This window comes from Amborella trichopoda, chromosome 13 (genome assembly GCF_054954075.1).
Source record: "Amborella trichopoda isolate Santa Cruz 75 chromosome 13, AtrichopodaSantaCruz75HAP2 v2.0, whole genome shotgun sequence".
NCBI classification, from domain to species: Eukaryota; Viridiplantae; Streptophyta; class Magnoliopsida; order Amborellales; family Amborellaceae; genus Amborella; species Amborella trichopoda.
Genome location: NC_142348.1, coordinates 684,086 through 741,827, shown reverse-complemented (window position 1 = coordinate 741,827; position 57,742 = coordinate 684,086). Strand labels below are relative to the sequence as shown.

The following is a 57,742-nucleotide window of genomic DNA, read 5'->3' as shown; positions in this document are numbered from 1 at the left end:
ACTCGTAAAGGGTATATAGCATATGGTTCTCATTTCATATAACATTTAAATCAAAAGTGACTGTGACTTTTTTGTACTAAAAACATATGGTCTTATCACATACTATTCAATTGTATAATGAGATTATCTCCAAAAAAAGCATTTATCTTTTGTACATGAAAATCATAATATGCATAGGTTTAGAGGATGCTTACAAATATTAATTTGCAATAGTAATAATAAACTGCACGAGAGAGATATAGAGGGGGGGTTGCAAATGCTTGTCAATGCTTTCTAAAAAGATATACAATACAATAAAGTAGGAGAATGCACAATAAGAGAAAGAGAGTCTGGTGAATCGGCCAATAAAAAAATAAAAATTAGCATGAAAATTGAAAATTAATAAAAATTGGGATCATCTAGCTACCCAACAAAATCAACCAGTTCCCAATAAATGGTGGGAACCAGATCGTTCCCATCAATTCCTTATACAGATTCCGATCCAAATTCATGTTTTCAATACCTGGGGAAATATGCAAGTAAAAGTAGGAACGACAAAGTTGACTAAATGTAGATCCCAATTAATGAGAAATGTAGAAAAATACCCAATATGATAAGGTAGGACACCAATTATTGAGATTCCCCTAAGATAGGTACATTTATTTTTGAAAGTTTCACCATAGGCCTTGATTGAAAACAGCCGGCTTATATATACCCTTCTTTTTTGGATAGGTGGTCGGCAGATATGCTATTGATGTATACTTCAGAGTGCATATTACATCATGTACGGTATACTTTTGCTTCATCCATTATAAAAAGAAAAATGTCTTTAAAATTTTTAACTCACTCAAAAAATTCAGTAAAGAGGTAAAACAGTCTAATTTATCATCAAAGTGGTTCTTTCAGTCAAGTACCTCTTCAACTAATTTATTTAAAAAAAATTTTATATAAGAGTAAAGCCCTAAACAATCAAATTAAAGTGCACCGCAAAACTTCATTAGCAAAGGTTGTTTCGTTACTCAAAAATCCTCAAACCAATCATCTCGACCTCAATATGTATAGACACGAGTAAAAATTGATTTCTTGTCTTGGAAACAGTACTGCTTGTAATGCATTTTTTGGATGGTCAGTTTTCCAGATTTTCAAGTATTCATAGATCTGTTCGACCTACTCTATTTTTGAAGCTTTAAATTTTATAATTGGATATAAAAATAAACTGTCAAACGATCACAAAGATTTCTAGTACTGAAACAACATCTTTTGACACTGTTTGGAAAAAGGGTGCCTTACTTTGATTGTTTAGAACTTCAGCCTTATACAAACGACACCCTTTATTAATACCTTTTACGGTAGGGAAATTAACTTAATTGGCCCAAAATAACAAGCTGCTTGCTCCAAGTGTAAAATATGGAACAGGCGGGAGCTTCTTAATAATTTGGGCCCATTTATAAAATAGATTAGATAATCATTATACTATATTGCAGTGGAAGAAACATGCTTCCTCATTTAGATACCCGAAGGAATGGATTTCTCATGAAACTATGATTTGGTTCGAGCAGTTTTGGGGCAGCGAAGGCCACATTTCTGCCTTCTTTTGGGTCCAATCCACCTCGCCTCAAGTGGTGGGTAAGGCAAGCCCTGAATCTTGTGTGTTCAGGTTACCAAATTCAAAATAAAGACATTTTAACTATTTCTTAATAAAATGGTTGAAACGGTATTTAAATAAAACTAAAATTTCAAAGTAATTACTTTGTTGATGCGTTGATTGATATCACTTCGAACATTTTAATGATATTTTCAATAGGATGAGACTTGATAGTATAGTTACGAAGATCAGATTAGACTGGACCAGTTGGTCTGATCAATTGAACCGCCGATCAATGCCTTGGTTAGTTTGGTCCAAAATAAAAGTTGTTAAAAAACTAAACAAAATCAATATTTGATCGGTTTTGGCCAGTTAAACTAGTCGGTTTTGATTGTTTCGACTAGTCAAATAAAGTTGGGTTGTTTTTTCCTTTTAATATATTTCATATTTTAAACTACTATTTCTATATCCTTTTAAATCCAAGCTAATTCGTTCAAATATCAAGACCCGATTTCGACTGGAGCGGATCTCTCGCCGGTTGAGTGGCCAGTTTGACCCTCATACAAATATGTCTACTGGTTCAGGACGATTTCTTGAGTGTTCGTTGAAACAAAAAAAGAGAGGGGAAAAAGCAAGAGTTATCTTAAAAAAAGTATATTTGCCCAATTCAAAAACTATATTGTGGACCTACCTCAAACTTTCTTTCGGGTGTGTAGTTGGTTTGTCTTAATCGAAGCATTTATAGGAAGGGGTCCATAGGTTTCATGTACATATTGTTGACATTATTGGTGATGCGATATTACGATACGATAGGATGATTTGGTCCCAATAGTTGCTTTATGTTTAAAACGTTTAATTACTTTATGATGAGAGCAATGAAACTAAAGGAAATAAATGAAATAAAAAGAAGTATATATAATGAGACTATTTATTTTTGATACATGGAGGTCATAATCACTATTGACTACTGGATTTGAAATCGGATTGTTAAGGATGTGTCATTGTTTGGGTAAGAAGTCCAAAATAAAATATCTCGAATATTGTGATGCACTTTCATATATTGAATTTTACATCTAGTGGCTAAAAGTGATTGTAACCTCTTTGTTTAGGTGTCTATGACTTAGTTTCTATTATTGTCATATGTAATTTGTCTATAAAAGACAAGTCTGTATATTCATATCAATTAATGGATACTTCAGAGGAACTTGAGTCTCTTCATATGATGTTTCAAAGGAAAAAGGGTTGGCCGGACACTAATTGTGAAAATGAGCAGGATCTGTCTGAGTAAACTCCTCTGAAAAATCGTCAAAAAAAAAAGAAGGTATGAAACACCCTAAAAAACCGTCATATTTGACTCACTTTGAAAACCGCCTCTAAAACCTATCATTGAAAAACCACCTCTGAAACCCGTTGTCTCTAAAATCTACCTCTGAAAAATGGCCTCTGAAAATGGTCGATCTGCACCATAGGAAAAACCGCTCCTCTACCTATTTTTGCCTTTGGATCTTGATCTCAAGGTCCAGATCTGTTTGAAATCTTACTCAGTCACTCTGTTATGATATTGTCATTGACCCTCTGAAATTCAACCTGAAAGCACTCCTCAAAAAAGAAGAAAAGAAAAAAAGAGAGTATGTTTTCTGAGTTTATCTTCACGTTGTATGTTCTTATTTGTATGATTGAGTTTGTTGTTATGTTACTCGATCATATTTGTTCTGATATGCGAGCTGCTGAATCTGTTTTGAATCCACTTCAAGTTCTGTTGGCCCTTCCAAGTTCCATTTTGTTTTTCTTGGTTGTCTCGATTGTTTTTCTGTCTCCGGTGAAGATCTGAAGTTTTTGTTCATTGCTGAACTTTGTATCGCCGCTTTGTTCTTGCCTTTTGTTTCTGAGGCTTGTTGATCTGCCGCTTCTTTCTGTGCTTGTTGATCAAGCAATATGAGCATGGCAACAACTATTCTTTCTATTGGTTACGCTATGCAGCTGAAGATCCAACTGCTCGTTTCCGCGACTTGGCATTTAAACTCCAGCTGCTCTCTTTCATATCATATTAAGTTTGAGGAAGAGTGTGAAAGTAAATTATATATTATATATTTGGTTAATATAAAATTTGTATATTGTAATCAGTAAATATGGGAAGGCTAGGATTTTGTGTCATGTATTTTATGGTCAGTCTGAGTATAGTTTAGGTGTTTATGATTTAATTTCTATTATTGTCATCTATAATTTGTCTATAAAAGACAAGTATGTATATTAATATCAACTAATGGACACTGAATCTCTTCAGAGAAACCTAAGACTCTTCACATTACATACTTATGTGTGTGTCACTGGACCGGCTGGTCTAACCAGCCGGACCACTACTTGTGCCTTGACCGTTTTTGTTCAAAGTGAATATAGGGTTTGACCAAAAACCAGTCAAAATCCATGTATAACCAAAATATCCAAGGGCATTTTAGTTAATTTTTTACTCAAAATATTTTTTATTAATTCTATTTTGTTCATTATTTAAGAATGTATTTACGTTCCAAAGTTTAGATAGATATAATTTTAAATAAAAATAAAAAACAAAGTCAATTTGTAGCTGTTGGATAAGGCCTTGTTCAATTTAAACCGTCCATTTGACATGGACATGGGTTTCCCTTAATTTAAATTCGTAAATTATCTGAATTTTAGCTGAATTCTTTTAATTTTAGTTTTAAGTATACATAAGGAATATAGCTATTTTTAACTTTTTAACTCCAAGTCCCTTATTTTTCGGTTTCATTTCTTGATAAACTCAATGTTTCAAAAAATATTTTCTAATCCCCTGGCCATTTTAAATCTATTTTTTAACTTAAACAAATATGAGAAATACATGTTATTTTTAAACCCAATCATTTCTCTCTTTTCACTTACCCCAAACTTCTCTCTTTCTCTCTCTTCATGTATCTCTCACTCTTTCTTTCCTCCCGTATTTATTCAAACACCTCTCTCCTTCCGATAACCTCTCACCTCCGTAAAATCCAGCTCAATCCTTTCTCTCTCTTCCTACACCTCTCACTCTCTCTGGAAACGTGGAGAGAGAGAGCAGGAGGAGAGAGTGAGGGGAAAGATGAAGAGAGAGAGAAGGGATACGGGGAGAGAGAAATTTGAGATGATAACTTTTAGAAAATGCATGTCTTTTTAGATTTGTTTGGCCTAAAAAACAAGGTTTAAATTAGCTTGGGGGTTAAAAGAAATAGAATCTATAATTTTTATGCCTCAAGATATCTTTTAAAAGCTTGAGTCCAACGTGAAATGAAACCTAAAAAAAGATGATATGGATATTTTTTTTCCTTAAAATAATTTTTTTTTTAAAATTACCAAAAGTAAAAATAATAATTTGATCGGCTACTTTTCTGCATCAAGTATACCCATAAAAGAGAATTTATGGTAACATAGGTGGTGTTAATTGCATGATGCTAATATTTTTTTGCTTGTTCACCTTTATGAAGGTTAGATGACAACTTCTGTTCAAGATTTGGCTTTCCAACTAAACACAAATAAAAAACTCAATAAATAAAGTAAAAATATTCAATAATTTATGAGTTGTTTTTATGTCCTAATCAATAGCTGACGAGGCCGGCACGAACTAGGGGTTTACAAACTTGAAAGTGTTACTAATTGAGATTAAAGAAGGACAAATTGATTTTTTATTATTTGGGCCAAATTAGTTTGGCATAAAATCCTAAATAAATGAACATTTTTAAATAAGGGAAATGCTTTGGTGTAGGTGAAGTTGCATGCAACAGCAGCCCATGACTGTATGTGGGAAACAGGAAACGGATTGAGGATTGAAAATGTCGTGCAGATTCATTTCTACCTCAAATTTCTAATTTAGAGCTCTAAAAATTGTGGATAACTAACAGAGAACTTGAAATGGACGGTTAAAAAAAAAAGAGTGTTGAATGGACCCCTTTAGAACTCCAAATCTATATTTGTTTTGGATTGAAAATGTCGTGCAGATTCACTTCTACCTCAAATTTCTAATTTAGAGCTCTAAAAATTGTGGATAACTAACAGAGAACTTGAAATAGACGGTTCAAAAAAAAGAGTGTTGAATAGACCCCTTTAGAACTCCAAATCTATCTTTTGTTTTAGATCCATGATTGTTGAGGTTCAAGCTATGAATCCACAATCAATAATCCAAGACGGGTCTCAAAACGCCGCCGCGTGTAAATAATGTCGTGCCAAAATCATAAATCATTATGCATTGCACATGGGAATGGGCTCAAGGCTATGTGTTAAAAGGTCGCGGGGTGCCATAACTTGACGAATTGAGTTTCATGCTTTTCATGGGCAAAGACCCTCACATACTGAACTAATAAAAATTGCATGCTCTTATCTCCTAGCCAATAAGAAAAAAGGCCGGCCCGAACTTCAGGGTCTCAATACTTGAAAAATATTCACAGTTAAGATCATAATATTAAGATCAAAGAAAGATTAGTTAGTTTTTGTTATTTAAGTCACAATTATGTTTGAATAAAAATATTTAGCATCCAAAGGATTCTAAAAGGGTCACGTGTTGAGAAAAATTATGAGTCATATCTTGTAAAACTAAATGTCACTCCTTTCCTTATATGGTGATTTATGATTGACCTTGGCAATGTGAAAGGAAAGTATATATTGTATATTTGGTTAATATAGAATGTGTATATTAAAAACAATAAATATAAAAATTGTAGGATATTGTATATTGTATTTTATGGTAAGTCTGTGTATAGTTTAAATATCTATGATTTAGTTTCTATTATTATTATCTGTAGTTTGTCTATAAAAGACAAGTATGATATATTCATATCAATTAATAGATACTTAGTCTTTTCAGAAAAACCTGAGATTCTTTATAGGAAAATGAAGACTAGTAAAGGTGTAATGGACCCGACCAGACATGGGACCCAACGGGTAGACCCGACCTCGGGTCCAAATATGGGTCCAAAATTGGGACCTGAATACTATTCGGGTCGGGGTCGGGGCCCGGGTCTAGGTCCAACAAGACCCGCCCCCTACCTATAGTCATAGGTTATATGATGACAATCATGTATCTTTAGGCGCCCGCTAGGTGTTCATATTGTCACAATATTGGCAACATTTACAATATTATTGACTAAAAAAAATGAAGCTCATAATCATATGATATATGATGGTTAAAAAAAAGGCAAAGAAATAAAAATAAAATAAGCTCATATTCATATGGTGGCAATATATCTGACCAGACCTAGGACCCGATGGGTAGACCTAGGACCGGACGGATCCAAGTATAGGTCCAAATTTTGGACCTGAATACTATTCGGATCTCGGTCCATGTCCAGTCGGACCCGACTGCCACCCCTAAAGAGGACTGCCACCCCTAAAGAGTGGCATCCACTTCCAAAATAAATTATATTCATAGACAATAATTTTATTTATGTAAGCATACCAAGTTCAATATTAAGGGTTTTATAATTGTGATTGTTCACTCTATTGTGTAATGTCCTAATCAAAAAAATCCTGCCAAATTTATCAAATTGATAAGTTGCTTGGCTTTACAGGGCCAAGTAGACCCCATGTCCAAAAGATTTAATCTATGTGTAGGTCCACAATATTTGAATGGGCATTTTCATGTACCTTATTGCCATCTCTCCTAATAAAAAATAGAAACTTCCAATAGTTTATTTGTAACAAAAATTAGTGCCCCAACACATAATTTAAGTTCAATAAAGATGTGATTATACATATTGGTGTGATACAACACCACGAAACCGACTCGGACAAGCCATGATACATGGTTCGAAACAAAAGAAATGAGAATCGGTCGAGTTTCGCGGGTTTTTAATGTTCAAATTTTTTTTTTTTTTTGTTTTGACTTGCCTGTGTTTCTGACAGATTCAATCGGAGTCTATCGAGTTGGGCTCGCAACCTAGTGAAACCGGACCTACATGCTTACTTTTAAGGAAAATATCCTCATAACCGATAGTTTTTTGTTTTCATATCTCAATACAACCAAAGATTAAAAATATATCTCTTAACCCCTAACTTACTTTACCCACTTTTAACTATTTTTTTAACCCTAACAAATATAAAAAAGATATGCACATTCTAAACCCTTCATCTCTTTACGTAATATATTCCCCTAAAAAGTTCTCTCTTTCTAACATTCACCATCTTTGTCTCTCTAACGGGAGAGAGAGAGTGTGAGAGACACAGGGGGAAAGAGTGGGAAAATAGGTAGAGAGACATTTAGAGAAAAATCACGTGAAGAGCCAGAAATGATGATGTTTAGAAATGATGTCTTTCTTATATTTGTTTAAGGTAAAAAATTAAGTTTTAAGGGGATAAAGTTAGCTTAGGGAGTTAAAAGATATAAAACTTAAAAATTTTATGACTCAAGATATGTTTTGAAACTTTGAGTTTATGGAGATATCAAACTTAAAAATGAAGGGCATGGAGATATTTTTCTATTTTTAATACTAATTATACAATAGACCAATGAGGAATCCACCATACCTTATTAGAATAAATGGTTGAGATGACTTAAAAGTCACTTTAGCTCTAAGTTTCATCTCAACCGTCCATCTTGAGAAAGCATCATGGAGTCAAACCTGATGTGTGTTAATTGCTTCTCCTTTACTAAAAGTGAAGATAGTTATTCTAATGAGAAGCAAAGATGAAAGTGACTTTTTTGAGCTTATAAATGCAATGACAAGGATTCTTTGGTGAAGATTACAAGAGAGTTCAGTGGAGCATTAAGATCAAAGAAAGACTGTCTCCTGTGGCATAAAGATGACAGCAGTTGGGGCAGTAACACTTGGACTTCTCCATGTCTTGGTTTCCTTTGCCGCTGGATTCCGGCCACTGTCCGGAATCTGGAACACCAAGATCTTGCTGAGGGCCGACTTCCCTAACGAATTCATCTTCGGAGCTGGGACCTCAGCTTATCAGGTTGGTTTTTTCTTTTTTGTTGCAGTTTTGTTTAGATTCTTGCTCATTAACGTCTCATTTCCATAAGTTTTGACATCTGGTTTTCTTTCTTTTTTCTTTTTTAAATTTTTAGGTTGAAGGAGGGAGCAGGGAAGGTGGGAGAGGAACTAGTATATGGGACACTTTTACGCATGAGCATCCTGGTAGTTTTTATGAAGTGTTTTTTCTCTCTATTTTATGCAATGAAATGTTAATTATTTTTACATGAATTCTTAAGTTTCCTTAAAAAAATTCAGGCTTACTTTTCCATACAAAGATCCTGGGATCTTTTTAAAGAAAGGAGTCATTTGAAAAAAAATTGAATTATTTTTTTGTGCATGAAATTCTAAGCAAGTCAGGGGAGCTTATGGGAAGTAAGTAATTGTGATAAATCCAAACTATTAGATTTCAAATCGGATGGTTGTAAGTAATTATGATCTCCCAGTACCAAATGTAAATGGTATCTTTACGTACAATCCCTTTCAAAAATCAAAATTGCTCGTTGCAAGAGCAAAATTTACAGGGCGCATGTATAGTGCTCCTGCAGGAGCGCTATGTATGTGTACTCCTTCGTGTTGAGGAAGTTTGGGGATCCAGCTTAGACTCACTAGATGAGTATTTTAAATCCCTGTGGGGTTGGGGGCCGCATGGGGTGTGTAAAGGTTGGTGTTTTTTGGGTGGGTTCCGTTTGATTTGAGTGCCTCAACACTTAGATATGACTGTCCAGAAATTGATACTTTTTTTTTTGTTTTTTTTCATATAATCTTAAGACATTATTTTTTCCAGGCACATATAGAATGTGGATGAATATTTATTCGATTAGTTGCTACATCGAAGAAATTAAGTCCCCGAAATTTTGAGTATAAATAAATTATTGAGGTTTGAGCACATACCACACACCCTCAGGAGCATATAATCTTTTGGGTGTCCCAAAGGGCTTAGCCAAAGAAACTTTAAAGAGAATGAGAAAAATGGAGAGAGTCGTTTTTCCTCATTACCAACCACAGTTTCTATTATTATTATTTTTCTTTAGAATCTTCCTTTGTGCCCTAATTTTTTCACTCTCCTCTCTCTCACACACTTCTCTTCTTAAGCCTTTCATGCTTTTGTCCACATGTTTCATCTTCTATGCACTCCAACCAATAAAGGCATAACATACATGGGATGCTCCTTAGGACTGTAGTGAAATGCTATATATATATATATATATATATATATATATATATATATATATATATATATATATATATATATATAAATATTAAGCGATGATCCAATGCAACGGTTATATTATAGTATGACGGAACGATATTTTTAAGAAATCATATTTGTGGCATTTGTATGATCTCAAATTTTGTACACACACTCTCTTCATCTCAATAATCAATCTAGAAAAAAAAAAAAAAGTTCAATTTGAACCTTAGATATGGTCAAAATGAGTCCCCTCCCAAAACGGATCTAGATCATTAATTTTGTGAATTTCAAGATCTTAGTCTTTATAAATTCAAAATCATTTTTTTCCTTTTTTAACATTGCTTATCTAATGAAAATAAAGCCATCCAAAAAAATTGGAAATGAAAAAATCCTTCTAAGACCTAGATCTAAGCATCTCACCAAAATGAACGACCTATGTTAATTGGGCTTAAAAAATATTTTCTAGGTTGTTTTCAAATTTTTTTTTTTTTGTGATTGTTCATTAGAATAAAAAAAATATATATTTCAAAATTTGGATCAAACAAATAGCCATAAGATGGTTTTTTAAAGTTGTTGTATCATATTACGCAACGGTTGCATAAAATCATTGCGAGATATGTTTGTACAAGAGGGAGATAATAAAAGGGGTTGCGTAAAGTATTCTAAGAAGAAATATGTCTTAGTTTTAACTAAGTTTTGAGTCTCTCTCCAAGGGAAATATTTTAAGAAGAGAGATTTATTTTGAGTCTCTCTTGAAAAAGGAATGTTGTTATGTGTGGAGTCTAACTCCCTTAAATCTCTGCCGTCTAACTAGAATTGGATGGTGGATGCTGCAACCAGGGAACGATGTTCATTTGCCTTTAGTGTTTTAGAATTTGCATTTCATTAATAAATATAAAATCTAAACAGGAAATTTATCAAAGGAAAAACATGTAAAACCCCGTCAAAATTTATGGTCCCATATACACCCTTAGGTCCATAGGTAACCCATAGACCCGTTCTTTTTTAAAAAAAAGAACGTGGTTGGTATAAGACTTTGACCTAAACAATCAAAGTAAAGCGCACCTTCAAATAGTGTCAAACGATTTTGTTTTAGGAATAGAAATCTTTGTGATGACTTAAAAATTTATTTTTATCTCTAATAATAAAATTTAAAACTTCAAAAATAATGTACACCGAATAGATCTTATAAGTAAATTTACCATCTCATGCACATGGATATCATTTTCTCTAGAAAAAGGTCAAGTAGGGCTGCCAATGGATCAAACAAGGTTACTCTCTACCTAATCCGAAGCTTGCAAACTGGAAACACTATCTACATTGGATTGCCTACAAGCTGGATTAAGGACCGGCTAGGGTTTGCCTCGGGCCAAGGCCAAAACTTTATAGTCAGACCCGTGCACGAACCGTTTGACCCACGCCTGGCCAGATCCCAGCCCACTCGCCATAATTGTCAGCCGAAGCCCAACATGAAACTAAGACGGCCCTTAAGGCCCGTGGGCCATCTGGGCCCAATTGACAGCCCTAATCACATGCACCCTTGATCCCAGCCAACATTTTGTCAAAAATTTCAAGATTATCCCCATAGTATGTGGAAGATCATTGACTTTCAGTTGGGATTTTTCAATTTCTCACCTAAATTTTTTAGAGGATTTTTTTGCTTAAGACTATGATATTATATTATGTTTTTGCTTAAGGTTAATATTGTAAATGTGCCACCCAGATAAGATAGAGGATGGAAGCAACGGAGATGTCGCTCTAGACTCCTATCATCGATATAAGGTTGGATTTTATTTTTGTTTTTTATTTTATACATATAATGTATTTTAATGTTCCTTAAATAAAAAAATTTCCTTAAATTTGTGCAGGAGGATGTGAAATTGGTGAAAGAAATGGGGTTGGATTCGTACAGGTTTTCTATTTCTTGGCCTCGAATTCTACCAAGTGAGAGACTCACGAACTTTAATTTGTTCATTTTGTTTATGTTGTAAACAAAATAAGAAAAAATTACATAAACATCTCCTGTATTTTTTTAGAATTTGAAAATATACCCAATACTTATATAGTTCACATTTATATCCCAGTTTTTACGAATGTGTTTGGCATTTTCAATTTTGTCTTTTTTTTTTAAGGCATTATATTGAGCTCAAATGTTTTGTGTTTGTACTTATCATTATCATTAATTAACAAAATAACTTAAAAGTAATTAAATAGAAATAAAATAACTAAAATACATGTGCAATTTTTTAGGATATTTTGGTCATTTTAATCATTTTACCTATTTAAATTATTTTTTTCATGTCCATAATGGTGAGGAGTATGGATACGAAGAATTTGAGCCTAATCAAACTTATAAGAAAAACACAAGCAAAAGTACTATACATGCTCTAAACCATTGGGACATGAACGTAAAATATGAAATATCCAGGACACTTTTTTTAGATTCTACAAAATATATAGGGGATATTTACAATAAAGGAAAAAGTAGTTCATATAAAGTTGACACCTTGAAATGTAGAATTAAGGTACATCTCTAAAATCTTTCGAAAAAGTTTATTTTGATGTTGGAAAAACATCTAATTGATCATCTTGACATCAAAATGTAAAAATTCCACATGTTAATTGTAATTTATTATATAGTGCCTTTTATAATATTTGATCTCAATTTTAATAGATAAATAAAATATGCCATCTAAGTAGGTCATTCATAGATCAAAATATTTTTAAGAAACAGATAAATTCTTACATTTATTTACTTTTATATTTTTATTGGTATTTAGAGGGAAATTTGAGGGGAGGCATCAACATGGAGGGGATCACGTACTACAATAACCTCATCAATGAGTTGATAGATAATGGTATTGCTAGCAAGTCTCTAATCTTATTTATCTTCTTTTTTTTCTTTAGATTTGATGCAATTTTATCAAATATTTTCTTCATTAAATACTTTAAATTATACAATTTACAGGGATAAAGCCTTTTGTGACATTATTCCATTGGGATTTACCACAAGCACTTGAAGATGAGTACGGTGGATTCTTGAGCTCTAAAATTGTGTACGTATTCTTCTTGGAGCACATACACAGGAGCTTCTAAATTTTTTATGGCATCTGTTTGATCCATAGACAATTTTTTTCCGGACTTTTGCATGGTCAATTTTTTTAAATTTTTTTAAATATGCCCACTTGATTGTTAAATATGATTGTGATGTTTATATACTAAAAGTAAAACCTATTTAAAATAGTAGTCAAAATCAAGAATTGCATGATCTGAATCAAGAATCAGCTGGATCAAACCGATTCTTGATAGCCTCCCTCCCCACCCCCCCCTCCCCCGCCCGCGCCCCCGCCCCCGCCCCAGCCTCCTCCTCCTTCAAAAAAAGAAAAGGAAGGTTTTTTTCTTGTCTCTTTTTTTTTTTTTTTTTTTTTTTTTTTTTTAAAGTGTCCTCTAAGGTATTTTAGTAAATCACAACCCATAACCCCTATTTCAATTGTTTAATTTATAAAGTTTTAATATTTTTTGGATTATACATATCTGAATTGGCAATCTGACACGCGATTGGTGGTTGGATGATACACTAATCCATTTTTTTCAAAACATGCCTAAAAAACCCAAATCCTAAACCCTTTTCATATAAAAAATTGTATGCTCTCTCGAATTTTTATTTTCTTTCGCCTTTTAACGTCTCCTTTCTCTAGGATGGCTTCGATTTTTGCCAACTAATTTTGGTACTGTATAAACAAATGTTTGCAGTGTGGATTTTGAGAAGTATGCTGATATTTGTTTTCAAGAATTTGGGGATCGAGTGAAACACTGGGTCACCATTAATGAACCTTGGAGTTTTAGTGCAATGGGGTATGATAAAGGAGAAACAGCACCAGGCCATTGTTCACCTTCCAAAGGAAATTGCAGCAATGGAAATTCGTCAACTGAACCCTACCAAGTAGCACATAATATGCTTCTTGCTCATGTGGCTGCCTTCAATCTTTACATAGCCAAATACAAAGTGAGATTCCATATTCCCCTTGTATCTGGGATTGTTTATAAAGAGATTATTTCTTTTTTGTACAAGGAGGTCACAACTATTTCTACTCATTAGATGTTAAATTGGATGGTTTGGGGTGATTTACAAAGTCCGAGATTATTTTTTTTCTAACTTTATGTCTACTCAATCATACTCTTACAACTACTTATTTTGAAATTTAAGGGACAAAAGTAGTAGTGACCTCCTTGTACAAAAAATAAAATGTTTTTTTGCGGACAATCCCTTAAGATGTTCATCCATGGACATGGGTTTGGTCAGTCAGCTGATTCACCTATTTTGGTGAGTCTGTTGATTCATTAACGTCCATCTCTAGTGATATCTAAGATGGATGTGAAAAAAGGGTGCATCCACTACAAGCCAAAATGGATGGTGAAAAAAAAGAGATCAATTTATTTTTCCAACAAAAGAAAATCTAAACTCATGATTGTCATCAAGGTTGAGATTAGCAAACCTAAAATTTTGGATCCAAATTCTCTTCTTAAAATGGATTTTGCAACACAGGTAGGTGAATCGGTTGACTCACCAAATACGTATCCGTCATACGTAATTGAGTTGTTTGTTGTTAATTGCCTAAACTTATAGAGTGATAGTATTGTCGAATGCAGACCAAGGAAGTATCTTATTTGTAGGGCTCTCAAACAAGGTGCTGATCTGGATCTGGGTCTGAGTCCGATCCATAGATTAAATCCATGTGCATGTGCATGTGCGTATATTTACGTGTGAAGCTACCAATAGGTTGTCACTTAAAATGAATTTTGATTTGACTTGCATTTCTATCATCATAGTGATCAGATGGTTGAGAATGCACATTACTATTTAAATTTTAATATTTTTTTATAAATCGGATTAAGTTGAAATTTTAGCTACATCTATTTGAAACCATCATGCACACAAAAAATATAAAACAAATATTTTAAAAAATTAAAGTGACCAAAACACAATTAAAACATTATAGGGGTATTGTGGTCATTTTGAGTTTTGAAAATAGTTATTCTCTAAACATATTATCTGGACCGTCTATTTTCAAGATTTTCAATTATTCATAGATCTGCTTGATTGTCATTAGTTCTTAAACTTTAAATTTTATAAATAGAGACAACAATAGATTTTCATATCATCGCAAGAATTTACAAGAATTTACAGCACCGAAACTGTATTTTGACCATAGTTTTGAGGTTGACACCTTATACAAAGCCTCATCCATCTTCTTATAAGATCTGACTGAAGCATAAATAGAATGACAATTCATTTTAGGTGACAACTTTATTGGTAGCCTGACCTAGACCGACCTATATGCAACATAAATGACCGGTTTGCAATTTGCATCCATGCTTATTTCTTCTCTTTTTGTTTTATCATGCTAGTTTGAAACTTCATGTACAAGCCTTCCTCTTTCCCAAATTATATGCTAAATCATAACTTCTTTTTTTTTTTTTTTACAAGAAAAATCATAACTTATTATTCTTGTAATTAATATTGATGTTTCTAATTTAATTCACCTAGGAAGCTCAAAAGGGTATTATAGGGATTACTCTAAATTCCAACTGGTATTTGCCCTTCTCTGATTCAAATGACGACCAAACGGCTGCAAGAAGAGCCATTGATTTCAATATTGGATGGTACGTAATGCAATTACTGGGTTTTTCTATTTATATTTTATTTTTATGTTTAGTACAACTTAAGAAATCCCAATTAATTGATAGAATTAAAATAGTCTTCTGCATTTATATTTTGCACTCAAATCTCTTTTATAAGAGCTTGTATTGTATTTTAATGGTAATCGTTTCTTATATATTAAATTAAGCATAAATTTGTCCCATCCATACTTCTTATCATTTCACAAATATTGAAACTTAAAAAAAAAAAAAAACCGAAAGAGTGATACGCTAAAGGTCTAAAATATGTTGAGAATTTTTAATTATTTTATTTTAATTATTTATATATATATTATATTATTTATATGGGTATGGTAATGTGAGAAGTATGGGCATACAAAATTTGAATGTTATCGGATGTATAGAAAAAAAAAATGAAAATACCATAAAGATTATAAAAAATGGGGTTGAACATAAAATATAAAATACAAGTGGTGATTACAAATTTATAATATAGAAATACGATGCACTTCAAAAATCCAGTAGAAAAGAGTGTTCCAAGTTGGAAAACTATCCAATTGATCACCTCGAGATGTAATATAATGATGAAGAAAAACATTCAAATCCTAAAAGTAGTGCATATTGTAACAAGTGATCTGATCCGTCTATTTTTAAGATTTTTAAGTGTTCATAGATATATTCGATTTGTACCTTTTCAAATTTTAAATTATATAATTAGGGTTGAACATATATTTTCAAGTCGTTGAAAGGTTCCAGACACCAAAACTACATCTTTCGATAAAATTTAGAGGTGCAACATTCTTGTATATAAAAACCTCACCCATTTTTAAAATTAAATAGCATATGGATTCTTTCCATTAATTATAATTGTTTTTATATGTCTATGATTTGTAACCCAGTTTTATGTTGTAGGTTCATGGACCCCTTAACAAGAGGCGATTACCCATCATCAATGAGAAATATTGTTGGGGAAAGACTACCCAAATTTACAAAAAATCAATCTCATAATTTAAGAGGATCATATGATTTTATTGGGATTAATTACTATACCACATGTTATGCTGCAAATATTCCGGATCCATCAACAACAGTCAGCTATTGGGATGATTTTCATGTTGATCAAAGAGGTATTTCACCTAAAGTTTTATTATTTGTTTTTCTACTTTTGAATCAAGCCCTGTAACGCTTTTTAAATTGTCTGTACCTTTGCCTAGAACATTCTAAAAAAGGGTAGAAATTTATCTAAATGCACTTAACTTGTTAACTATTGAACTTATTAGTTATTACCCATTTTCAACCATTCCAACTCACAATCACGTATATTTTGATAGGAGTTTTTGAAACAAAATAAAAGCAAATGAGTAAAATTTTAAATATGTATCTTTGATAAATTTTCGTAAAAAACACAATAAGATAAATACTGGCAAAAACTTTATTTGATATTTATCATGTCATAGAATGCTTTCAAGTGTCTATATCTCTACCTAAAAAATTCTAAAAAAAAAAAAATCCCCATAATATAAAACATCACAATTTCTTGATTGAATTTAAAACACCCCACGATATTTTAATTGGTTTCTACGACTTGAAAGTAATTTCAGAGCAATGAACTATTTACCTCTCTCTCTCAAACACTCATATTTGTGCATTATACAGTCAGAAGCACGTTAAGAAATACCACAATATTTCTCAATAAGGAAATTTAATGTTACAAATTCAACCTTTAACTTATTTTGGTGATGTGCAGTGGAGAAGAATGGCATCCCTATCGGGCCAAAGGTATATCTCCATATTCTCTATATTAATGTTCTTATTTTCTTGGAAATTTGGTAATTAGTTTTAGAGCTATTTTTTATAATATAATCACTTCACTATGACTTACATATATTTAAGGGAATTTTACCGAAGTTCTCTGAGATGAACTATTTACATTTATCTTTATCTTTTGATTTAATTTTAAAGGGTCCATCAAAATAAACATGCCCATAAGTTGGAATAGTTGAAAAAGAATAAAATGTCAAATAGTTGATAGCTAAATTTTGATAATTTTCTCATATTTACTCGCATCTTCCCAAGTTATTTATTTATTTGTTTCACAGGGCGGCTCGTTTTGGTTGTACTCATACCCACCTGGTATCAAAGAGCTCTTGGTGTACGTGACGGAAAAGTACAACAACCCGGTTATGTATATCACTGAAAATGGTAAAAAAATAGATAAATAAATATATTTTTTGAAAGTGATCAAAAAATAAATAAATAATTAATTGTAAAAAAGTAGCCCAACAAATGAAAAAGAAGAAAAACATATGTGGGCCTGTGTGTGAGAGAGAGATGATAGTAGATTATAAAAGGGATGGGAAAAGTTTTTATATGGTTACAACCTTATGCAGTAAGCAACATCATCCATTTTAGCTGGATAGTAACGATTTGACATGTCTTTCAAAGCATCACTAAAGTGGATAGTATAGTAGATTAATCTTTAATTAATTAAATAAATCTTTGATAGTTGATAGAATTACATTGATTTTTTGACTAATTAGTTGATTTAATTAACTAGCAAAATGTATACAAATTATCTAACATGCTAAAACGTATCAAAGTATCTTGCCATTATCTCATGAGCATGCCCATAAGTGGTTTACAAAAAAGATTTTCGATTCGTCTAGTATCCATAATATATCAGTTATTTACTAATGATTTGATTCTACCCTATAGAACATATGTAACATTCAAAATTTTATAAATCCAACATGACATTCAATATAGATTTATGATACATGTATATGGTGTGTTCAATGGCACGAGCCTGTCCCATCAATGTATAGGAAATGATAGCTCGGGACACATGTAAATCTAAACAAGTGGCTTCTGCTCCAATAATACAAGAGATGTGAATCCATATGCCGAATGGATTTCTTGAGTGTACATATTTGTTTATGGCATGAAACAACTCGTAACATAGGTCTAGCTTTAGCTTATTGATATGCTTCGAAAACCTCCTTTGAATCCATTAGCTACAAGTCACAATGTCACCTTATATAAAATTAATCGTTAGCCTGTTGAGTCACTCAACCTCGATCCATATGAATTAGGTTTTTTAAAAAACATGGTTCGGATAAGGAATTGTTAGATCCAGGTAGAGAATCATCGATTCAGATTATGAATCAGTTGGGACTGATCAGGTTCATGCCAAGTATCGATACCAATCAGTCCCCCACTAAAACCCCATTTTTAACCTTTTTTTTTTTTATGTGTATTCTAGTATTCAAAGCCCCCAAAACTTCTTTCTTTTTTCAATTTTACGATATTTACCCACGTGGACACTAATCCAAATCGGCAATCTAGTTGGCCAGGTCTGAAATTGATGTGTGGGCGATCCAGCTCACTAATCCAATTTTAAAGCACTAATATGAACAAAAGAGCCCAAGGTTACCTAAATTGTTAGTGTGGACAACAGAGAGAAGATTCTTCTTCTTTTTTCCCAAAGAGAGACAAAGATTTTTTTATTTTTTATTTTCTGAGAGAAAATTTGTATAACTTTAATTAACAAAGCCAAAAGATTTCATGCTCCCATGGGAGCATACTATCTATTTATTCCTTCAGAAAATCTTATCTATGAGTAATTGTATGACCCTAAGTTTTGGAGATATAACCCTTTTTACTCACCAATCTCAACAAAAACAAAATTTCCAAACAACACCCTATGTGTGTTTGAAAAATGTCTCAATACTAATGTGTCAAGATTGAACAGAGACCATCCAATCTTTTGATAATGAGATCTAAGCAGTGATAAGTTGAAATTTAGCATTTCTCTTTTGAAAATGACGATCTAGTGAATTTTAGGTGGATTTCAAATTTTCAGATTGAAAATTTCTCCTAAGTTAGGTCGTCTACCTGAGGGAGTAGATGTATAACATGCTTTCCCAGGAGTGTAATATATGTGCTCAACCAAACCAAGTATCTCTTTCTTGGCATTGAGGTAATTAATGGATATAATTAAGAAACCGCACCAGAAACTACTAATGCCCAAAGGAATTCAGTGAAAGAAATCCACCAAATCTTTTTGCTTTCACCAATGTTAATTAATCATTAAAATGAATTTATTCATTACTTAATTGAGTTATTTACTTTTGGCAGGGATAAATGAATATAGCAATGAGAGCATGCCCTTGGAGCTATCTCTACATGACACAATGAGGGTAGAATATCATCACAGCCATTTATTGTATGTTCGGGATGCCATGAGGTGACTAATGTTAAATTTTGGGTGACTAAGTGAAAGTTTTTGCCATAGTGTACTCTTGTGGGAACATACTGTACACTTAATCTATCGGGTAAAAACTTAAGACGACTTTTTTAACTAAATTTTCATAATCCACTTTAGAGTTACTAGGTCAGTATGTTTATGTAAAAAAGAAAGAATGAGAGATTCTAAGTCCATACACTTAGATCTAAGTTTCTAAAACTTGAATGGTTTGTGTTCAATCTTATGACATTATTTTTGCATGCATATAAAAAAATTGGGATTGTCTACAAAGAGACCATTTAGCTTTTGTGCATGGAGCTCATAATTTTTTTTATCCCTTAAATATCAAAATAAGTGGTTGTCATAGTGTTATTGGATAGACACAAAGTTCCAAAAAAAATTCTCAGACTTTGTGATTCACCCCAAACCATTCAATTTGACATCTAATGAGTGAGTTTTAAAAAAAATTCTCAGACTTTGTGACTCATCCCAAGCCATTCAATTTGACATCTAATAAGTATGAATGGTTGTGACCTCCATGTATAAAAGTTAAATGATCTCTTTACAAACAATCCCTTAGAAAATCTCAGTTTCCTTTTTTGCTTTCTTTTTCTTATTTGAGGTCCTAAAAGTACTTTAGTGTAGGGTTTTAACCAAGGGTGTGAATGTCTGATATGGTCCTGGAGAATTTATTTATTTATTTATTTTTTAGAATTTGTGGTTTTATTGAGATAATAATGCTGCCATTAATTATTTTTCTTATTGTTAAATGTGTTCCCTCTAGGGAAGGAGTGAAGTTAAAGGGATACTACTTTTGGTCTCTTGTGGACAACTTTGAATGGTTTAATGGCTACAGATTACGCTTTGGGCTCCATTATGTTGATTACAAGGACAATTTGAAGAGGCACCCCAAGTTGTCTGCTCACTTGTTTTCCAGCTTCTTGAGAGGGAGAGTTTTCCCTCTAGGGTACCCCATATCGACTGCTTAGCACACAGGGCCACTAAGAAAAGGAATACAATTGTGCAATAAAAGGTGTATTTGGTTTTAGACAAAGTTTCTTCTCAGCAAGGGGTACATGGTTCAGTCATAGAAGCTACGGTTTTTAGTAATGATATTTGATAAAGGTAGAGTAAGTGAGGCTTTGGGACCTTATCAAGAGGAAGTGAAGCCATAAGCAATTCATGAATTTTTTTCGAGCGAATATTTACAATTTGACGAAATGAAGGCCGATATAACAAGAGTATTATATGCTATTTTAGTTTTAATTTTGATCATTGCCGTGATTTTTGTAAAATTTGTTAATTCACTTGTTTGTTGCTTTCCTAAGTGACTTGTGTTTCGCCTTAAAAAAAAATTAAAATGGAGTAAAATAGGCAATTAAAATTTAAGTAGTATGAACATGTTTCACCAGGGATATAAATATAAAGAAGGTTATGTAAAAATAACTTATACAAAGGATCTTTATGAGATCAAGCACCGGTTGCACTTCTAGATGTGTGGAAACGTTTGTATGTAAAACAGGTAGGAAGGTAGGATGCCCTCGAGAGCTCAAGGATTAGAGCATGGAAAAAAGATAACTTTGCACAAGAAAGATCAGCATGAAGGAAAAAATGAGCAAGACATGTTCATGGAGGTTATTTGGCATTTAGTGCTCGCTAAAATATTTAAATTTTAAATTTTAGAACAAATGAATAACCAGATATGACAGTAAGATATGTATGTGATTTTGTATCGAGGTGGAGATTATTGGGTTAGTGATACAAAATCAGCCAAATGGTATTTCTCTCGATGGCAAGGGCATTTTTAGTCAAATGAAAAAACTTTGTCCATCCTTGGAGTTTATCATCCCAATTGTTCCTCATAAAATGATGCTCTTAATTTTGCCACCTATGGGCTTTCAAAGGAAGGGTTAAATACGAGAGATGGCAAAACCCTAACATTTATTTTGATTGGTAAAATACTAGCATCCTTAGTTTGAGGCAATCCATCTTATCATGTGATAAATTTATTCGAGGCAATCCATCTAGTTATGTGATATATTTAAATTTAAATATCGTTAAGCCAATCCACTTGACTCTAGCTAAATTAAATCTTAAGATAAAAGAGACAGAAGATAAATCCAAATGTCAAATTAATTGTTTCCTAAACTACTCTACAAAATTTAGAGTCTTGGAAACTCAAAATTTGTAAATCAAAGGCAAAAAAGTAGACTTACCGTGTGGATATCTTTCATTCTAAAACTCCAAGCGAGTGTTTTAGAACCCACCAATTTGGACGAGAATTAGCAATCCATATCAATAATCGGTCGGGATCAATCCTTGCCCCTAAAACCTCCCCTTCATATTTTCTTTTTCCCTTTTCTTAAGTCCTGTCTAATAATTTATTAGGTTAACGCCCTCCGTTATTTTCATCTTCATCAAGTGTTATCCCATTTATTTGGGGTCGGCCACATGGATCATGTGCCCTATTAGAACCTTTTACTTGAACCAAATCGTATCTCCTAACTGGTGTTGTATTAGGTCTATACTGTACATGGTCTACCCACTTAATTCTATGTTTCTTCGTATTATCACCTATTAAAGCCACACCTAAGTTTTCTCATATGTATTCATTCTGAATTCTATTCTTACCTGCCTTGCTATTCATCCATCTCAAAATGATCATTTCAGCTATGTCCATCCAATGAATATGTTGTTTCTTGACCACCCAACATTATGTTCCAAAAAACATGGCTGGTCGGTCTTATAGCCATCTTATAGGACTTCTCCTTCACTCTCAATGGAATGTGGTTATCACATAAAACTCTAGATACAATCTCCACTTCATTCATCCAAGTCTAATTTTATGTACGACATCTTTTTCAATCTCTCCGTTATCTTGGATTATCGACCTTAGTTTATCTTCTTTCTTTTTTAAAAAAATATTTTTTAAATTATTGATGTCGATCAATCCAAATAAGAGATCCGGTAATCCACCACAAATATATGGAGTAGATGATCCACCCCAACGATCCGGATTTTAAAACACTCCTCAAAACGTTAGAAACGAGAGCCGACATATAAACCAGCTCCCTCGCTAAAAACTTTTCCAAACATAAGACCCTATCCTTCCCTGGTAAATAACCACATGCGCACAAACCAAATTGTAAACTTGTAAAGAATATAGAACAAACCAACAAAGAGGGGTGGGTGGATCAAAATAAAGGAAATCATACAATAAAACGTTAATTATTGGCATAACAGATGATAAAACACTTCTTAGCTATCATATGCAAAATTGGATAGAAATAATTTGAAAAGCAAAATTCTTAAACCTAATGATGGTCACTGTCACATCTTTGGGAACGCATATGGAGCAATCCCATAGAGGAAATGTCCCTTGAGGGTATATACTATGTTCTTGTCTGAGCATATTAATACTTACTACTTCAGGCAAAAGATCCACTTGGAACTATATTTTTTATTTTAAAATTTTGGTACCCAACTAAGGTTACTATATAGTTAGCTAGCATAAAAAAAATCAGCAATTTGATATTTTCAACACTTAGATCTCACCCTTCAAGAACCCGACAGTCTTAGTTCAATCTAGGGACATTGTTTGTCCAAGCGACAATTGGATTTTGTTTTTAGAAAAAAGTTTATATAGAGCCTGCTCTAAAAAATCAAATTAGAGCCTACCTTAAAAATAACAATAGAAGAGGTTGTTTTGATGTCCAAATATCCTCAAATTGATCATCTAGACATCAAGATGCATGGACATGAAAAAAAAATAGATTTGAAGTTTTGGAAAATAGTACATCTTATAACATATTTTTGGACCTTTAATTTTCAAGATTTTCAAGTTTTCATAGATCTGCTCGATCTACACTAGTTTTGAAGCTTTAAATTTTATAATTAAAGATAAAAATTTATTTTAAGGCTATCACAGAGATTTCCAATTTTGAAATCACCTTTTTCGAATATAGAGGAGAGATAGGGAGGAAAAGAATATAGAGGAGAGAGAGGGGGAGAAAGAAGAGAAAGCGAGCTTAAAATAATATTGGAAACTAGTGTAGATCGAGAAAGGTGATTGCAATGTTAAAAACTATTGGTTTGGGTATTGTAGTGTTTTCTAGAGGAGAGAGAGGGAGAGAAAAGAATATACCCAAACCAATAGTTTCATTAAAAAACTATTGGTTTGAGTATTGCAGTGTTATCTAATGAAATTAACTATCGCACTTCGAAGGAAAAAAAAAAAGAAAAAAAAAAAAAAAGGAGGAGAAAAAGAAAGGATGTTACACGTTCATACTCAAAATTTGGGATCTTTAAATTGGGATCCTAATGATATTCCTAATTTAATTTTTATCGAAGAGAGTAAACAGAGACCGCATTCCCTCAGGAACATTATCTCTAGGCAAACTTTTTTTAATTCAGTTTGCTCTAACGTCCTTTTCACAAAATTTTATTTTAACAAGTGAGGGCAGAGAGGCCATAAAGGAAAAAGTTTATACCAGGTTGCAACTGTAAAATTTAGAACTACATATGCACCTCAAAAATCTATCGGAAAAAGTTGTTTTAATGTTGAAAAACCCTACAATTGATCATTTCAACTTCGAGATGTATAACTATGAAAGAAAGAAAAGATTTTGAATCTAAAAAATAATGCATCTTGCAACACATTATCTAGACCATCTATTTCAAGATTTTCATATGTTTATAGATCTACTTGATTTTGACATATTTAAAATTTAAAATTTTATAATTAATGATGAAAATAGATTTTGACACGATCCTAAAAAATTTTTACACAAAACTTATACGTTATTATAAAATTTAGATATAGGCTTTAATTGGATCGTTTAAGGTTGCAACCTTACGAAAACGACACCCTTTCGTAAAAGCTTCGCAATACCCTTTTCTTACCTTTATAAAAGGCACTCCCTGTAGAGATAGAGAGAGAAAGGGAGAGCTTTTCCAACAAATATGCGGCTTGATGGGTTTCTTTGGGTCGTAACATACTTCGGATATTCACTGTTTTTGGCCCGAATTGATGCCGGAAAATCGCCAGAAAGGTCAGAATTTCCACCGGATTTTGCATTTGGGGTGTCAACTTCAGCTTATCAGGTGGAAGGAGCAGTGAAAGAAGGGGGAAGAGGACCTAGCATTTGGGACACTTATACCCATGATTTTCCTGGTATTTTACTCACCCCCCAAAAAAGAGAAATTTGTCCCAACATTTTGGGTCTGTTAGCAGAGAATTAATTTTTCGATTTTGGGTATTTTGCAGAGAAGGTCGATGATAGAAGCAATGGGGACATTGCTGCTGATTCTTATCACCTTTACAAGGTTTAGGCCACTCTCTCTCTAGAAAAAAAGTGATTGAAAGTTTCATATTACCTCCCCTGTTCTTCCTCTTGCAGAGCAAGTGCATAACAAAAAAGAAAAAGAAAAACCTCAAAATAGAAAAGAACGTAAAAACTTTCATCATATATAGTTAAGGGAAAGTTTCTATGCTTCTCCTACAACTCTTACAACATAGAAGTTCTATCCTCCCCTACTATCCAGCCGTTCAATTTTGATAAAGGGCATCCAATTTTGATCAAGGGAGTTACTCACTTTTTGATGTTAGATCCGGCATCTCAAAATATTTTATTTATAGTTGTCTCTAAACAAATTATATAAATATAAAATTTTGTATATGTCATATCTGAGGGGAGGGGAGGGGAGGGGAGGGGAGGGGGGGGGGGGGGGAGAACCTATACAAAAATAGTAAGAATAATTATTTGATAAAATATAATGACTAAAATACCTTTTAAAATTTTCAATCGTATTTTAGATATTTTATTTTATTGAACTTTTTTTATAATTTTCGCTAGTACGAGTTTAATAGAAGAATGGACGTCTAAAATTTGGTGTCAAAATAGTTTATAGAAAAAAATTTAAAAATAAAATAATATAAAAATGTGACATTGTGATTGGGGCAATCTTAGCCCTCCATTCAAAAAGGATGGTTGGATAGGGGGGACGATAAAACTTCTATGTTGTAGAGGAAGAATAGAAAGCTTGCTCGTTAGTTAATTGCGCACTAATTTCAATATAATGTTGTTTTCTCCCATTTCATTTCCATTTTATTTAGACTATTAATTGATAATAATATTAACTTATGATGAAATGGAATTTGGGGTTTGCAGGAGGATGTAAGGATGATCAGAGAAGTGGGTTTGAATGCCTACAGATTCTCCCTCTCCTGGTCCAGGATTCTACCAAGTAAGCCATACAACTCTTCTTCACTCGTAAGGAACATTATAGAAAGAGACTATTTACTTTTTAAGATAAAGTGGTTGCAATTATTTATGTTGGACGGATTTCAAATTAAGTGGTTGTGAGTGACTCATTGTCTAGATTTTAAATCTAAAAAAAAAAAATGTCAAAATTTATATCACATCCCAAGCCATTTAAATTTGACGTCTAATGCGTATTCTAACAAAGATAATTGCTCTCATAATGTACATTCCATTTGATAAATTTATTGGCAGTACTTTTCCCAAAACAATTTATATTCAAGGGTAAAATAGTAATTTGTGAATACTTTTATTATATTTTTGCCATTCTACACTATTCTTGTGGGCCTAGAAGTTGAGGTTGGGTCGACCCAGCTCGAAGCTAACCCTGACTGAACGTTTCAACTCTTAACTTATGGACCTAGCCAATCCAGTTTTGGTGTAGAAATATGGACTCAAAAGTCAAAGTAAGGTCGGGGTTAAGCTCAAGCATGATTGGAATTATTAGATTCTAGTATGCTAGAACTTAAGTGGGTTGGATATGTGTGGCACAGACCCAATACAACACTTATTAGTAAGAGCGAGTTAGTTCAAGTCGAAAGCTAAAAAAAGACAAGGGGTAGGTCTCAAATGACTGATTGGAAGTAATGAGAAAAGATATGAAGACTTATGGCTTCATTGAAGGTATGACCATTGATAAAGCAGAATGAGATATTATGATTCGTATAGCTGACCCCAATTAATTGAGAAAAGACTTTGATGATGATGATGATGTATGCAATATGTTTTATTAGTTTTTTAAATTTTATAGATTTTGACCTTGGCCTGACCCTAATCCCGTGGGTCAGGTCTAATATTGTTAGAACAATATGTCCAAGTTAGGTTGGCTCAACCCATTGATCTTGTCTGGTTGGGTCTAGATCAAACTCTACCTAATATGATTGCTAGACCTATGGGTGTATCACTATCATAGGTCAAGACTTTTGTGATTCCTATAAAAAAAAAGTATATATTATATATTTGATTAATATAAACGGTGTATTCACAATTCCAAGGGAGCCTGCCAAAAACTGAAGCAAGCATCTAATGCGCATGTCCAGTTCTTATTTCAACTACCAAAATAAAAAATTTAAACAAATAATAAAAAATGGGTAGGAACCTGGCAATTTGGGCAATCTAGATCACTCGATTCCTAATAGACTCGAAATCTGGGCAAGTATGTCAAAACTAGACTGCTTCCGAGTTTCTACTAAGAACTGGGTTGATCCCTACCAATTTCAATTTAAAGAGGCAATTATAGGTCTAGATTGACAGATTTTTTAATACTAATTTTTACCATATGACATTGTTATCTATTCACTTTAATCTCATATCAAAAGATGAAGGGTGTAGTTTCCATGAGGTTGCAACCTTACAATCCAACTAAGGTGCACCTTCAAATTTTATCATAATATATAATTTTGAAGTAAAATAGTCTTAAGATTATCTCAAAATCTATTTTTATATCTAATTATAAAATTTTAAATTTTAAAAATGGTTAAAATCAAGTAGATCTATAAACATATGGAAATTTTGAATATGGACGGTGTAGATAATATGTTGTAATATGCATTATTTCTGATATCCAAAATCTTTTTATTTTTCATAGTTATATATCTTGATATCGAGATGATCAATCACAAGGTTTTTCAAAAAATTTGTACAACCTTTTTTAATGGATTTTTGAGATGCGTCCGCATTTCTACATTTTAAGGTTGCAACCTTTATATATAAACAGCCTAAAATATGATATCCCAAAGTTGTGTAACTTAGAGAGACACATCATCCATGCCAAATAATGAAAGATGTTCTTGTGGTTTTATTCTTTTTTTTTAATCCTATAGCTTTTTTCAGTCTAAATGTAAGATGCAAGCTAGCATGTGAGAAATGCCATAGTTTAATCTCCTCATTTTTAGGGGGTGACAACGGGTCGGGTCGAGTCCGGCCATACCCGAACTCTACTAATGTTCAGGTCCAATGTTTGGACCCGGACCCAACCTATCAGGTCCAATTTTTGGACCCATACCCGAATCCGAGTCTGCTGGTCATTGGGTCTCGGATCGGGTCCGGGTCCATCCCCACCCTACTCATTTTTAGTTTTTTAAGGAGGGAAAAATAAATAAATGCGCGGTGGCCCTAATGACATAAATGGATGCCACACCATTCACTTGAAGTCCTTAACTATCGGCCATCACTGTCTTCCAGAAGTACTTTTACAAGGATCCTTTGTCTCTATTCAAAATAATTGAAGTGCAGTTTAAATAGGGTGAACCTCAATTAATTGGAGTAAGGTGTACCTTCAAATTTTGTCCCTCGAAGTTAAAATATATGCTACTCTCTTAGGGTATTAACTGTTCATTTACTCCCTGAGGTGAAACCTCACTTAAGATTAATTTTAAGATCCTGAATTTTGGGGATATAACCTCTTTATCACATGAATTAACCTCAATAAAAAAAATTCTAATTGCACTATGTAAGCACTTGAAAAAATCATTGTATTAGGATTGAATAGAAGCCATCCAATTTTTAGAAGGCGAGATCTAATTGTTAGAAAACTCAAATTTCAAATTTACTCTTTTAAGAACAATCTTCTGGTGATTTTTACGTGGTTCCAATAATTTTAAATTGAAAAAATCCTCCCAAGTGGGTCATCTGACCGAGGAACTAGAAGTAAACTATGTTCCAAAGAGAGCATAATACACTTGATTTTGTTGGAAATGGTTAGGGTAGCTTGAAAGTGTATTTTTACATCTTATTATGAAATTTAAAGTTACATACGATGCAAATCGAATAGATCTATAAACACTTTATAATTGTAAAAAATAGACGGTCCATAAAATATTTTACATGATACATTATTTTTAGGACATGAAATACATTTTTCATATCATACATCTCGAGGCCGAGATGATCTGTATGAGCATTTTCCAATGTTAGACCAACCTTTTTCGGTAGATTTCCGAAGTGCGCATTACTTCTATAGTATACGGTTTAACCATTTTATAAACTTATTTCAAATTATTATTATAATTATGATGAACTTTTCTTTTGAAATTCAACTACAATAATATATGTAATATGGTAATATCGATATGCTTGTTTATGGTTTTGTTTGTTAGTGTCGACGCACTAAGGATACAACTGTTGGATTTGGTGCTATCCAAAAACACCAACATAAGGAAATCTCATATTTTATGGGATTGATTGAGATATTCCCAAATTATGTGGGATTGATATATTCTCATATTATATTATGTGAGATTGCTATTAAGCAATTAGATAATATTTAGGAGTTGGTTATTGGGATAAATTCTATTTGGATTAGGATGAATTTGAAGGCCCATATTTAAATAGATAAAGATTAGTTTCCCATAAATCACGTGAGCCTTTTTTTGGTGTGTCTTTTTTCTCTATGTAATGGGTTATTTTTAGAGAGAGAATGAGTGCCCTATTTGGGTCACCATATGGGAATGATGATTCTTTTGGAGAGAGAGGGAGCTAGAGCCTCCTATACATAAGATGTCATTTCTTTTTAAAGAGAATAAAACTTCATTTGGACATAAACATTGTGATAATGACTCTTTTATACTTCAGAAAATTCTTGTAAAGAAGTGGTTCCCATAAAGATTTCCTGTATATAAGATGCAATTTCCTCATAGAGAGAAGAAAACTTCCTTTAGACAGAAATATTATGATAGTGCCTCTTTTAGACTCCCAAAAATTCTTGTAGGGAATCGGTTCCCATAGAGATTTTGAGTTGTTCCCTTTTCGTTAGAGAGAAATTAAGTTTTTAGAGAGAAATTAAGTTTTTAGAGAAAAAGTAAGTTTCTCGTTGGTCTCTTTGTCTGGTATTATTGGTAATAATTGTCAAAAGTAAATAGAATGAAGGGAGAGTGGTTTAAAAGGGTTTGCTCGACTTGGGTCTTTTGTCGAAGTTTGTTCCAAAATCTTTGATGTAACTTTCATTGGAATAGTAGATTATCTTTTATATAACTTTCATTGGAATAGTGGATTTATGTTTGCCATGCCCGTGGATGTAGCTCTCTTGAGTGAACCGCGTAAATCTTTGTATTCGAATACAAGGTTCGAGGTGGTATCAGAGCTGGTTTGGGGTTTTCGGTATGGCAATAAGGTTTTGAATACAAGGTTTGAGGTGGAAAAATGTCACTATTTTTTCAGCAAGAATGATGAAGAAATTTATTTGGCAAAAAATGAAGAATTTGTAAAGCTATCCAATGGATATTGGCATAGTGAGCAGGCGATTTTGATATCAAGGTGGAGATTGTTGGATTTGGTACTATCCAAAACCACCAACATAATACGTGGGATTGAGATATTCCCATATTATATGAGATTGCTATTAAGTAATTAGATAATCTTTAGGACTTGGTTATTATAATAAGTTCTATTTGAATTAGGATGAACTTGAAGACCCGTATTGAGAGAGATAAATATTAGTTTCCCATAAAAGAAGGAATAGAAAAGGTCATCACGTGAGCTTTTTTTTTATGAGTCTCTTTTTTCTATATAATGAGTTATTTTTAGAGAGAGAATGTGTGCCTTATTTATATGATGGGTTATTTTTAGAGAGAGAATGTGTGCTCTATTTGGGTTACCATATGGGAATGGTGGTTCATCTGGAGATAGAGAGAGCTAGAGCCTCTTGTGCATAAGATGCAAATTTCCTCTTAGAGAGAATAAAACTTCATTTGAACAGAAACATCGTGTTGGCATCTCTTTTCGACTATCGAAAATTGAGAGGCTTGTTTGTTTTTTGTAAAAAAGCGGTTCCCATAGAGATTTTGAGTTGTTCCCCTTTTAGTTAGAGAGAAAGTAAGTTTCTCATTGTTTTCACGTCTCTATCTGGTGTTGTTGGTAATGGTTATTAGAAGTGAAGAGAATGAAGGGAGAGTGGTTTAAAAGGGTTTTGCTCGACTTGGGTTTTTTGTCGATGTTCGTTCCAAAATCTTTGATGTAACTGTCACTATAATAGTGGATTTCTGTTTGTCGTGCCCGTAGATGTGGCCATCTTAGGTGAACCACATCAATCTTTGTGTTCTTGTTGTATGTATTTCAGGATTTATTTCTCATTCTTTATTGCCAAATATTAAGTCATTGGGTTTAGAGCTTCCACACACAACACCACCACCCTTGTATTTGATACTTTAGAAACTTAGATACTTTCTTAACATTTTCTTGAAATCTCATCATAGAAGTAACTATTGTCACCAAAAATCTTTCATCTCTATTTCTGCAAATATAATATGAATTTTTATATTTGAAAGTCAAATGAAAATCGATATTTTAACACTCGTATCTATATCAGAAATTGTCTATTGATGTAAGATAGACACTAATGCCTCATGTAGGTGAGGATATGAAACCATGTGATGCTAAATATTGAAATCACTTTTCATGAAAATACATAGGAGGGAATTTACGAGGAGTGAACAAGGAGGGCATCAAATACTACAACAATCTCATCAATGAATTAATACATCAAGGTAATACTCAAAAGCCCAACAATCATGCATATTTATCTTCTTTTCCCCAATAATCGATTATTATTTATGACACAAAGGCACATACAATTATCATCTTTTTAATAATTCATGGAAAATAACATGAAACAGGGATCAAGCCCTTTGTGACATTATTTCATTGGGATGCACCCCAAGCATTAGAGGATGAGTATGGAGGATTCTTGAGTTCTAAGATTGTGTATGCTTTCTTTAACCACCCTCTTCAATCTGAGTTCCTAATAAAGTGAAAAGTTTCCTTAATATTCACAAGACCCTGTTAAAGACACATAATAGCTTTTTTTATTAAAATTAATAATAAGATAAAAGGTCAGTATTATTTCAATTTTACCCCAAAAATACAGCCAAAAAAATCGAGGCTACGTGTGTTTAAGTGTATATATGCAAGGGGAGAATAGTTAATTGTATGAATTATTTAAATAAGAAGTAATCATTTGATAAACCAATATTAATGCATTGCTACTGCTCAGTAATTGCAAATTGACAAAAATAACAAAGAAGAATAGATCTAAGACGTTTTTTAAAAAATTTCAAAAAGGATTTTTTTTATAAAAATTGATATTATATGGCAGTAATTTGCTTCTTCCCAAAGAATTGAGTTTTTTTTAAGTTATTATGAAAATTATGACTTCTAGAAATTATGGTAATAAATTGGAGTGTTCCAAGGGGAATTTTAACTTTAACATGGCCATCTAAATCTAAAATTCGACAAATAGTATCATTGCACCAACTATCAATTTAAAATGAACAATAAAGTATGAGTTGTCCCTTAATAGAGCAGAATGACAGATCGAGATTTGTGTAGCCGACTTTAATTAGTTAGAAAAAAACTTTGACGATAATAATGATGATGACATCTAAGATATCAATTGTTTAACCCTTCATTGGTTTTCTATTAAATTTCATAAAGTCTAAAAAAGCACATGATTACGAGTTGAAATAGTTGAAAATAATGCTAAATAGTTGATATTTTAAGTGTATTTTGATAAATCACAATGAGCATCATTTCCATGATTTGCAGAGATGATTTTCTAGATTACTGCGATATTTGCTTTAGAGAATTTGGGGACAGAGTGAAATATTGGATCACTATAAATGAGCCAATGACTTTCTCTACGAAGGGCTATGATCATGGTAACAATGCACCTGGTCGTTGCTCTACTGATGTGAAAAGATGTGGAGAAGGCAATTCATCAACTGAGCCATACCAAGTGGCCCATAACCTCCTTCTTGCTCATGCCACTGCTGTCAAGCTCTATAGAAACCAATACAAAGTATCTCTGTCTCTCTCTCTCTCTCTTTCTCTCTCATATTAACTGTTTCTCCCATCTCTCTCGTACCAATTTTTTGTTCCAGTGATTAAAAGGTCAAAGCAGTGTTCGAAAAAATCGAACCGGCCTCAGAAACCAGGGCTGGATCCGAGCCACGGGTAAACTGCCATGTTCAACTAGCCTAATCAGGGTGGTCCTGATTGGTCCAAAACATGTTTAGAAAATACAAAAATAATTTATAAAATATAAAAAATATATTTAAAAGCATGATTAAACAAAGCACATCAAGTGAAGTTGAAAGTAATAAAGAAAATGCATTTTAAAAACTCAATTTGTGTGCAGGGATACTATAAAAAAATTTCAAAATCGATAGAAAAATGTAAAAAAAAAAAAATCATGGCCAAAACACTTTCCAATCTTTGCCAAAATGATAAAAAATTTCAAAAACACGTTACAAACCAATCCCTTTTTTTTGGATTTTATATATATATATATATATATATAGGGTCTGCCCATATTGAATATGGGCCGATCTGACGGTCAAGATTGTATTTCGGTAATATAATTTTAATATTTTTTTTACATAAATTGAAATAAAATGAAATTTGGAGCATCGACTCTTCTCATCAAGGCGCACCTAATAAAAATATTTAAAAAATAATTTTCATAAAATAAATTTACCAAAATACCCCCAAAATATTTTAGGGGTATTTTGGTCAATTTATTTTATAGTAATTATTTTTTTGATATTTTTATTAGATTCCACTATTTTTTAATAATAGACGATCCAAATTTCAAGTGATTTGGATTTATAAAAAATAAGTAAAATTCAATTACGAAATACAATCATTGGATCGGTCTAGATTCAATCTGGGTCGTTGGGCTTACATTGTTCCATCAACCTATGGGCAATATATATATATAGGGGAATGATTTCATACAGCGGTTGTATTATAGTATAATGCAACCACACCTCTAGAAACTCATGTTTTTGGAATTTGTATGACCCCAAATTTTGCACACACATTCTCTTCATCCTCATATTCAATCCTACAAAAAAAAAATTCAATTTGCACCCTAGATTTGGTCAAAATTAGTACACTCCAACAATGAATCTCGACCGTCCATTTAGTGAATTTTAAGATCTAGGCCTTAATAAATTCAATATCAGTTTGTTTTTTCAACATTGTTAATCTAATGATAATAACACTATAGAAAAATTTTGGGAATAAAAATATCTTTCTTAGGCATATATCTAACCATCTCAGTAAAGTAGATGGTTTATATTAATTGAGCTAGAAAAACACTTTCCACGGTGTTTTTTCAAAATTTTCTTTTTTGCGATTGTTTTTTAGAATAAGAAGAGTGCACATTTAAAAATTTGTATTAAACAAATGTCTCTAAGATGGTTTTTAAAGATGGTTGCATTATACTACTATGCAACCGTTGCGTGAAATCAATCCCCATATATATATATAGGGTTATGTTAGGGTGCTCACACTATATAGTAATTTATCATTGTACTTAATAAATGACACTTCTATATCCTTGTTTTCAACATGGAACATTTTTGTCATAAAGGTATTTTTGGTTATTAGAAGGGGTGTGACATTATCTGTATGGGGTGTGACATCACCCATATGGAGCACTAGTGGTATTTAATGTTCCATGTAGGTGATGTTACCCATGTAGATAAAATCACACCCCTCCTAATGATAAAAAAAATACCCCTCCTAAAAAAATCTCCATGTACAAAAAAATAGTATATAAATTGCCAAATTTTTTTAGTACAATGATAAATTACTTCATAGTGTGAGTACCCTAACATAACTCATACTCATATATATATATATATATATATATATATATATATATATATATATATATATATATATATATATATATACAAAACGCCTATAAGTGAAGTTCTACAATATTTCACCTATACCTCATTACTGTCAAAATTTCATCATGCGATCACAGGTGTTCAATAGTATTTGCATTTTTATAATTATTATCTTAATCATATCTATCTAAAATTTAGGACGTGTATACATATGACCAAGTCGTACCTAAATAAAATATTAAAAAAAAATAGTCCTAAAGTAAAATGATTAAATTACTCCTGAAACTTTATAGGGATATTTTACGTAATTTTTATTATTCAAATTATTTGTTTTATATTTTATTCATGTGCATCTCACTAAGGCACACACACCTACAAATTTTCATATCATTATGATTTGTAAAAAAAAAAAATTAAAATTCAAACACTATCAGACATCTGTGATAGTGTGATAAAATTTGAACGATGATAAAACCATAAGTGAAGTACTGTAGAACTCCACCTATAAGTGTTTTGTAGTGTTTATATATATATATATATATATATATATATATATATCACATCAAAATTAAATCCGCTAGTAGTTGGTTTCGATTTGACCAGCGGGTTCCGAATTGGATCGGCCGAGTTTGCGAACGACTAGGTCAAAGTACCTGTCTGATAACGAGACCCAGTTTGACTTGACAAGTATAAGTTAAATTGGAAACTTAATTAAAAAGACTATTAAAAAAAAAGAAGAGAGAATATACTAGGAGACCTAATACAAAGTTCATCCTTTTCCATTGGATAGTGAAATCCAACAATTTAGAGTATTTCATGAAGTACTGATGTGAAATCATGTTGTTATCTACTGATGTGAAATCAAGTATCTACTACTGAGTCATTGACACATCCAAACAACATGATTTCACATCAGTAGATAACAATGATTATGCCTCCTCGTACAAGAAATAACCGATGCTTTTGTTACTTTTTCACTAAAAAATTATATAAAACTTGAAAAATGGGTAATGGCAGGGTTTTGGACCTGGACTCGATTGGATCTCAGTCCAGTCTGACTCGGGCGGGTGATGGATTTTCAAACACTAATTTTTTTCTAGGAAGTGAATTTCTTGTTTAACTGTTGAGGCTGCATGGCTAGGAAGAACAAAATGGAATGATTGGTATTGCGCCTTCGTGTGACTGGTTCATGCCTCTCACCAACTCCACGGATGATGAAGAAGCTGCATTGAGAGAACTTGACTTTCGGCTTGGCTGGTACGAACCAGTGTGTGTAAGTTCTGGTTTCTGTTTTATTTTTATTTTTAAAAAAATATTATTAAAATGGTGAAATTTGTTGAGTTGGTCAAATCAATCAATTTATCAAAAACAAATACTTAGGTTTTAAAAAGCGTATCCCGATTGAGTTGGATCCAAATTCAAAGATATGACTTTTTATTTAAGTATCTTATTTTGGCCACAATTAATCTTGACCATTTGATGTGAAATTGGGTGGCAGCAGTTATTCCATTGACCAAGCTCAAACGAACTAGATAAACGACCATTGTCTTGGAAGAGCACCTTGAAAGTAAACGAAACTTTCTCTTGCTAAAAAAAGAAATAACCCAAAATCTCTATGGGAACCACTTCGCTACAAGAAATAAGCATTCACTTTGCTACAAGAAACAAACATCTCAATCTTCAACTTCTACTTTGTTGCATGAAACAAGCATCTCAATCTTCAAGAGTCTACAACATGCGTCAATCGCAATGTTTCTCTCTATATGAAACTATCTTCTCTCTAAGAGGAAACCGTGCATCTCATGCATAGGAAGCTTTGTCTCCCTCTCTTTCTAGAGGAAACCAACATTCCCATATAGGTTTCTTGTACTTTCATCCTATATATATAATGTTAGGAATTCATACTATCATCCCATATATATAATGTTAGGAATTCATACTAAATATGAAATTTCATACTGATGTTACACATATCTCAAAAGGCCAAAAAATATATCGAAGAGTCCTAATCCTTTTTGGATTTATATTTATTTTAGGAAACTTATCACTATCAATTTCACATAACAAGAAAATATCCCAATCCCACATAATATGGGATTTCTTTATGTGGGTAATTTTGGATAACATCAAATCCAACAATCTCCACCATGATATCAAAATCACATGCTCTGGTATTGATTGTTGTTACATAAATTTCTTCTTCATTCTTGTTAAAAAACAGTGTTTTTCATCAAATTTATCTACCTCAAATTTTGCATTCGAAACCTTTATTGCCATACCGACAGCCTCAAACCGTGCTCTAATACCACTTGTTAAACTTCAGTAACAAAATATCACCTTCAGCTATGACCTCACAGATAAAATGGTATCTGACATCAATATGTTTCGTCCTAAACAATCAAATTAGGCGCACATCAAAAAATTCACCAAAAAATGTTGTTTCGATGTTGAAAAACCCATAATTTGATCATCTCGACCTCAAGATGAATGGACATAATAAAAAATAGATTTCAAGTCTTGAAAATAGTGTATTTTGTAATATATTATCTAGACTGTCAATTTTCAAGATTTTTAAGTATTCATAGATTTATGCGGTCTGCGCTGTTTTTTAATAAGAAAGTATATGATGAGACTATTTACTTTTGATACAAGATGCTCACAATAAATCTTGATCATTAGATGTGAAATTGGATGGCTGCATTTATTTCATTGACCAAGGTCAAAGATCAAAAGAATTGTTCTCTAACTTTGTAACACACCGAAGCTATCAAATTTCACATCAAAAAGTTGTAAATAATTGTTATATCCATATTCCAAAGGTAAATGGTCTCATTGTATACAATCTTTTTTTTAATCTTTAAATTTTACAATTAGATATAAAAATGAATTTTTTGGCCACCATAAAGGTTTTTGATACTAAATAATATATTTTTACACATTTAAGGGTGCACCTTATTTTGATTGTTTAGGGCCTCAGCCTTATACGAACCGCACCCTTTAACTAGTATTTCCCTCTTTTTGTGGAGAGAGAGAGAGAGAGAGAGAGAGAGAGAGAGATTTTGTCTGCAATAGGAAGGGAAGTGAATTGAATTGATGAGTTCTTTTTTTGGTGGTTGCATAGGATTTTGGATCCTTTGACAAGAGGGGACTATCCACCCATCATGAGAGAATATATAGGAGAGAGATTACCCAGATTCACCAAAGAGGAATCAGAGATTTTGAGAGGGTCCTATGATTTTCTTGGGATCAACTATTACACAGCACAATATGCAGCTCATATTCCTTATGTTGGGCCCTCAGTTCCAAAAAGCCAATCTCAAGATTCTCGTGTCTCCCTCTCTGGTAAAAAATTTATTACCCTGTCTATGGGCATTTTTTATAGAAGCCTTTTCTTTTTCTTTTTTTTTTTTTCTTTTTTTTTTTTTTTTTTTTACATGGTAACGGGTAAAAATGAAATGTTTTACATGATGGCTCGGCCACTCTGACCACTGTGACCAAGGGCCATCACTTAAAATGAAAAGTTTTTGGTGTGTCTGCCAACCCATGTGTCCACCCGACATTTGTAGGTTTTAAGGCCTGATGGATATTCTAAATCACCGCAAAAATTCCATCTCCCCCACAAAATTCAGGATTCTGAGATCCAAAAACAGTGGACCAAGAAGTGAAATGAATGGTCCAAAACAAAAGTACAAAAGTACAAGATTGACGATTTTTTATGAGTTAAGATTCATTTTTAAAATAGATGATTGTGGTGGTTGAGAGTAAGCTATAAAATTTTGGATCCTCAAATGGATTTCCAAAGGTGGAGGCACCAAAATAGGCATGGCCCGGGACAACCTAAATCCTACCTTTCTTAAAATGTCCAAATTTCTTTGTTATGAAAAACATGTTACTTGCATTTCTCACTTAGAGTTTCATCATCATCATTATCATAGCTTTTTCCAACTAATTGGTGTTGGTTTCTCACTTAAAGTTGTATTTTAATATCTCGTGCAACTTTCCCTAATTTATTTTAATTGGCTCTATTATAATTTCTTATCTTCTAAGGAGAAGCATTTCCCTACTGACCATTCTAGTCAATTCCATCAAATAACACATGAAATTTTGAAAACAAATCAGGTTAAACATCTGTGGTTAGAACTTCTTAAAAGAAAAAGGCCAAAGCACTGAAGCCATGGAGAATTCTTCTTGTATGTTTCAGATCAATGTTTAAAACATATCCCTTCCCACTTGGGACTCTTACGAGTCGACTGGATCGGGAGTCTTAAGCAATTTTATGTTGAAAAAACACCAGAATCATCTGACTCTATTTTTTTGTAATTTCTAAGAACCTTTAGTAAAATTTCCGTGGTTTGACTCGGAGACATGCTAGACAGACACAGACTTGGGCACAGAACCCTTGGGACTCAAAGACCAAGTGCAGATTTTTATTAAACACTGTTGCTAACGGTTTGATGCTTTTGCAGTGGTGAGGAATGGAATTCCTATTGGTCCAAAGGTATAGTATCCAACTATTTGGCTTATCTATTTGTTTTATCTTTTTCTTATATTATTTTTTTTTGTAGCTTTTTAAAGTCGAAAAAATAGTTGGGATAAGGCTAAGAATATGATAATGATCTGATGTTTTCTTTGAAGGCGGCTTCTTCTTGGTTGTATGTGTACCCTGAAGGTATTAAAGAGCTCTTGTTGCATGTTAAGAAGAAGTATAATGACCCCATTATTTACATCACAGAGAATGGTATGATACACAATGATGGATTGGTAATCCGGTTCAATTCTTTATTATTTTTATAGCTTTTTGTTGTCAAAGCCTTTATGCAAATCTGATAATGGTATTAGGTTTTGAGAACGTTTTATATTTGAAAATTGGAATTTCTAATGTCAATATTTCATTAGAATCATGTACTAACAAAAAACATATACTGTGAGCATGATAAAATGAAATCTACAATATCGATGAGAATTATATTCACTGATTTTAGGATACAAATTACTTCTCCAACCCTTGATAAGTCACGTATGAACGTATGAGTCTCAAATCCAAGCTTGCTAACAAGATTAGTATAGCGAGAGATATTGCATTTCAAAAGGAGAGAAAGTGAGATTTATTTTTTTAAAACATTAGAGAAAAAAATATATTATTTATCGAGATTGTATATAATGAGACAATTTACTTTTGATATAAGGAAGTCACAATTATTGATAATCATTCAATGTGAAATCTAATAGCTTGGGTGTACCCCAAAATTTGAAAAAAAAAATTTGAACTTTGAGCTTGATCAATAGAATATATGCTGCCACCGAATTTTACATCCAATGGTCGTGCCGCAAAGTGTGACCACTTTGTACCAAAGATAAATAACCTCATTCTATACTTCTTATTTATTAGATATTTTTGGATATGTATAAACATACTTTTGATTAAAGTAAAGTTATGGGCGTGTAGGAGTGGATGAGCATGACATGAAGATGGACCCATTTCTCCAATGTCTAAATGATACAATGAGAGTGGACTACCATCGCCAGCACATTTCTTTTCTCCTCGAGGCATTGAGGTAACATCTCTCTCTCTCTCTCTCTCGCTCTTCCCACAATAACGATGATAGCCTTACATCCAACTCTCATGGTACCAATAGTACCGTGATGGTTCAACACTTGTACCATCATGGTATTATTAATACCGTGATGGTCTCTATAACGGTTTATAGAATAAAGAGTTGAACCATCACAATACTATTAGTACTATGATGGTGCTAGCCGTTTTCTTCAACTAATTTTACATGACCTATGTACTTCAATAAAAGAAAGGATGTCGTTTCTATAAGGCTCAAGTCCTAAGGAAAAAAAAAAGAAAAGAATAAAGCCTCACTTTGAAACCTCATCCTAAAGATACTTTAGACATGGGAAACCTCTATGATAGCTCTCAAAGCAATTTCCACTACCGATTGTCTAATTTGTAGCTCAAAAAATTGTACAGATCTTGCGGATATGTGAGCACTTATTTTTACGGTGAAATAAGCAATCTAGATAACGTGTTACAATCAACGGTACTTTTAGGGCTCGAAATCCTACTTTTTTTTTCCACAACCATAATGGTCGAGACCGAGATGAATGATTTGAAGGTTTTTCAATGATAAAACCGTAATTTTCAATGGGTTTTGAGGTGAGGCTTTACTTATTTTAATAGGGTTGCAGCCTCTCAAAACAATTTCCTAAAAGAAATATAACTTAAATGATGAAAATTCATTTATATAACAAATAAAATTGGACAAAGAAGAAGAACAAAAGACAATTTTGCAATAGCCAAAAGATATTCTACTCCCTTGGGTAAAACGCCAGCTAGGATTAGTTTTAGAACCGTAGTTTTGGGTATATAACCTCTTTAATACATAGATTAACCTCAATAAAAAGAATTTCCTAATACTTGAAAAAAATAATGTTTCAAGATTGAATAAAAATTGTCTAATTTTTAGAGAGTGAGATCTGAGTACTAGAAAACTCAAATTCTAATTTTCTTTTTTCAAAATAATCATCTAGTGAATCTAAAGGGGTTTACCAAAATTTCAATTTTAAAAATCCTCCCAAGTAGGTCATCTAACCGAGGGTGAAGAAGTAAACTATGCTCCTAAAAGAGCATAGCATACGTGCTCCTTGGGAAATCCATCATTGTCATTTGATGGCCATGCTTGTTTATGTGTACAGGGAAGGAGTAAAGTTGAAGGGTTATTTTATGTGGTCCCTCATGGACAATTTTGAATGGGAAAATGGGTACACTGTTCGCTTTGGTATTTACTATGTTGATTTCATGGACAATGCTAAGAGATACCCCAAAAGCTCTGCCCATTGGATTGCAGGTTTCCTTGGAGGAGGAATACTTAATCCCACCCCCATACTTCAATATAGTAGGCGTGAATTGAAGGATCTTAGTGATCATACTATTTTTTTGTGATCTATATAGAGGATATATTGTTGTTATTTTTGTTGTTGTCATTGTGGTTTTTGTAGTTTGACCTATTTATGTTTGGGTGCGGTTTGTATAGAGTCTTGGCTCTAAACAATCAAATTAGAGCCTATCTTCAAATAATGTTGAGAAATGTAGTTTCATTACTGGAAATCTTTGCGATAGCCTTAAAATATATTTTTATATTTATTTATAAAGTTCAAAGCTTCAAAAATAATGTAGAATGACAGATCTATGAAAACTTGAAAATTGATGGTCCAAATATGCGTTACAAAATACACTATTTCCAAAACTTGAAATCCATTTTTTATCTCATGTCCATGCATCTTGATGTCAAGATGATCAATTTGAAGATATTTGAGTATCAAAACAACCTCTTCTAGTGAATTTTTTTTAGTAGGCTCAAATTTGATTGTTTAGAGCCTTGGCTCTATAAAAACTTTTCCCTTCATGTTTTACCCCTTCGAATAAAAGATAAGCAAAAAAGCTCATATTAAGGTGTCTATCTTGCTTACAACAACTACGGTTACAGTGATCTACAATCTCCATTTTAATTAGATCATGTAGATTTAGTGGTCATAAATCTAAATTGTTCAATTAAAATGGACAATGTATAACACTACTATCTTACTTTTACAAATAAGAGCGATGGATTTTATAAACCGCAGCTAACCATCTACTTAGAAACTTGGACATATACCCATTATGCCAATGCATAAGGTACTCCAATATAATGTGTAAGATTAATTTTTTAATGAGATGGATATGACAAAAGTTTTATATTGGCTACCAATCTAACATAATCTTTCTTGAAAGATAGGCACGGGGCCAACCATGGCGGGGTCTTTTTTCTTTTTTTATTAGCCGATTCCAAATAGGTGAGATGAGGCTCAGATGATGATGATGATGATTATTTTTTAATACTATTTTATTTGTAGGATCAAAACTAATGAGCAATAATTGGTAGCTAGTTTAGCATTTCTATAAACTGCATGATCAGGTAAACGATGATGAGGTCTAGCAAGGCTGGGGCCACATGGATTTGTGAAGATTTAGAACTAGATGGTTCAGGAAAAGTGTTGCAAGAATGACTAGGTTTAAAATCTTTTGTTTTTTTGTGGTTGAAAAAAATGAAAAGTATATCATTTTTATGATGTGGATGGCTTGAAGGGTGCATAACCAAAGTTAGGTATCACCAATAAATATTGAAATTGCCATTTCGTTATAAATTCCAAATTTACCAAAATTAAGCATTTATAACATGTACGAGTACCCTTGTATGGTTCTTGACTGGTAGATGTGTTCACCATGAGTACCCTTGTATGGTTCTTGACTCATAGATGTGTTCACCATGAGTACCCTTGTATGGTTCTTGACTCGTAGATGTGTTCACCATAAGTACCCTTGTATGGTTCTTGACTCGTAGATGTGTTGACCAATAGATGGAAAAGTGCTTTAACTCCATTGTCATTATCCTTGACTTCTTCAATATGAAAATTGTTCTTTGTTTTTTGATGAATTATTTTGAAGTGAGTAAAGAGTTTGTGAGCCCAAGAGCGGATACTGTAGCATAAGCTCCAGGGCCAATATTGTAAAATAGGATTGAGAGTGGCGGGCATATTCTGCCCTACATTTTTTTAGTGTACCCCTATCTTTATATTTTTATATAGAGCACATCGATGAAGCACGTGTGTGCAAAATTTGGGATCTATCATGGTCATATTTTATAGCCGAGGAAATTTTTCATTTCAAATTTGAAAATTTTCAAATAATTAAATAAGTTTGTTCAACGATATTAAGTATTCAGAAAGAGAGTGTGGCAGGAGATATTTAAAGAGATAAGGGGAAAGACGAAAAGAAAGATTGAGCATGTTGATGAATGAGTATACAATCACTTAAGAAAATTAGTGGGAAAAGGAGTATCATAAAAAAGAATTCGAAACTTACATTGCTTGCTCACCAAGCATGTTTTGTCCTTTTTTTCAATCTAGAACCACTTGAAATTCAACATAAATAAAGAAATACTTGTTCAGCATGCTTAGTCTCTCTTTTTTTTCCCTCCCCATATCTCTTTAAACAAAGATTGTATACAATGAGACCATTTATTTTTGATATAATGAGGCTACAATTACTCATAACCATCTGATAGCTTGAGTGTGTTATAGAGTTCGAGAAATTTGTTTTGAACTTTGAGCTTGATCAATAGAACAAATGCAGTCATCCAATTTTACATCTAATGGTCAAGATTAATTGTGACCATCTTGTACAAAAAATAAATCGTCTCGTTATATACTTTTCCTCTAGTCCCTCCTTAAAAGAACAAACAAATTATGAATTCCTAGACTATTTACTTTTTGGCATTTTATTATCAGTCTCTATCTCTAAGCACAACCGATAAATCCATATATATATTTGCTCTAACTAATTACTGCATTCTCTCTTAAAAGTGTATGGAGAGCAGGACTCTCATAGTTGTATTTCCTAAATTTTCCAAAAGCTTATTTTAAATTGCCATTAATTAATTTTGCAGCAGGTATATTTGCTATACAAACTAAAAATATTGTCATAAGTCAGGTGTTATAAATAAGATTTCTCTAAAGAATAGCGAAACCATCCAATTGCATCATCATTGCATGACTTGATTGAAAATTTCTCAATTAAAAGAAAAGAACAAAGCGACTTAAAGTTCAAAACAAATTCTCGAACTTTGTGACATACTTAAAGAAATCTAATTTGACATTTAATGACTAAGAGTAATTATAATCTATTTGTACCAAAAATAAATGACCTCATAGTATACAATCCTGATATTTTAATCACCATGACACGTAGGGTAATCACAGTGACATCAATAGCCATTCATTTGAGGGGCCTTGGATAGAGTTGGAGAGGTGTCAGTGGCCCTAGATAGGTAGAGAGATGTCAGCTTTGAAGGTAGGTCCCACTCTATGAAAACTTGAAAATCTTGAAAATTGACAATCTAAAAATGCAGTATAGGATGCATTATTTCTAAAACATGAATTTTTTTTTTTCATGTCCATACATCTTGATGTCGAGATTATCAATTTGATGATATTCGGGCATCAAAACAACTTCTTCTAGTGAAAGTTTTGAAGCAAGCTCTAATTTGATTGTTTAGAGCCTAGGCTTTCCCATTTTATAATCATCCTAGGTCGGTCAAGAAAACGGACGATGGAGATTTGAAAAACCGTTTCAAACATGCATCATCCGGATCTAGAACTATGGTTATTATCGAGATTGGACGGCAGATGGCCCCATGGTGTAGCAAGGATCATACGTCCCTCTATAAATGCAATACCAAAGAGAGAGAGAGAGAGAGAGAGAGAGAGAGCGGGGTTCACTTCGAACTCCAAACAGAGAGAGAGAGGGGGGGGTTAACAGTTGGAACTGCGAATAGAGGGAGGACCCTCTAATAAAAAAATGTGGGTTGATAGGTTTCTTTGTATGGCAGTAGTCATTGGATACTCAATGTTTTTGGCCGGAATTTGTGCCGGAAAATCACCGGAGAGATCAGAATTCCCACCGGATTTTTTATTTGGGGTGGGATCTTCAGCTTATCAGGTGGAGGGAGCTTTTCTAGATGGCGGAAAAGGACCGAGCATATGGGATACTTTCACCCATGAATTCCCTGGTATTTTCGCAAGTGTTGTTATTCAACGAGAAAGAGTTACAGGTTTTTCCATTTGAGAATGAATTTGTGTTTAATCTTTTACAGAGAAGATAGCTGATAGGAGCGATGGGGATGTATCAGTGGATTTCTATAAACGTTATAAGGTCTCTTTCTCCCTCCCACACTCTCAACCCTGCAGTTCTAGAGAATTTCAGCCATCGTCGCCTCCTTTTATCTGACCTTTTAGGTTCATGTAATTTAAATGTGTCTGAGGATTGGTAGTCATTTAATTTTAATCCGATATATGACAGTGTTGGCAGCTTATACTCAGTTGCCCAATCAATCCCAAATAATAATTTTTCCTCTGTTTTATTTATATTTTTCTCGTTTGATATAAGAAGAATCAAATCAGGGAACTTGATCTTTTTCAGGAGGATATAAGGAGGGTTAAAGAGATGGGTTTGGATGTGTACAGGTTCTCTCTCTCCTGGCCTAGGATTCTACCAAGTAAGCCATAACAATTCATGGTTCTTTAGGGGCATAATAATCATCTATGGTAATTATCTATGCTTTTTTCTTGTCATAATTTTGTATTCTTCTAACTAAAAGCTTCATTGAGTAAATGAAAGAATACACAAAAACAAACAAAAAGATAAAAAGTAAAGCTACGTGCATAAGACTAGTACATGTTGATAAGAGTAGTAGATGTGCAAAGGTGTGATCCTGATCTTATTTTTGTTCGGGTCCGAGTCTGTGTCCAAACGTCATGGTCGATCGTGCCTGACACACTCCAGCTTTGTGCCTACCATCTATTGACCGGTAAGTTAAGTTGTATTCATACTCATCAAGTATTACAAAAATAACTTTTTTTGGTAGTATTATTTTTCACTTTTAAATTCCTATAAAAAATAAATAAGGGCTAGTGTCCTACCCATTGGATCTCACACGCGCAGCACTCGCACCCCTTTGTAGGCATGTATAGGAATGAGTCACGCGTAAGGAACACGTGTTTTGCATGCTTTGTATAAATGTCAAAGAATTAGTGTGTTTTTATATTTATATCACTCTTTTTTATACTACATTCTTCAATGAGAGACTAAAATCTACTATTTTTTTTATTTATTTATTTAAAACTTAAAAAAAGAACACATGTCATTTTGAAATAACATAGTATTTTATTATGCTAAAATACTAACGGTAAAGTGGGTCACTTTCTCACTATGGGAAATGAACTTGGAAAGAGAGATCACATTATTATTTTGGAGGCACGTTTCAATATTAATGGAAAGTGGGCGATAGGCGAGCTACTCCTCGAAAGACTCCTTCAAAGATGTTCTACTTTTTCTTTTCCAATTTTGTTTGCTTTTGGAAACTAGTACAAGCATCTGCAAAGTTTTTTAAGATTTCAGTCCTCTCTCTCTCTCTCTCTCTCTCTCTCTCTCTCAAAGAAACACTCCTTTGTCACGCTGAGGTTCACATAATTGTGTGTAAATAACATTGCTATTGTTTTTTTCTTTTATTATCTTTTAACATATAGGAGGGAATTTGAGAGGAGGAGTAAACATGGAGGCCATCAAGCACTACAACAACCTCATAAATGAGTTGATCCTTCATGGTAATAATAAATATGATGCCAATTTTATATGCAGAGTAGTATCATGCAACGGCTATATAACAATATAATGAAACAATCTTCAAAAAATATGGTAAAATTTATCTGTTGAATTTCAATATTTAAATATACACATTTTTCATTTTAATGAATAATTACAAAAAAATAAAATTTGAAAACAAACCCAATAGAAATTTTAAGCTCAATTAGTATATGTCATCCATTTTAATGAGATGCTTAGATTTAAGATTTTGTTTTTCTTTTTAAATTTTTAGATAGCTTCAGTATCATTATTTAGATTAACAATGTTAAAAAAGAAAAAAAAAGATGAATTTGAATGTAAAGGACTAGACCCTGAAATTCACCAAATGAATGCTCTAGATTCATTGTCAGAGGGGACTCCCTTTTACCATATCTAGAATGCAAATTGAATTTTTTTTATTTTAGATTGATTATTGTGATGAATAGAGTGTGTGTGCAAAATTTAAGGTCATACAAATTTCACAAAGATGGTTTTTTAGAAGTGTGGTTTCATTATACTATATTGTTACGGTGACATGAAATTATTCCCCATCTTATATATCTTATTTTCTATTGTGCGCGCATTATACAATTGTGATTGCATACAATGAGACGATTACCTTTAGTAGACAAAAGACACACCCTAAGTTGAAGTAAAATAAGATGAGCTTTGAGCGTAAAAGCTAGTATATCTTTGACTGCAAGATATAAGATTTACCATTTAATAGCTTAGAGTGATTGTGATCTTTTTGTATCAAGGGTAATACTTTTATTGTATACTCTCTCATGTATATTTACGGTATTTCATTATAATGAGCTGAACAGGAATCAAGCCTTTCGTGACATTGTTCCATTGGGACGTACCCCAAGCCCTCGAGGATGACTATGGAGGATTCTTGAGTTCTAAGATTGTGTACGTCTCTTAACCAATATATTTAACGAAAAAATCTTATATAAATGCGAGGCTCTAAACAATCAAAATAGAGTGCACCTCAAGAATTTTACCAGAAGAGGTTATTTTGATGCTCAAATATCTTCAAATTGATCATCTTGACATCACGATGCACGAACATGAGAAAAATATGGATTTGCATCTTGTAATGCATTTTTAGACCATCAATTTTTAAGATTTTCAAGTTTTTATAGATCTGCTCGATCTACACTATTTTCTAAACTTGAAATTTTAAATTTAGAGATGAAAATATATTTTAAGGCTATCACAAAGATTTTCAATATTGAAAGCACATTTCTCGACACTATTTGAAGGTGTGCTGTACTTTGACTGTTTACAGCGTCAGTGTTGTGTGTGGACGCTCTAAACCCGATGGGTTAATATTTGGTAAATAAAGTACGAGAAATAAAACATAAAATACACACCACAAGAACACACACTACAGGAACACAAAGATTTACGTGGTTCACCCAAGACCGCTACTTCCATGGGTATGGCAAATAAAAATCCACCCACTATATCAATAAAAGTTGCATCAAAGATTTTGGAATAAACCTCGACAAAATATCCAAGTCGAACAAACCCTTTTTAAACCTGCTCTCCCAAATGGCACCATGCCGATCTCTCATCTCTATTTCATAACTAGACTAGGAAGAGAACAATTTTGAGAGCAAACATGACTTTATCTCACTAAAGGGAAAACCACCCAAAATCTCCATGGGAACCGCTTTTCTACAAGAAATCAACATCTACCCAAAATCTCCATGGGAATTGCTTCTCTACAAGAAACCAACCTCGCATTCTTCAAGAGTTTTCAAAAGGCACCATCAATGTTTTTCTTCATAAGAAGCTCTCTTATCTAAGAGGAAATTGCATCTTATGTACAAGAGGCGTTATCTCCCTCTCTCTCTAGAGGAACCACCATTCCAATATGGTGGCCCAAGTAGGGCATGTAAATTCTCCGCACTTTCATCTCATATATATAAGATTAGGAATCCATAGTAAATAGGAAACTTTTTATTGATTCTACATATATCCCAAAACCATGAGATAAATCCAAGAGTCCTGATCTTTTTGGATTTTTATTTCTTTTAAGAAACTTACCATTATCAATCTCAATCCCACATAATATGAGAATATCTCAATCCTACATAATATGGATCAATTTTAAATATGGGTGATTTTGGATAGCACCAAATCCTACTCTCAGGTCTATACAAAATGCATCCCATAATTAAAATGAATCAAAAATTTCTTTTCAAAATTTGAGGTAAATATAAAGTAGGTGTGTCAATCCTCCCAAGACTAATTTTGTCAAAATTTCACTTTACGAAAAATTTGTCCAAAAAAATTTTAATTTTAGATATGGATCTTGCATCCAAATTTGTGTAGGTTTATTATCTAGACCATCATGTTCACGGATCATAGAGGGAAAAAGCCTTAAAAGGAAGCCCAAGTTCCATTCTTTCACTCTATTTGGTCAGCTTGAAATTTTACAATAGAAAAGAGAAGACCTTAACACTCATGTGTGCACGTACTCTGGTGGAATTAAACTGCATACTTACTCCCTCAGGGTAAAGTGCCACTTAAGATAATTGTAGGGGTTCACTTCAAAATCACCACATGAGTACCAAAAAAAAAAGTTTCTATAATTCAATTTAGGATGACGTCAGTTCAAAATTTCAAGTTAATTTTTTTAGTCATGTATAGAGTGTGTATGTTCTTTTAACCGATTTCAAATAGTTGGATAAAGCTCAGATGATGATTGTAAAATGTGTATGTTCTTTCTATCTCTTTTTTTTTTTTTTTTTTAAAAAAAAATTTGCATTGGTTGAGGGTATGGATTGATTCTAGGTCAAAGGCATTACATCCCTGAGGTCTGCAGTACAAAAAATACTCCTAGATAGGGTTTTACCAGAGGGAGTGTGAATTGTGAATGACATGACCTAGAATGATATATAATCTCTGGGCTAAATCAACATATGCATTGGTTGTATAGGGATGACTTTCGAGACTACTGTGATATTTGCTTTAGAGAGTTTGGAGACAGAGTGAAACATTGGATCACAATAAATGAGGGATGGACTATTAGTGTATTGGGGTACGATGATGGTATATATGCACCAGGGCGTTGTTCAATAGGGGTGGGAAATTGCAGTGAGGGGAATTCAGCAATAGAGCCATACCAAGTTGCCCATAACCTCATCCTTTCTCATGCCAATGCTGTCCAACTCTACAGAAACAATTACAAAGTAAGCCCCTCTCTTTGAACTTTGTAAAACCAAGGCGAAAATTATAGATACCCCCAAAACCAATTTTTTAGATATTTTTATCGTTCAATACTTTTTTTCTCATACCTTAAACTCCAATACTATTTTTCTTATATTTATCATCCATTTAAAACGTCAACAAGTTTAAAAAAAAAATGCCATTACCCTCTCTCTACATAAACAAAAATCTACCCATGTCGGCTTTTTGAACTCTCTCATTCTCTCTTTTTACTCTCCTTTTACTCTCTCTGCACGTCATCTCTCTCTTTTTTTCATTCTCTTTTTACTCTCTCTACACGTAATCTCTCTCTTTTTCTACTTGCCATCTCTCTCCTCGCTCTACCCATTCCCTCGCATATTCTCTCTCTACCTCCTCTCCGTCTCTCCCTCCTCTCATTCTCTCCCTCTCGCTCTCTCTGCTCCCAAAAACTTTTTAGTCTAGCACACTAGGTGCTGGTTTTTTTAGTCCGGCACACTAGGAGCCGGACCGCCTTAGAGGGACAAAGGCTTCTTTGGATCAATACACGGTCCAACACCTAGTGTGCCAGACCGTCTTAGAGGGAGAGAGGCTTCCCCAGATCAAAACGCACATTGGGTTGCGGTCCACAACATTTTTGTGTCATACTACAAAAAAATTTCAGTCCGGCACCTAATTTGTTAGACCACCTTAGAGGTACAGATGGCAGGTGGAGAGACAGAGAGAGATGGCAGGTAGAAAGAAAGCGAGAGGGTGGGTCTTGAGAGAAACAGAGAGTGAGGAGAGAGATAGCGGGTAGAGAAAGAGAGAGATGCATGCAGAGAACGAGAGAAGGATAGAAATAGAGAATTCAAAATGCTGACGTATGTCTAATTTTTGTTTGTGTAGAGAGATGGTAAAGACATTTTCATCTTAAACTTGTTGACTGGAGAGTAAATACAAAAAAAACAGTGCTGGGGTTTAGGATGTGAGAAAAATTACATTGACAGGTAGGATGTTTAGAAAGTTATTTGGAGGGTATCTATAATTTCCTTAGATAAAAATACAAAGTATCTCTGTTCATTGAAAACCAATACAAAATGGACCCAGTTTCTATGCAGCCAAGACTGCATATGTAGAAATTTGGGCCTATTAATAAACCTATTTTTGAGATGGATTTTTTGACATGATTTTGAAGGACATGTAATTTCAAAAAAAAGGTAAGTAAATTTTAAAAGCTATAAATAATAATTCTAATAAAAAAACATTCAGACCATTAGTTGCCATTGTTTTTAGATAGAACACCAACTTACATCCATCTCTAAAATAGATGCTTTACACTTTTTGAACCGCATATGCAGTCATGCAGTCCAGCCCACATGAAACAATTTTACATACAAATAAGAAAACAATTTTACATACAAATAAGAGTCTCTCTCTCTCTCTCTCTCTCTCTCTCTCTCTCTCTCTCTCTCTCTCTCTCTCTCTCTCTCTCTCTCTCTCTCTCTCTCTCTCTCTGGGATTGATTTTGTTGGTGGCAATAACTGTTGGGGTTTGAGGAGTAGAAAGCACAAGATGGGGTGCTGGGGATGAGTATTTATGGCGATTGGATGGTGCCCCTTACTAACTCCACCGATGATCAACATGCTGTCATTAGAGGACTACACTTCATGTTTGGCTGGTATGTATGGAGACAACTCTTTTCATTAGAGAGAGAGAGAGAGATTATTATTTCTTATGAATTGTGTGTGCGCATGTGTGTGTAAGAGAGAGAAACTCTTATTCTTGATGAATTATCTGTGTGCGAGAGAGATTCGAAATTGTGTATGAGAGAGAGAGAGAGAGAGAGTTATCTTCATTCTTCGATGAATTGTGTGTGAGAGATTGTATGTCTTAGTTTTTATGAATTTTGTGTGCGAGAGAGAGGGGGCAGGAGTTTCTTAATGTTGATGCAGTAAATGAAGAGAGAGTAATTGCAGCAGTTTGGTGATGGATTGATAGGTTTTTGGAGCCAGCGAGTCGGGGAGATTATCCAGCAGTAATGAGAGAATACGTGGGAAATCGATTGCCCAATTTCAGCAAAGAGGAAAAGGAGATTGTAAACGGGTCCTATGACTTCATTGGCATCAATTACTATACAGCTTCTTATGCCTTTGATCATCAATCTCTCCACCCTACACCACCAATTGACTACTTTATGGACACACATGTTGGTTTCACGGGTAAAGTCTTTTTTTCTTTCTTTTTTTTCTTTTTTTCTTTTTTTTTTTTTTTTTTTTTTTGTTGCGGAGAAGGCCCTTTCCCTTTACAGGAATTGAGCCTAGGATGTAACGATGCATATCTTCTGTGCTAACCAATTAAGCTTGAGCTCTTTTTCTATTATCGGTAAAGTTTTGGAAAACAGAGAGGAAAGAAATACGTGGCTCGTGTTTTTCTCAATTTTACACTTAAGTTTTACATTTGCCAAATGATATTTACTATACTGTCTATTTACTCCCTCAGGTAAAACCCCAACTAAGATCAATTTTAGGACCCCAAATTTTGGAAATATAACTTCTTTAATAGAATATTTTAATCTTAATAAAAAATATTTTCCTAATTACACCCTCCAGGCACAAGAAAAACATAATGTTTAAGATTGAATAGAAATAATCCAATTTATAGATGGTGAGATATAAGTATTAGAAAACTCAAATTTAAATTTCGTCTTTTAAAAATGATAATCTAGTGATTCTAAGGTTGTTACCAAAATTTTATACTTAAAAAATCCTCCCAAGTAGGTCCTCCGACTAAGGGAGTAGAAGTAAACTATGCTCCCAAGGGAACTTAGTATACGTGCTCTTTACTTTTGGATGGTTGTTTTTATTATTCCAATTTGCCTCAAATTCAATTTTGCCTTAAATTCAATTTTGAGATATTTTCTATGACCTCTAGGGAAGTACGGTACCCCAAAATCAAACTGCACATGTGGAGTGGTTTGACATTAGCAACATTAGACAATGTAGCCCAATATCAACTTGCCTCGTACTCAAAAAATCATGACCTAGGAGCAAATTTGATGTTAGCAACATCAAACAGCCGCATGGTTGGACCATGCCTAAGATACGGGACAGTTTAATTTCTGGGGTATTTTTGGGATCTCAAAAAAAAAAAAAAAAAAAAAAAAATAAAAGAGAAAAGAAAAGAAGAGGTTTGATATTGCTAATATCAAAAGGGGAAATAGAAATTAAAAAACCAAAAACAAAAAGTAGAACCTAGGTGTAAATTTGGGAAACGTAGGGATTATGTGGTAATTTTGCATTTGTTTTTTGGTCCGTATGGAATTTTTAATTAAGCTTTTAGAGAAATTTAAGTATAAACCCAAAATAAGCTTGGATTTAAATAATGGTCCATATTTGGACATTTTATCGTGAGGTCTAAATCTTTTAGCTCTTTTTTTTTTTTTTTTTTACCCACAGTTCAAAAATTCAGTTTTCAAACGAATAAAAATTTAGCACTTGAGCGATTCAAAAGTCCAACTTCCTGACCGATCCGAATATAAAAGAAAAGCCAAATGTTGAAGGGTTGGAAAGTTGAACTTTCCAAAGTGCAACAATCAAACCATCTTGTTGTGTTTTTCTCGTTGATGGCTTCATGGTTGCCATTTGCTAATATTTTTCTTCCTAATAATTTGAGGCTTTGTAGCTGAGAAGAATGGGGTTCCTATTGGTCCAAAGGTATGAAATCCATTATTTACATAGTCTTATTTTCTGTCATGTAAATTGAGTCTTGGAGCTGAGATTAATATTGGCAATGAAGGCGAATTCTACATGGATATATGTGTACCCTCAAGGCCTCAAAGAGGCGTTGGTGCATATGAAGAATACTTATAACAACCCCATCATCTACATCACTGAGAATGGTAAGCCAAGGCAAAAACGCATATTTCTATTCTTATTCTTTTATTGGGATTTTATACTATAACACAATTTATCTTTGTTATAAGAAGGTCACAATCCCATTTTGAAGAAATATTTAATCTGTCTATAGGTATTTCATTTGACCTATCTAAGGGGTTAGGGGTGTTTATTTCACTCCAAATTTGGCATTAATATTATATTGGGCTTGATGAAAATGCTTGTGAAAGAGAGATGGAGAGAGAGTAGGTTGAATAATGAAATTTTTAAGTAATGGTTATTCATGTAGGTAACCACAAAGTTTGGGGTAAAATAAATCCTCTTAAGGCCTTAATCTAATACTATTCTCTTTCCTAGAATGGGGGATTTATACTCGCCACATTTCCTCACACCCCAGAAGTACCATATACTATGTATGCATTTGGAATAGTATGCACCACTGATGTACCATACACTATGTATTTTGAATAGTAGAAAAAAGGTAAAATATCAATAACTGCAAAATAAGCTGTGCTTTGATAATAAAAAATTTGATTCTCTTTATTCCAAGATGAAATTAAGTAAAAGTGGAAATTTAGGTTTAATATGGGAAGTTGGGTTGTGTAGGAGTAAATGAACAAAACATGGAATTGCCTCTCGACGAATGCCTGAATGACACGTGGAGAGTGAACTACCAACGGGAGCACTTATCGTCTGTCCTAGAGGCTATCAGGTATGAAATATATATATATATATATATATATATATATATATATATATATATAGAGGTACCAAATAATTTTTATTCCCAATCTAGTAATCGGATTTTCTGACCTCCATTAGCACAATAATGAATATAGCATGAAGAATTTATCAAAGTTTTCAAGGATAGTAATCGGATTTTATGACCTCCATTAATGAATATAATATGAAGAATTTATCAAATCTTAACCGTGCCAAAAACAATGTTTGAAAGTTGAACTCGAGCTAGGTCTTGCCAAGTTCCCAAGCGCGAGTCACCAGCTCTGAATCCCCATAATCTCGAGTCAAACCATGTATCTCTAAATAAAAAAGTTGTTGATCATTTAATTGCCAACTCAAAACAAGTACTAATATTTTATATTTAAAGGTTTTACATCTAAACTCGCTATGTCTGTAATATAACTCGGACGAGTCCCCTATTAGTCGGTCTAAAATACTGTTGCGTTGCGTGTCCTATGGATGGGACACTATTTATCTACTTAACGGAAACAAGGCCCCTAAGAGTTTAAGAGCACATTTTCCACTTGGGTCAAGTGAAAAAGAGAAGACCACATCCAACATTGCTCCTGCGGAAGCATATTGTACATTAACTCTTTTGGGCAAAAGAATTATATGGGAGTACTTTTTCTATCTGAAATTTTGGAATTCACCATCAACAACAGATGGTTAATTTCAAGATAAAATTTCGATTTTGGGTTCTTCAACACTTAGAACTTACCTTTCAAATATTGGACCGTCCTTATTCAATTATGGGATATTAAATTTATCGACCAACCATGTGCACTTTAAACTTCTTCTTTTTTGAACTTGGTCACTGGGTTCAAGAGGTCATATGCCAAACCTTTGGGGCCCTAAAAATACTCCAAGCTTTACTTTTACCCGAGGGAGCAAATAGATAGTATGCCCTCACTGGAATAGCAATCTCTTGCAAAGAAAAAAAGAGGTGAGAGCACAAAAATTAGCACTCTAAGTGCACGTCAGAACAGGTGTGACATATTCCTCTTTTGGGTTTGTATATAATGAGCAATTATTTTATCAACATAAACTGTTTAATATCTTACCCATATCTTTCGAATTAATTTCAAAATACTTATCAAAATGAATTAGAATAGTTGAGAAAAGTTAAATTGTTAAATTGTTGAAAAGTTGGCTGTACTTTGATAAATTCTCTTTTATTTACTTCATTATACTAAAACGTACATCATCTTAGCCATTAGATCTCGGTTTAATAGGGTTGTGTGTTTTATTCAACATTCTTTAGACACGCTTGTTGAATAAACTTTTTTTTTCCATAAATATCAATTATTTATTCGATTGTGGAAAAAGTTTAAGTGCGTCCATGCCCGTATGCAATCTGCTTCCATAATCCAATTTTAGAAATTGATTTGGATTAAAATTCCTGCGGGTTAATCTCAAATCTCAACCACCGCTATCATCAGTATACAGAAGAAGGATTTATATGTTAAAAAATACCTCATTAAAAGAAATAAACTGAATGGTCCAAAAATACTTAAAAACGAAGTTTAAAAGTCCTCATTTTTTTAAATTTAAAATTGATTTTTTTCATATTCATAACTATTGTGGTCAAGATTGTCAATCAATTAAATTTGAGATGAGATCCATCTTAAAGATGGATCTTTGATGGAGCCTGCACCAAAACAGAGTAGGTCAACTGTCAAATGAAAACCCTGCTCTCCAGTTATTATTATTGGTATCAATAGTGCAATTATTATCAGCAGCATCATCACCATCACCATCACCATTAAAGAAAGTTAGGGCGTAGCCCCAAACAGATGTAGTGGCTATGGATTGAGGATCCAAAAATTATTTCAGAGCCTTGCAAATCCAACTATGGTCGTAAATAATTTTGGAACTCTAAAAACAACCCAAATAAGACAATCATTCCATAGAAAATGGACAACCCATAAAAAATGGTACAACTGTATAGAAAAATTTTAAGGTTCAAAATCTTTATTTTTACTATTCATGATTGCCGAAGTCAAGATGATAATCCACTAAGATTTAAGATTTGGGTCATCAATTCATACCTTAATAGGCTTAGCCTAGCTCGCACATACAAAATTATTTTCCCATTGTTATTGTTATTGTTATTATTATTGTTATTGGTGTTATGATACCATGACAATCTACTTGCAAATGTAGGGATGGAGTGAGGGTGAAGGGTTATTTTATGTGGTCTCACCTTGACAGTTTTGAATGGCAAGACGGGTACACATCTCGGTTTGGATTTTACTATGTCGATTTCAAGAACAACCTCACCAGATATCCTAAGCTTTCAGCCCACTGGGTCTCCAGCTTTCTTCTTGGAGTAAAAAACCCAAACCCTAAATATGAGGAGCATGGGCTGAGACACCATGTAATTTGAACTAAGATTTTTTTTTTACTGTTGTTTAATGATGTATTAGTAATGGACCTAATTTGCTCCCTATTTCTATTACATCTTCCTTTTTTTCATTTTTTATTATTCAATTTTTGTCTTTGTGATCAATATGGGATCAAATAATGACAAATTAAATTTTTTTTTAAAGGAAAATGGTTTGATAGGGCTGCAGTAAAGCCCCACTTTATAACTCATCAAAAATTGTAATTCACGTATTAGAAAGCCTTTATATCGATGATCTTCATTTGAACATTATGGTTGTGAAGAAAAAAAAGAAAGGATTTCAAGCTCTAAAAATATTGTTATTATAATAAATTATCTAGACCGTCCATATCTCCTTAAAAATAAGTGCTCATAGATTCGCAAGATCTATATTTTTTTTTAGTTTCGAACTTTATTTACAGTGTTGGAAATTGATTTTAGAGCCATCATGGAGATTTCCATTGTTTAAAGTGTTTTTCGCTAACTTTAAATATGATGAAGTAATTTTTTATTTTTTAAATGAAAGGAAAAATTACAAAAAAGCCCAAGACTACATTTTCTATAGAAGTTACCCCCAACCAATCTTTTTTCTCACTTTTTTTTCTAAAGCAAACTTTGTATACAAATACGCCCTAAAAGAAAAAAGTTCATTTTTTTTACATAGAAATGCCCTTTTCGTACATAAAAGTCATTTTGGACAGATTTGATATTGACTTTTGGACCCCAATAGTACACTGCTGG

At 33.1% G+C, this 57,742-nt stretch overlaps 3 protein-coding genes across 8 annotated transcripts; all 3 read left to right on the top strand.

Annotated features, from left to right (window-relative positions):
- Positions 1–8,325: 8,325 nt before the first annotated feature.
- Positions 8,326–20,897, top strand: LOC18437422 (beta-glucosidase 24). Its single transcript, XM_006847632.4, has 13 exons — positions 8,326–8,503; positions 8,616–8,685; positions 11,439–11,497; positions 11,584–11,659; positions 12,496–12,573; positions 12,684–12,771; positions 13,469–13,721; positions 15,264–15,379; positions 16,289–16,503; positions 17,124–17,155; positions 17,476–17,578; positions 19,514–19,622; positions 20,407–20,897. Exons 1-13 carry the CDS (start codon positions 8,345–8,347, stop codon positions 20,609–20,611), a joined length of 1,563 nt encoding a protein of 520 aa, XP_006847695.1. The 5' UTR covers positions 8,326–8,344; the 3' UTR covers positions 20,612–20,897.
- A 3,561-nt stretch (positions 20,898–24,458) lies between these two features.
- On the top strand, positions 24,459–41,692 carry LOC18437421 (beta-glucosidase 24). Of its 2 annotated transcripts, none has more exons than XM_011626264.3 (12): positions 24,459–24,795; positions 24,889–24,947; positions 25,793–25,868; positions 31,351–31,425; positions 31,555–31,642; positions 32,483–32,735; positions 35,720–35,835; positions 37,700–37,920; positions 39,045–39,076; positions 39,214–39,316; positions 40,025–40,133; positions 41,281–41,692. In XM_011626264.3, exons 1-12 carry the CDS (start codon positions 24,585–24,587, stop codon positions 41,525–41,527), a joined length of 1,590 nt encoding a protein of 529 aa, XP_011624566.1. In that variant the 5' UTR covers positions 24,459–24,584; the 3' UTR covers positions 41,528–41,692. The 2 variants fall into 2 exon arrangements, 1 of the variants encoding a protein (XP_011624566.1); XR_016047838.1 differs by having other exon boundaries at positions 24,460–24,795; positions 35,720–35,851.
- Positions 41,693–44,564: 2,872 nt separating this feature from the next.
- LOC18437420 (beta-glucosidase 24) lies at positions 44,565–57,093 on the top strand. 5 transcript variants are annotated; one of them, XM_088856079.1, is made up of 13 exons: positions 44,565–45,191; positions 45,276–45,334; positions 45,602–45,677; positions 45,921–45,989; positions 46,708–46,785; positions 47,629–47,716; positions 49,755–50,007; positions 51,547–51,662; positions 51,983–52,203; positions 53,666–53,697; positions 53,780–53,882; positions 54,484–54,589; positions 56,782–57,093. In XM_088856079.1, the coding sequence occupies exons 1-13, from the start codon at positions 44,981–44,983 to the stop codon at positions 57,002–57,004; spliced, it is 1,635 nt and encodes a 544-aa protein (XP_088712205.1). In that variant the 5' UTR covers positions 44,565–44,980; the 3' UTR covers positions 57,005–57,093. The 5 variants fall into 5 exon arrangements, with proteins under 5 accessions (XP_088712205.1, XP_088712206.1, XP_088712208.1 ...); XM_088856080.1 differs by lacking the exon at positions 45,921–45,989; XM_088856082.1 differs by lacking the exon at positions 54,484–54,589.
- The last annotated feature ends 649 nt before the right edge of the window (positions 57,094–57,742 follow it).

Coding starts and splice junctions, on each gene's coding strand:
- LOC18437422 (XM_006847632.4), top strand. CDS start 8,345: ATGACAGCAGTTGGGGCAGTAACACTTGGACTTCTCCATGTCTTGGTT. Junction 12,574..12,683: donor CAATGAGTTGATAGATAATG/GTATTGCTAGCA, acceptor TACAATTTACAG/GGATAAAGCCTTTTGTGACA. Junction 15,380..16,288: donor ATTGATTTCAATATTGGATG/GTACGTAATGCA, acceptor TTTATGTTGTAG/GTTCATGGACCCCTTAACAA.
- LOC18437421 (XM_011626264.3), top strand. CDS start 24,585: ATGCGGCTTGATGGGTTTCTTTGGGTCGTAACATACTTCGGATATTCA. Junction 25,869..31,350: donor CTGGTCCAGGATTCTACCAA/GTAAGCCATACA, acceptor GAAAATACATAG/GAGGGAATTTACGAGGAGTG. Junction 40,134..41,280: donor TTTCTCCTCGAGGCATTGAG/GTAACATCTCTC, acceptor TTATGTGTACAG/GGAAGGAGTAAAGTTGAAGG.
- LOC18437420 (XM_088856079.1), top strand. CDS start 44,981: ATGTGGGTTGATAGGTTTCTTTGTATGGCAGTAGTCATTGGATACTCA. Junction 45,678..45,920: donor CTGGCCTAGGATTCTACCAA/GTAAGCCATAAC, acceptor TTCGGGTCCGAG/TCTGTGTCCAAACGTCATGG. Junction 47,717..49,754: donor TTCTTGAGTTCTAAGATTGT/GTACGTCTCTTA, acceptor TTGGTTGTATAG/GGATGACTTTCGAGACTACT.